Source organism: Nyctibius grandis, chromosome 10 (genome assembly GCF_013368605.1).
Source record: "Nyctibius grandis isolate bNycGra1 chromosome 10, bNycGra1.pri, whole genome shotgun sequence".
Taxonomy (NCBI): Eukaryota; Metazoa; Chordata; class Aves; order Nyctibiiformes; family Nyctibiidae; genus Nyctibius; species Nyctibius grandis.
Window position 1 is genome coordinate 5322026 of NC_090667.1, and position 60948 is coordinate 5382973.

The 60948-nt window shown below is 41.0% G+C and overlaps 1 protein-coding gene across 3 annotated transcripts; it reads left to right on the top strand.

Moving 5' to 3' along the window:
* The first annotated feature begins 26552 nt into the window (after positions 1-26552).
* On the top strand, positions 26553-60598 carry CNOT6 (CCR4-NOT transcription complex subunit 6). Of its 3 annotated transcripts, none has more exons than XM_068409138.1 (12): positions 26553-26701; positions 41704-41817; positions 44432-44618; positions 48390-48475; positions 49434-49538; positions 49627-49695; positions 51166-51323; positions 51833-51987; positions 52973-53127; positions 54089-54319; positions 55648-55850; positions 56533-60598. In XM_068409138.1, exons 2-12 carry the CDS (start codon positions 41706-41708, stop codon positions 56743-56745), a joined length of 1674 nt encoding a protein of 557 aa, XP_068265239.1. In that variant the 5' UTR covers positions 26553-26701; positions 41704-41705; the 3' UTR covers positions 56746-60598. The 3 variants fall into 3 exon arrangements, with proteins under 3 accessions (XP_068265239.1, XP_068265241.1, XP_068265240.1); XM_068409140.1 differs by having other exon boundaries at positions 49434-49523; XM_068409139.1 differs by lacking the exon at positions 26553-26701 and adding an exon at positions 34830-34889.
* Positions 60599-60948: the final 350 nt, after the last annotated feature.

Below are 60948 nucleotides of genomic sequence, written 5' to 3' on the forward strand. Positions count from 1 at the left end.
AAAACCGAAGAATGTGAAGTCAACTTGTGAGGATTAGAGATGTTGGGAGCTGGATTCTTTTGAGGTTTCTCTGTGCTTTAACAATCCCACAAGCATAGAGGAAAAAAAAATGCACCCATGCAGTCTGAAGCTCTTTTGGCTTCCAGCTCAGCTCAGGATGACTGTGGCACAATCGATTCCAGATGCCGAATTTCCGGCAGTGGCTGACACACACACACACATACAGTTCCTCAGCTCTGCAGGCTCAGACATAATCCCAGACTATTACAGACGGCAGAGACTGGCAGCATGAGAAAGAGAGACATTACCAACTCCCAAACTAATTCCCCCTGGACCTGACTAGCGCCCAGGCTGGTGAATATTTGGGGTATTTTTATGAGTACATTAGCAGGATGACGTCCCCTGCCTGTGGCAGCCACAGAGGAGCCCAGCACATCGCGCCAGGAGCCCCAGTTCACGGAGTTTGGAGCAATGTCATTTCTAGCCCCATGGGACTGCAAACAGGATCAGGATCCAGCCTCCAGAGGTGTAGCTCAGTGATAAAAGTGGCTGGTTAACCTGTTGCTGGGTGTAGGCAGAAACTTAATGATCTGATTCCAATTATAAATATTCCAGAGAGGGCTAATGATGATTAATCTGCTGTTACAGAGTTGGTCTTTTATGATGTGTTATTTATTGCTCGTATGACTGTACTCACTCGTGACACCTGTTCCTCATGGAAACATCTATCACCTATTAAATCTTTGTAAGTAATTTAGTAGGGTAACCATCATGTATAAATAATACTTATGTCATTTTTAATATGATGAATGACACTAGAGACCAATTGACAATGCATAACCAGAATTTACAGGATCAAAAACCCCAGATACATTTTACATCTTGCGTTTTGTAAGGCTGCTGCCCAGTACCGGTAACAAGAAGCAATTAAACCGTAGCATCTCCCTGGCATGTTGAGGGAAACTGTCTCCACTTCTCCCATGCAACACAAATCAGGGCCCCTGCTGCAGACAATAGACTCCAGGAATACCCACAGGCAAGGGCTCTAGCTGGGACTCAGCACAAGGTCAGAGGAAAGCTGATTTTATTAAGCATTTTTACTATGAAGATAGAAACTTGCAATAAAACATTAGCAGCTGCTTTAGGCTGGAATTTTCCAGAAACTGAAGGGACAATAGGTCCCCAAATCCCACCGAACTGGTACCCAGCTCTTACAGGCTTCTCTGAACAGCCCAACCTTCACTCTGACTCATCACCCACTCCATTGCCTTTATTTCTTCATAAGCTTTTGTTTAAGTTACTGTGCTCTTAATTTCCTGTTTCACAATCCTTTAGTGATGCCAGCAAAATATGTTAATTCAGATTTCTGGATTTGCATTTGAACATTTAAAGGATTAAAATTAATCACAGCTTCTCATTGGCTCAAGGCGATCAAAGGTTTGGTATACACATTTCAGATTGATATTTCTCCTGACAGCCATTTGCCAAAGCCCAAGTAAAAAAAAAAACAAACCACAGCTGGATCTTTACCAGACACATAAATTTGGGGCAAATCCAAGTCTAGTACAAACAGGTGAACGTCCATAAATCGCAGTGAAGAGACGCTGGCTGCATCGTTGTTCAGCTTGATCCTGAGCAAGGAAGTGTACCGACAAATGTAAGTCTGTACTCACTCTGAGTAATGAACTCCTGCAGCTCAGGTCTCTGACTAAGGGCTGCTTCACCAGCACCATCATTATTTCATCATATATGAACTTTTTTTTCAGCAAGAAACCATTTCTCCCAATAGATGTACAAAAGCAGGTTAAGTGGGCTTAAAACTGGGCACGAGCGAAAGATCTGTCAGCAGAAGTATCAGGTTTGTGGGAAAGGCTTGGAGACACTCCGACATCAGGATTTACTTCTGACTTGACTGTGCCTCCAGAGTCTCTGTTATGCAAGATTTCTCTGTGGAGTGCCCAGGAGTGTGAAGGAAAAAAACCAATAGCTGTGAAGCATCCGGACTGCCAGGAACACCTAATTGAGGAGCAATTCAAGTGCCTCCAGTGAGCCATGCAGAACAAAGGTGACTTGCTCAGATCACCCAGTGGGCCTATGGCCAAACTGGAGCAAGAATCCCAGCCTCCTAATCCCCAACCAGCTGAGTGTATGTCCAGCTAAAAGATTTTTGTGGGCAAGATGGATTTATCTAGAGTTCTTCAAGCAGACTTTTGCCCCTGATTTATGCGCAGTCCACCCTCACCAGTTTAGCAATGGAATCTGTCCCTTTTAGTCTCAATTTGATTGCAGATCAGCAAACATCTTAGAAAAGAGTCTGGTGTCAAGATGTTTGTTGGGGTTGGTGGTTTGGTCAGATGGAAATAAGGGAAGTTAATTCTCTAGGGAGGGATGTGTGTAGTCCTAATTCTTTCTTCTAACGATGTGTCCAGCCAGACAAATCCACAAACATGCAAGATGGTAACAACTGCAGCCAACAGAATTTTTCTAATTATTTTTTTGTGCACGAGATCTAGTGTTTCTGTACCTCAGATTCCATCCCAAGTGTGTTTAAGTTGATGGAAAGACTCCCGTTGGCTGCAGCGGTCTCTGAGTCAGGGCCCCGGGACCAGAGGCAGAGCAGCAGCTCCATTTACTTTAGAAATTCCACCCATGAGTGCAACGTTTGTTGGAGGAGTCCCGTTCCCTCAACATAAAACAGCTCTCAGTGCTCTGGTCTGTTGTTCCAATCACTGCTCCAGCCAGTGACATTTTGGGTACATAAATAATTACCCTTTGGACTCTGGAGGCATCACTTTCCCTGCCAGCCATCTCCTGCCCCCTTCCCTCATGTCTAGCACTCATCTACAGACCTTTTGTGAGCCTCAGGTGTGAAAAACAGGCCAGTTCCAAGGCCTGAACTGGAAAGTGGAAAACAAACCAAGCTAAATAAAATAGCCAAGCCAGGCATTTTGTGCATATGTAGCAACATGTGCTGTTATCCAGAAAGTCTGAAGCCTCTCCCAGACTCTAGACGATGAACATCTTTACTGATGATGGGAGTTATTCGGGTCATTTTCTGTTGCTCTACCCAGCACTGAAGAATGGGGATCAAACACAAAAGAACCACTTATTTTCCAACCCAGTCAATATTTATAAGCTCTGTTTTCTTAGTGATGGTGCATGTCTTTTTCTCCATTTTAGGGAATGTCCTGGAAGGTGGTGACTGCTGAGTTCCTGAAGAGGAGAAAGAGCTCTTTTTAGTTACTGCAGTTTGATAAAACCAGCATTGCTGGAAGCTGTGAGTAAGTCCAAGAAGGATAGTTAATATCTGTCAAGTTTATACCATGCAGCATCCACTACAGACAGCCCAGGCAGCTCAGGGTGAGTCAGCTCTTGTACTGGAACCAGTCGGCTGTAGGGGAGAAGGGTGGGATGGAGGGAGGGACCGAGGGAGGGAGAGGTGGGGGCCGTGATACTGCCAAGGGATGGGGGAACACATCCTGCATCAGCTGATGCTGTGGTACAGCTTAAGGTCCTCCTGCCCACCTCAGTGAATCAATGGCTGGGTGTTGCCAAGCTCCAGGCAGCCTCATTTATGTTGCTTAGACACCAAAAAGGCGAAGCTGATCTCTGCACGGTGCAGATGTAGCCTCAGAGAGACCTACCTGCATTTAATCTAGCTGCAGCCAGGTTGCACTTGCCTTCAGCAAAGCAACAGGGAGGAAAGCAGATGGTGTTGGTGCAGGTTTGGGGAAGCTGATAAACCTGTGGACGGAAAGGAAGGGATGGCCTGGCCAGCCTGGTTTAGGTCCAGGTGGCAGCAGGGGATAGATACTGTCCCCACGTTGGGGAAAGAAATGACAGTTGAAAGTGAACAGAAGAGAAAAGCTGACTCCAGCAAAGTTAATGAAAATACTTCCAGCGATTGCACTGCATTTCATAAAGATTTCACTGCATTTCATAAAGATTTCTCTTCCATGGCTTACGTCCATGGTTATTAAAAGCCAGGTGTACTGCTCATTTTGAATAAAATGGGTGGATATTTAAATTGATACAATTTGTTGCATTTATAGTATTAATAAAACTAAAACCTATAAAAAGGAGGTATTTTGGGGAAATAAAATCCTTCTGAAAGTTTAGTTAACACAGGACAGATGTTTCTTCTCCTACTGACAGTCAGCAGTTCATAATAATGGAATTTGCTCCCTTTTTAATTAAAAAGGCTCGTGTTCATTGAAAGGTGAATAAGAATAGATGTTTGGCAAAGGATCTTAAAGTATATTTTGAAAGAGGTCTGTTTTATTTCCACACTCACAGCTGCTCATAAGTCTAAATCTCTGAACTGACTGTGCTGCTTTCGTAATTAAATACGATATACCCCCTTATCTTCTCACTCTGGAAATCACTCGACGTTGAACGCTCCGTGACGCAACTTCATCTGCTCACGGATGGGTGAACACGGGTAATATGGGCTGGTTTGGGTGGGATTCATTTCACTTGCTGGAAAGCAACTGGAAACGATTTTCTCTTCGAGCACTATGCTTTGTCATTTGACATCAGGCAGAATCATGCGACTTTCCCTTCGAAACGTCGCACAGCAAATGACACCGATGCTTTCTGGTCAGGCTGAAAGAAGCTCTTCACCGCCCCTTCCCCGCAGATCTGCCTCCCCGGGCAGGAGTCGAGGCAGGCTGTTCCTCAGCGTGGGTGGTCACGTTCCCCATGTGCTGGAGCAGAAGGAGAATCTCAGAAGCTTGGGAAAAAAAAAAAAAAGGAGGCCAAGCCAGGCTCGGCCAGTGCGAGGGGAGAGGAGAGAGCGGCACAGAGTGCGAGAGTAAGTGCAGGCAAAGATAAATCTCCCCAGCGCATGCGAGGAGGCTTGGCCATGAACTGCTCAGCCAACCAAGGGAGAACCCGTCCCTTGACACAGAGGACAGGGAGCAAAGGGGTTGTGGAAGGGACAGGCACTTGGCTGGGGACTGAGAGTCTGAGTTATTGGTTGGATAAAGGGAAGAGATCCAGGGCTGATGGGTCTCCCATCAAGCTTTCCTGGAGAGGAAAAAAAATCTCTCTAGAAATCCTGCCCTGACCTTTCTCCGCGCTGCTGCGCCTGCCCGGAGCACGCTGGTCTCTTACCCAGGTCAAAAAGGATTTTCCTTGGCACCCAAGATTGGATCACGTTAGTTTTTGTTTGGTTTTTTTTTTTAGACTTAGGATTGGCTAGAAAACAGCATTACATTTAATAAAAAAATGGAGGTTTCAAAATTTATTTTCTTTCAGCTTGGAAATAAAATTGAAACCGTTCAAGAAAATTAGCTCCCCCCAACTCACCCGAATAAATCTTCCAGCCAACTTTAGCTGCAGGTTTTGTTTGCTCGCTTGGCTTTTTTATCCAAAAGCATAATCAAAAAATTCCCAGTCTTTTTTCTTTTATGGGGGTAGAGGGGGAAAAGAGACTGAATGGGTGTTTTCAAGCTTTTTTAACCACCTCTAAAGAATACAGAGGTCTGGACGTTAACACATTTCCTTGGTGAGGGTCAGTTTTCACGCCAGCCGGAACCAGCTGTGGCTGCAGTTAGAGACAACAAATTGTGCTAGAAATGCCTGTGACAGATGGTCCATATATATATATATGTGTGTGTGTATATATCTGTATGTATACATACCAACCCTTACATTCATCCACCTTTGCAAAATATTTTGTGACCCTCAGATGAACACTGATGTTTTAAGAGCAAAATATTATTATTGCTTCATTGTGGTAGAAAACCAGCTTTCCATCTTGAGAGCTTTATTAGCTAATGTGGAACAAAAATAATCTAACCGCTTGCTAGAAAAGCAGAAATTAATTACATTTGATTTCATCGAATTCCTAGGGAAAAAATATTTGGGTATTTTAAGAGCTTTTAAATAAATGGACTGCCAACTGCAAACAGCTGAGCTCCGGCGCAGAGGGCTTGGCTCACAGTGGGAACCAGCCCAGGGCTAACTGCTAACGTGGCTTTTATTCGCTGTTTTTTTCCAGGTATGGCTGTCATCCAGGCAGATGATAAACTCCAACACCTTATAATTAGTTCAGCAAAAACAGCTTGGAACAATGCATCTTGAATTAAAGGGTACCAAAAAGATGGAAAGTGTGGTGAATGTACTTTCAATACCTCTTTCTATTGTTCTTCGAGGATAAAATTCTCTCTTCTCTACAATTTATATGAAGTGAGAGCAAATCTGACAACTCCTGAAATGACTGGATGCCCCATGTGTCAGCAGTCACTTTGGCTGGGATGTGCAGAACAGACTCTGAACCGTTCTTCCCCCAGGCTTATCGCTGGAGCTGGGCTAGCTCTCCAAAAAATACTCTGTTTACACTTCAGTCCTCAACTGCACATCAGAGAGACCCTCACCAGGTCTGGGGTGTTCCAGCAGCTGCAGTCCATCAAATGCATTTAAGAATGCAAAAAAAAAGAGATAAGAAAAGCTGCGGATGAGATGCTGGGCTGGGAGTCGGGAGGCTTTGGTGCTGCTCCAGCGCAGCCAGAGACCTGCCAGGCGGGGTGGGGAAGCCTCCCCCTGCCCCGCGCTCCCCTTCTACTCTTGGCTTCATCTGTGTAGAGCATGAAGCCTTTTGGGGAAGCAGAGTGTCTGCGAGGCCGGACGCAGTACGGAGCATGAAGCAGCTACGTTCTCATATCGAGCTTTTGGGCACCAGTGAAATATCAACAAGAATAAATTGGCTTAGACAGCAACCCTCCCTTCCTCTTCATCGCTGCTAGCCATGTGGCAAATGCAACCCAAAATCTCTGCAGCACCTTCCCAGACCCTAAAGTCCCCCTGAGCCCCACAGGATCTGGCTCGGGCAGAAGGGCTCTGCAGCTGTGCCGGGAAGGTTAACAAATTCTGACATTTGTTCAAATAAAGGCTCAAATTCATTTGACTGCTCAGGTCTCTCAGGGCTTCCTGAAATCGGGAGGCTGGGGTATGTATATGTGTGTGCGTGTCCACAAAAACACACTGGTAAACAGCCATATAACACGCGTGCCTTGGGCAGGAGGGTATTTAGCGTAAGTATTCTTCCTCGGGGGGCTGCTGTGCTCCAGCCTGAGGAGAGCAAGGGATTGAGACAGAGGAAGAGGAATTTAAGAGAGACCTCTGTTCATTTCTGAAAGAGGAAAGGAATTAGTATATGAAATGAAAGCTGAAGACAGGATTAGGGCAGATGGAAATAAAGGGTAGGCATGTTGAGTCAAGTGCCTTATTCCTAAAATCTTCTCCAATATTTTTAAAACAAAGTTAATGAAAATTTTTCCAGCTATAATTCTCTTTGGATCTGTATTTGCTTCTCCCATGAGTTGTAGTGTGCCCCATGGCAGACCTTGTTGTTTTTGAGAACTGTGAAGGCAAAGGGATATATGTGCATTAGGAGCACTAAACCTCAAACCTTTACAGGACTTTTCTTGTAGAAGAACTTCAGAACATCTGTTTATTTTATCATGTCCAATTGCCATGGAGATGTGAACACCCTGTGTTATTCACAGGAAGATGACATAGCTATTCTTCTGCAAAACAGAAATTGCTTTTTAAGTATTTCCAATCATAAATCAGGAAAACACCCGAAAATCCACGTTCCACCCATGGCCCAAAATACCACACCCTATTCTGTCAATTTAAAATAAATGCTTGTGATAACCTCAAGCTCAATTTGGACTTGTCCTGCACTGAGAACGTCAGCAGGGCAGCTTGCCTTTGGACCTCCCTTGCTGCCATAGCCTTTCTCTGAGTAATGAAGGTATTTGCATGGGCAGCCTGGCTGCAGAAGCAATGCTCATCCTGGCAGAAAACATTTCTCTGCCTGAATTTCAGGTAGCAGCTGCTCGAGGTGAATACGCTAGAGTGATCCACCAGACCGTGACTCTTCTTGGACAACCTGTCTGGGAGACAATGCGTTTAAGGAAGAAGACAATTAGGATTGCTCTCCAAGCAGAAAGCTGCTAATGGAACAAAGTACACGCTGTTATATGAGCCAGTCTCTAGGCTCTACACTGCATTAAATCTTTCAAGTCTGTCACCGACTGATTATTTTAGCAATAATGTCGTATTAAATACCAGAGGCCCTGGGATTTTAGCCCCAAAGTGCAGTCAGTGAGCAGCCCCAGCACAGACCTGACCGTGCGCTGCCGTCCCGTGCTTTCCCTTTCCTTTTCCATCTCCCTACCAGCAACCCCTCTCTGCTTTTTTCCTCTGCGCTGCTGGCAGGACTGTTGGTTCCTCTGACACCTCTGTGTCCATCCAACAGCAGTAAGCCTGCAAACCCTGCTGACAGTGTGCTCAGCCTTCTCCCCTGGCCTGCTACTCATAGGAGCAAGGGAGGTGAAAGAAGGAAAACTGAGACACCATCAGCAAGTGGCAGATAAACCCGCAGATCATCAGCTACTGGCTTTGTCCTTTTGGGAATGTAGCTCCTTCAAAATACATGGAAATTTGGCTAGAGATTGCAGGCTCCACTGCAGAAACCTCATTTTTCTGCTTTCCTTTTGTACCCCACTCTCCATTATCTTTGTGTGATTTATGTCCTTCTACTTGCATTATCTAAATAAGTGGATGTCCCATCTTTATTTAAAAACAACAAAACCAAGCATCACTTAGTATGTCACTGAGGGATGAGCTTATGTTGGCTGAGGTGCCACGAGCAGTGGCTGCACACACCGCAGCAGCTCAGGGAACACCGACATAGGGCTTTGAAGTGGCTTTGCGAGCTTTAGCGGGGGATGTATCGCTGCTGGGTCCCCTCATCTATTTGGATAATTAGAACTCAGCTGTATTGGGAATTAATTCAATGCCTCCGGCTCTTGCAACATTACAAGGACAATTGCCAGGCACGAGGTTTTCCTTTATAAAACATAGCTTTAGTCTCATAATTCCCAGCCTGATATTTCACCCTCCAGCTATTTCCCACATTTTATGATTAAAGTAGGTTTTCAATTAACTTGTCTCATGGATCAGATGCCACCTGCAGATACAAATACAAACATGAAAAATGGAAGGTTGTTCAGAGGCTAGAGAAAAATCCCGCACTTTATCACTTGTTTAAATCCAGCCAGATTGATAGGGAATGAAGGCTGTCGCTGATGGCTCTTGAGGAGGTGATGTTTAGTTTTGTGTGCAGCCACCATTTAGCACATCTTCTATAAGCACTGGCCCTGCTGAATTCAATAGTACTATGGGACATAAAATGCATTATCCTGTAGACAAGTGACTTACTTGTCTAATGGAAGAAGACTAAGAGCATGTATTTTAATAAATAACTTCAAATCTCATTCGGGTTATTTTTCAGCAGGATCTTAGCAAGCATTGACCTTCTTGTGCTGTGCTCCCTTCTTGTACGTGTTGGTGAGTGAGAGGGAACTCCACTCTCCTACACCTTCACACCATTGGGAAAGCAACCATTAAAATCTAAAATTACTAATATTCTCAGAATAAAACCACACATTGCAGGAATTCCAGCTGATATGAAATGAAGCAGACTTACCTCGCTGTAATTTCCACGGGGGGAACCGCAGTGAGATCCAGTGGGGTTTGCACAGCATCAGCTCTTCCTCTGGCAGACTCGGCCAGGGGCATTGCCAGCTGAGCTCCTTAGGGCCTCAGTGGCGGTGCAGAAGAATTGCCTAAGTCTATGAGATAAATTGTCTGTTCTTCTGGGAGGGAGAGCAAGAAGGTTTTAGAGGACTTCCAACATAAAATGTAATATTTTCTAGTGGGGTTCAATCAGTGGCTCACAAATTTTTGAGGTTATAGAGACTATGAAGTGGTCTGGAAGACATAGTTGTAAATGTCTGTGTTCTCTTTTGCAATCTACAAATGCAAAATTCGTATAATTTGTATTTCCACCAGAAAAATGGTAGGGAATCACTAAGTTAAAAAGGGTTGGAACCCATCCGTCTGTGCCTTACTGCAGGTGACCACCGCAACGCAAAGGAGCAGGTGGATTTCAGCCCTGTTTGCAGCTGTGCCAAGTAACCTGCCATGAAGAGATGATGCAGTCAGACGAGGGATCTGTGCATGAGGGAGCATTAAGGTCAGTCCTAACAGGATTCTTAAAGTAGAGAAATACCCTGATTACCCCAGAACTACCTTCGCATGCAAGGTTTCAAGATATTTATAACATAGTTCAGCCTTTTTTCTTGTAACATTCTGGCAGAGGCTGCAGGAGAGCATCAAGTAATTTGCCTTTAAGACAAACATGTGGATGATTTTCATGCCTTGGCTTTGCTTTCCAAGATTCCCAAGAAGAAGCAGAAAGAGAAGACGGGCCCTCAGGAGCAGCGTGAACGGGCAGCTCAGCCTTGCTGAGCCCCTCACTGCTCCGGCTGGGCCGCTGGCGGTGCAGGAACTGGCCGCCCTGGGACATCTCCAGGGCCACCAAGGGCCCTTCGCCCACTCATGTCCACAGGGACCCGGGTGAGGCTTTGCCTCACACAGAAATGGGTTTGCAGGTGACACGGGCTGCCTAGCTGGGTCCCTGCAGAGCTTAAGCAAACTTTGGCCTTCTCAGCTCTCAAGGTTTCGTACACAAGCAGGTTTGGTGCCTGCATGTCCCTACTCTCCCTTCACGGGTAAGTCAGGGCCTCACATGGTGTGGGGCAGGGAGGTGACAGCTGCCAGACTATCCAGTTACCCCTCTTAGGGTCACTTATGTTTGCCACTGCGTGCACGTGTATGGTTTGCTTATAAACAGAGTATTCAGGCCCAGCAGTCACAATTAGGATCAAATCAGGATCCCGCTGTGCTAAGGAGTGTGTTCTTCTGGAGAGCTGTAAATTTATAAATTATGAGAGCCAGGAGGATGGATAGCACACAACATAATAATGTTTTTTAAACATCTAGCATTTGTGGGGTGTTTTTTTCACAAATTAACGCTAACTCTCCTTCTTTGGCGTTTTGCTAGACAACCATGAGCTGGTCAGTTAAGTGACATCACAGGAAAAATAAAAATCAAAATGGGATCTGAGGGTAAGGAGTCCTGGTCTTCTGAGTGAAGTCAGGGCAGGGAATCAGGATACAAGAGTCAGGAGAGAGGCCGGGGAAGGAGCTGCCACATCGACGGGAAAGGGTCATATCACTTTTGGAGCAGGCACAGTGCGGGGCAGGAGGAGGTACAAGAGGACGGCGACAGAAGAGGGAGGTGCTGGTTTACAAAAGCCCTGGCAGATGGGTTCGCACGTGCAGGAATCAAAACCTTTCCAAAGATATATTAAGAACCAAAGGAAAGACTGTTGGCTGAAAAGTGGGTAATTATCCCCAAATCATCTTACTTTCAAATGAGACAGAAACAAAAGAATAATTTAGGAATTACTGTTAGGAAGTACAAGCGCTTGTAATATGGTCATAAAATCCACCCAGTTTCCCTACAAAGGCAGCTGTCATAACAGAGGTGCTTTTCCTTTCCATTTCTTACAAGCAAGTGAACAACTGCAGAAAACAAAGTGCTCTGTGTAACGCTCCGCTTCGTGGTTGGCAGAGCCGAGCTGAACTACTTAAAGAGCACGATGTCCTCTGTGGGGAAGCTCTACAGTGCCTCGCTGCAAGCAGAGCCAAGCCGCAGGGCACGCCAGCCCTGTTCCTGCTGCCGCTGCTTGGTGGGAATGAGACTTCAGTATCCTCAGGACGCTGCATGAAATATCACACCAGGCATCTACCCTGTGCCCCTTCGCAAAAGGCACAGGCAATATGGCTTCTAAAAGGCAAACAGTGCAAATAGTTTTATGTCATTTCTTCTTCAAATTGCTTGGTCTCTGATTCAGCTTCTCTGCTGTCTTCCAGAGATGAGCGTCCAGGATACTTCCTCTTAGGTGCTTGGAAGCGAGGAGCAGTCCCTTGGAGTTACTATAGCTGTCTCAGGGAATGGTGCCAAAGAGATACAGCCCATTATAGTGCTCTTTCTAATATTATTAAGTGCACAAGGACCACCTGTAACTGAGTCATCACCGTTTCAATCAATGGAAATGATGCTATAAGGACAGCTATCAATTAGAGGGAAGAAATAGGTTCAAATGGGCAAAGGCAAAACCAGTGATGGTTTTGAGCCAGCATTCAGTGCAGGTCTTTGTTCAAACCAGACCCCTACCACTCCTGGGAGCACCCAACCCTCCTCCTGTTTTCTGGGTGCAGTTGCGCCTGCTGAAGCTCAGATGGCTTTACCCCACAGCTGGGAGCTGGACTAGAGCATCTGGGCTGGTACAGAAACCTCCTGAAGAATTCTGTGGTTTGGGTTACAAAGGAGGCAAAAATGACAATTGCTTAGTTCCCTGTAACATTGTCAAATCTCCTTTCTATATATTACTAAGCTACATATGAGGCAACCGTTCAGTTCTGACTGGGAAAGGCTGGGATTTGTGTGTTCAGCTGTTAGTAGTGATGTAGGAAGGAAAACATCTGCACCAATTCAGTCACCTCCGTGAGCAACAGTGTAGATCAGACACTACGGAGCGGGCAGAACTTGTATTAAAAATCTGAGGATTAGGTCATGTCTTATACAACCTTTTTTATCTTTTAGTGGGTTTAAAAATACGAGGCAATCTTTTTAATCATTAATCTCTGAGAAAAAATCAATCAAACAAAAACAAGTCTTTTACATCTGTCTATACTGGCAATCAGTTAGAGCTAAAACCAGAAATGCCTATTGGTTTTTTACAACTTGGTTATATGGAACATCGCTTTTCCTGTGCGTAGCAGTACAGCAGTTGAAAAACAAAGGTCTTTTATGGACAAGCTACAGGCCCTTCAAAATACCGTCAAACATTTCTTCTGCCAAATGTGAACAATTTTACACCATATAATATAGTGTAATACACCCAACACACCCTATGACGCATCGAGTAATACTGCGTCATTAACAAAGTTACTGGAACCGATGCTTAAAGAAGTAATTTCTTTTAAAAATACTCTCTTTTACCCTGCATTATTTGCTTTTTTAATCTGACCTGAAGAGGTGGTCTGATAAGTTTCATTTGGACTCAGCCAGTCCAGCACTAAGGAGGAGTTTCTTTTTTAGCAGCACTTGAATGTTTACTTTAAATCGCTTTTTTCTTTCCTAGAGGCCTTTATATCCACGCAAAGCACTCCAACACCTCATTTTAAATACACCAGCAGTTTCAATGAGATCAATGAAATTATTCACACTCGTTGCATACACACTGAAATGCTTCGTAGGGCCACGATGAGCACGCAAAGTCAGTCTGAACCAGATCCTTTGATCTGAACCTACACATCCTCACACTCGGAGAAAGGATTGAGGCTGCAGCCTGGTTTTCAGTGATAACTGACAGAATTCCTGAAATCTCCCACGAAAAAAAAGAGTATTTTTGCAGCTTGACTTTATTACTGCTGGGGTCTGGCGCAGCTCTCCCCTCTGCATTCCTGCATGCTAATCGCCTCCGCTCCCCCTTGACGTCTGCAGCCTGCGCTGCTCCTCCTTCGCTTCCAGCTCTTCCATGGTGTTGAGCCAGAAGGTTACTTCACCTGCTGCACTGTCTTATGATTTTCTTCATTCAGTTCTGCCCTGATGAGGTACAGTTTGCAGCAGGGCCAGTTGTGTTCCTTAGCAGCCGTACAAGCCTCCAGGGAGGTACACTAGAAAAATGTACAGAATAAAATCCGCTGAACCATTCTGACCTCCACAAGCATCACCTAAGCACCACAAACACTTAAGTGAAAGCTATTTAATATGAGAAAAACACAGACATGGCCTGAATCTCTTCTCTGGCTGAGAAACTTTTTTCTAACAAAACAAGACTTACAGGATCCTGCCTCTGTAGGGTCATTGGTAACAGAATCCTCTCATAGAAAGGAAAACCTTTTCCTTCTGTCTGGACCATACTAACCCCACAAATCTATAGTAAAAGCTCTAAATCTATTTTCAGCTTGCCCTCATTCAGATCCACTTGGGAACACAGCAGATTTACTGTTTCCTTAGGTTAAATGTTTTTCAGCCGAAACCTGCAGACATCAAAGGTCAGTTGATGGATTGTTATCAAGTTTACTGGAGTTTTCCATGGGGATCTCCCAGCAGGGTACTGTATCTCCTCCATATAGGGTGGAGTTGCTCTGATTACTAATGTTCTCCTTAGCCCCCATCTATATCTAATAGCAGGACACTGTATGTGAGATATCAGCTGCCTTGGCCGACAGCCAGAGAACCGAACCCGTGACATCCTCAGCAAAAAAACGGAGCCGCAGGAGCTAGAGCTGATGTTCTGCTTTGCTAAGCTAGTGAAGGAGGCAGCCTTTAACCTGCTCACCCATCAGTAATGATATGAGCACCATGCTCTTTGCCAAAATTAAGTGAAGCATCCCTTCAGTCTCTAGGCATGCACCGTTCCTCCCTTTGGCAAGAAAACAATGTCAAATGGCAGTCAAGGGACACGGTGAAGTATTGCACCATGTGAACCGTCACCAAGGGAGTTCATATGGCAGAGCTTCCCAAATCAGAGAAAAACAGATATGAGCTCAGCTGGACTTTCAGACTGAAGTGCCTCTGTTCCTCATAAGGCTCTGTGACTTGTCTCTGAGCAATTCTACTCTTTTTTTTTTTTAAAAGACACAGCTTAGAAACAAAGTTAAAATCATTTACACCACTACACAAAACCAGAAAGATTGTCCCAGTCCCACCTCCATGCTAGTGTTTATTCACAACTGATGTCCTTCTTCTGCAAGCCATAAAAGACACCTTACAAGGGAAGGAATTTGTTTAGTAGACCCTGGTCGAGCCCCCAATGCCATCAGCCCCAAGTACGAGAAGACGGAGGGGAGATCCAGGTTTTACGTCCTGTTTACAGAGCCGGGCATCATCCTCCACATCCACGTTCCATCTAATTAATAGCATGTTCCCTGTTGTACTGAAATTAAATAAGAGCGAGCTGACCAGCCTGTCGGGGACATCTCTAATAGAGTGAGCCATCTGCAGTCCTACAACGGGTGGTTCCTCCCACGTCACCGCAGTGAAGGTTACTGGCAGGACACCCAGTCTACGTTAGGACTTATTCCCAGAGCTTTCCTATCATCCTGTCCTGAAGGGAGTTTTACTTACAAGCACTGATGCTTCTGCAAGCACCACCCTTCAGAAGCAGCATGTTGCAATCACACGTCAGAACCTGGCTAAGTTTGACCAGTAACTTCATATCAGCTGCTACTTCTACACTCACTTACTTAAGAACAAATAAGTCATCACTAGCAAACCCCCTTCTCCTCCACTTAAAATGTGTCTTGCATAGGATGGTTTACTAGCTAGTCATTTTTTTTCTGTAAACTTTATGAAAAATAACTTAGAAACGTGCAGCCTCATTGAGGAACCATTCCTGCTATTAACATTTACCATGTGATTTACCAGCTGACTGGGACACAAAATTAATATCCACTCTTTTGGAAAAGTTGAGGTTTGGCTCAACTACTACTTTGGAAAACAGGAGAACCGCAGTGATAATTCATCTTCTATATTACCCAGATGAGAATTAATGAGGTTTTACTGGTAAAAGTAATGAAAGAAAAGGTAATATTGCCACATATTGTAATAAGCACCTGCCTGAGACAGGTTTGCACTGAAAAACAGATGACACAGTGACTACAGTGTATCGAGAACTAATTTAAACTACACAGAACAAACCTCTGAAGATCTGAAAGTCTGGCCAGTTCCTTGGAGAGTTGTTACTATTTCTATGTTTAAGTTGCTTTACATTTTCTACATTTAAGTTGGGAAAAGGATCCCAGCCTGCTGCTGAAAAAGAGTAGTTCTGACTTGCCAGAAGCAAGACATAAAACCTCAATTTAATTACAGTAGGCTTATAGTTCAATCCTGAAAACACCTGAACAGTTCAGAATAAGCAGAGCCAAGTTGGATCACATATTCTTGTGACAGCATCCCTTTCCTATAGCATAAAATGCTGGCATTCCTGCTCTCACAACTATAAATAGATATATACAAATATAATATATTAGATGTCTAATATTTTTTACATGACCAGCTACACCTGAAAATACAGCCCATGTAGGAGGGTTAAGGCTCCTGGTACATGTCAGCTGTGCTCTGGCCCAGGTCTGACGTGGAAAGAACACAGTCATTGTCCCAGTGGCCAAACTGCAGATGTTGTTGTCCAGATGTGGGCACTTTTAAGGGCAGTCTGAAAGCAATTACAAACCCAGTCAAATGAGAAACCTGAGGTTAGACCGCCTTAGTTTCATTTAAGATGTTTCATTGAAGCTCTGCTTTTCAGGCCACAGCAGACTGTCATAACACGTAAGTTAATTATGAAAGTCCAGTTATTAAAAAAAAACAAGTTTGCACCTTTATTGGAGCTGAAACATTTCCAAAGCAAGCAGTAAACAAAGTGTCTGCACTAAATAAACCACGGGATGAATTTATTATTGACATATGGATTAACTGGGGTGAATGCTTCAAAACCGCATCTGCATCTTTCTCCAGTCCCACGCAGACGTTCGCACCAGGCCTATACAAAGCACCATCTTGTCACAAAACTTACAGGAATATTTGTCCAGAATAATTTATAATGCTCCTGTTGATGCACAGCTTGGAGGGAAATGGGCTCTGTACATCTTATCTGCCAGCTGGAGGGCAGACAATCAAGGGGTTGGGCAACCCAACCTGGCTATCGTCACACCTCTCAGGAGTGTTTTGGGCTGGGAGAGATGGCTTGCTGTGATCTGATGCAAGCAGGTTAATTCAGTGATCCCGTGCAGGTACACAGGTCTGTCTGAGCTCCAGTGCTGGGCTGGCTCAGCACTACCTGCAGCTGCTGCAGCACCATGGGCCCGCACCGGACTACAGAGTCAAGCCAAGACAAGCTCTTTCCTCCTGGTGAAGGAGCTCATGGAGGAAAAGTGTCTCCAGAAATGTCCGAGTGGCAGGGAGGGGCTTTAGCTTTCCTGGAAAAACAGAACAACCTGGAAGCCAGACAGGCGCTCAGCCTCTCTGGAAGAGATCCTCCCATCCCTTACCCCTTTTTATAAAATAAGATGAAGCTTTGCAAAGCCTAATTCTTTACAAAAATAAAAAGTGATGAAATGAACATGTGCTACCACCTGCTGTCCGTTATTTGCAAGAGCAGCCCCAGGTCCCCCTCCTGCCCCAGCGCATCAGGAGCAGCTTCAGTCTGGGCAGGGGCAGCCCCAGAGCACAGGGAACAGCCACGCTAAGGAGCTTGAGAGTTTGAGATTTCTTTTGAATTATGTTCAATAAAGAGCAGAATCGAGGAGGGAATTAGGAGGTGAGGTTAAAGGGAAGGTCAGAAAGGTGCCCAAGCTGGAGCAGTTTCATGCGAACGTCAGATCCGTGGATGAACGTGGAGGTACCAAGATGGAGAAAACAGCGACAGCAGCTCCACACACCCACGTCCTGGGTGCTCTCCTGGGGTCGGTCATTCCCCACTGGCACATCACTGACAGGCTGCTGCTGTTCCAGACAGCCATTACGGCAAACAACGGCAAAAGATTCACCAAATAAATACAGGTTTAAATAGACAAATATCTGTACAGGTCACTTCACTTCCACACATCCCCACCATGTCATTGACTCCAAATTAGCAACACAGACCTGAAGCAGCAAATCACCTAAGGCTGACAAGAATAACGGCCCAAAGCTCACAAATTGCACGAGGGGAGGTTTAGATTGGATATCAGGTAAAATTTCTTCACTAAAAGGGTTCTCAAGCATTGGAACAGGCTGCCCAGGGAAGTGGTGCAGTCACCATCCCTGGAGGTTTTTAAGACGAGTAGATGTGGAGCTTAAGGATATGGTTTAGTGGTGAACTTGGTAGTGTTAGGTTAATGGTTGGACTCGATGATCTCAAAGGTCCTTTCCAACTAAAATGATTCTATGATTCTATGAAATACAAAGAATGTATTTAATCTTTTTCTGTTGCCGTGGTGAGCAAACAGACTGTGCCCGGCACATTAGGCAGCAGAGGTCTGGGCTCTTCGTGTGTTATTTATTACCCATAATTATTTGTAAAATAAAATGGAGACCAGTGGAGTCAGTCTAGGTACTTACCATTCACTGCAGCCAAAGGACTCCCAGGAACTGCTATCCTTCCAAAGTCTTGACAAACAGGGAATTAAAGGAGAAAAAAAAAAACAACAGGTTCCAATTGTTGTAACCAGAACCACATATGTCCTGAGCCCATGGTTACACATAAGATCTTACAGGAGAAAAAGAATGGAAGAAACTTCTGGACACATCAAGAACCCACCTGTATCCTCCTCAGCTTGTGCAGAGGTTGTTGTGCTTGCAAGAGCCCTGGGCGTCAAAGTTACACATCTCAAAGTCTCTACATCTGATTCTTTTGCAACATGGCACTGGTACCACGTGTCCACGGTGCCTCTTAGCCAAGACCCTCAAAACACCTCTACGACTAATTAATCAAGCACACTGTTTTACAAAGATTAAATGAACTAATCCCTCACATATAACGTTACATAGCTGAGCAGCAACCTCCAAACACCAGCTCAGTGCAGAACATGTTACAGATTTGTCTCAAACAGCCGATGCTCTCAGCTGTGCTGGCAGAGATCACACATTGAACATTTATGATCAAGAAATTGGGAAGGATGTTACCTTTTCCAAGCACATGTATGAAAATAAAGTATGGCTAAATTTAATTAATAAATTAATCAGATATAATAGTTTGATCAACTGCGACAGAAGGTTTGATTGCAGCAGAGACTTCATCAGTAACTTCCCTGGCCTTGCCAAGCCCGGTGCAGGTTGCTCTGAAAGCAAACCTCCACTAGGTTGGCTGGAAGCAAACATTTCTACAAGTACATTTACCCCAGTTTTATCTGAAAACGTTTCTGTTCAACCAACGTGCTGGAGTAGTAACCACCAAGGAATAAAAAGGCCAATCCAGCATTGGTGTGAAGTAAAAAGGCAAAAGGTGTTCAGAGAAAAAGCAAAAAAGGGAATAAGTTAATGGTAATTCAGGCTTTACAAATCTGTTTCAAGGGCTCTGCTCTTACTTCCCATCTGCCATACAGAGAAGAAAGAAACAATTCACGGTGAAATAAAAATGAGCAAAGGAAGAAAATAGTGTGTTCTAAACTAATTTTTTTTCAAAACCTCAATGGCATTTCTCTCCTGCAGCACTCCACATCTACCCAAAGGCTTGAGCCAGCGAGCGGATGCTGGGTTACTTCACTCTCATAGCATGAACTCGTACTCCTTGCTATTCTCAATCTGTCACATTCAACAATCACATGTGAAAATGACTCAGGCTGCCAGTTGTCTCCATGTTGTGCTCGTTGAGCATTTGCCAGTTCCTCAGGAGTAGGCTTGATATTGAAAACCACACTCTTGGAAATGTGATTTAGCCTGAGGCTGCTGCATTAGGCTCAAACATTTTGATTTTTGTCCTATAACTTTTTGTCCTTTTTTTTGGTCTCACAGCCCAACAATTCTGGAGGCAGAGGAAACAATGGCAGGTTAGATCGGTGGCTTGTTCAACCTGGCTTTTTGCCCCTACTGAAGGCATTTATTCAAAGTGCTTAATATTCTGGAAGGAGTGGAAAACCCCTTAATGCACCACACCAATCATTAGCTGTAAACGTTGGACAAATTTTCTTCCTGTCACCTGCAGTGATCACCTGAGAAACAGGCAATGATTTTCATCTTTTTCTGAGCAAATGCCGTTTTGTGGTGCAGCCTTTTAGGCACCACGGCTATGGGCACTGAGTCAACCCCCTCCCCTCTGCAGCAGTGAATACCCGGCGTTTGTTCAGCTCACCGAGGTCTCCCAACGCTTGGAAACAAACCTCTCCCAGTTTCATACTCTCAGCTCCAATGCCTGCCTTCAAAGCCTTCAAAAAGAAATTACAGCCCCAAGAATGCACACCAGAGCCTCCACTGACTATAGGGGCAGCCTATGGTGAGCAGCTCACAGACACGTACAATATATGCCCACACATATTTAGGTGAATCCTACGCCGGGGTGTCCCAGGGCAATGGACCCGGCTCTGAAGCAGGGAAGCGATCTAATGTGTAGCTCCATTAGAAGCTGCCGAATTTTAGTATTTAATTATCTTGGTTGTGTTCGTGTTTTGCCCAATACTACATTGTCCCCCTTCTCTGCAAACCTGGTGTCCTAAGGAAAGTATTTTGTCAACTCAGATAATATAGAAATATCCATGCTTAACTACTGGCTAATTTTATTCAGTCATTTTGTATTTTTTTGCAACTACCAATGAGAAAAAAAAAAGAATATTAGCACCTATATAGCCTCATGATTAAAGTGTACTTTATAAATTCAGTGGAGTTTTTTTCCCCACTAGAGACTGTCCTTAGCCAAAACTCTTCAGATAAATAATGATTTCCTATACAAAACATTCAGCAATTTCATCTTGGAAATGTGTAACAGGTAGCAAAAGGAAGACTACGTATAACTGTAATTGGAAATTGTATGAAGTCATTTACTGTTATACAAGTATAATTTGTGCCTAAGGTTTGACGCCAGAAATAAGAAAATTATAGAGATTGATTCTAAAAGCTTCATGCAACCATTTTATTGTTATTCAAAGTAATTAAACTGAGTTACTAATTTAGCAAAAGTAAACAATTAATCCCTCATTCTGTCTCACAAATATCAAAAGTAAGGTCATGGGAATGGTAAACGAAGCTTGCAACGTCTTCTAATAATGTAGTAAATGGACTTTATATTCAAGAAGCCTCCATAACTTCCCCCCGTTACACAGATAGCTGTCTGAAAGCATACGGTTTGTGTAAAGACTGCATATACCATATGCGTGTATCACTTCACTTGCCACCGAAACAGTTGTGTCATGGGTGGAATGTGGCAACTCTACCCACACACAGTAATGTGATACAACAGATGAAGATAGTGGAAAGCCGTGAAACTGCATGGAGAAATTTAAGTAGAATGAGTCCATCTCTACTTCAACAGGAATTAGATCAGGTCCCAAATGAGAATTTATGCATGACAGCTGGATTAACATATATATTTCCTCAAAGATAGTACCTTTATAAGCTGAAGAGTTCCATAGTGTCACATTGGAGCATTAGTTCATTTTTTATTAAGAGAGAAACCATCATTTTGTAATTCATGGCGATTTCCTCCAGGACATAGGTCTCCTTAGTTATCTCTTTTGAGTCCTGATCCTATTTAATTTGCAAGGTATGAGACTGCAGCAGGGACAGCTTAGTGTATATTTGAGTTATAGTCCGCATATATTCTGGTTCATGAGCAGGAAACAGTGCAAGCGTAAGAGACACAATTAAGTTAAAAGTTCAGCTATCTTCCATTTCAGTGAACTATCAGGCGGCAAATGATTATAGTATTATTGCATTTTCTTACACAAGAAAAACTGCACGCCCTCTTTTTTTTTTTTTTTTTTTTTAAACCATGCCCAAGCGGCAGTACCCTGCCTGTGGGATCCGCGGGGTGAAATCCTGGCACTCCTGACGGCCGGAGCTTCCGAGCAGTTGTACGGAACTACATCAGACATGCAGTGCCGCGGCGGGGGGAAGCTTTACAGCGCAGGAGCACAGATGGGATCAGCTTGCAAGTAAATATGTTTCTGTTGCTAGAGAAAAGCGTAGAAGGCAACAATGAATAAAGATGAAAAATAAGATGCTGACAGAAGAAAGGAAACAACCTGCCAAAATAGGTATAAAGAGAAGAGGATATGGTAGAAAGGACCAAAAAGCTGGATGGGTGGTTTGAGCAGCTGGCTTTCCACTAATGAGAATCCTTCCATCTTACATCAATAATGCCATTATTTGGCATTTAACCTCTCAGTTGTGACTCCATAACTGGGCACTCAAGTATCTCATAGCAATTTTCACTGTTCACTCACATTCATAAAAGCTCTTGCCGTGAAAGGCAAAGCCTTGTGCTCCTTTTGTGGTGCTTTGAATGCAACCAGGAGCTCTGCCCGTGTAATGAATGCATGCAGGTCATACCTTTTACTTTTTCTTTGATCTCATTAACTTAGTTTTAATATGAAAAGATGGTCATCTTCTTGGAGAAAGGTAACCAAGAGCTGGAGAGGTGATTCTAGAGACAAAAATTTTTAAGAATCAGCCTCTATCTAAAAAATGACAATGAGGAAAACAACATCATGGTTCATAATTCCAGCTTCTTATCAGTGTTCAGATTCTAATATTTGATTAGGACAAGTAAGAATTATGGTATTCTTAGATCTGTTACTTCACTACTGCAGTACAGCCCAAATGCACACACTAGAAAATATTAATGACTAAATGCTCCATAGACCTGCAAGCCTGAGGCAGAGAACAAGAATCAATACACATTTTAACTGTTACAACCCTGATAACAGATCAAGTATCTAAATAATTATAACAGTCATCTAAACATGGCATACAAGCATCTCAGGTGGTGGCAGAGTTCAGTAGTAGCATCCATAACGGGCAAAAAGGAGTTAGAAATTCTTCTCTCACTGTGGAAGTCTTCGTACTAAATGCAGACATTTCTAGAAAGCTTTTGATCATATTCAACTTCTCTTTAAGTACTTAGAACATTTTTGTGTAACAATGTACATTAAAGTAATGTTAAGGCTGCAAAGCCCTTACCTACAAATTGTGCCATCCCAGGATTAAAATTCCTTAATTCAGCTCTGTTGTGGATATGCATAAGGGGAGTTTTCAATTATCTTTTTATATGCAAGTCTTCTGGAAACCACTGAACTCTGTTCCATGCAGAGGAAAGCAGGAATATTAATTGCCTCAATGCTTTTTGTATGGGGCTTTCACTGTAGTTTTAATGCTCAATAAACATCAAAGATTTATCTTTACTATCCAACGGTGACAGAAGATGCTCTTACATTCACTTGGTGGATGGAGAACAGGCCATAAAACTTACGGCTGAAACCATTAAGCATCCAATGATTCTAGATGTACAATATGAGTGCGCCAAGTCCTCATTTTTCAGAGTACCTGTCATTTCAGGAATGTCCCAGGTTCAGAGCAGTGATCCCACTGATCTCAATAGCCATGGAAGCTCTCCTGCAGTTCAGATCCCTGTCTCTCTACCTGTATATATTGAAAATGTAGACTATAATTAAGCTCTGCCCTCCTATTTGGGATCCCTCTCCTCCTCCCAGTTACTCCCTTCTTTCCTCCTCATTATCTCCCCTGCTTTGCCGTAACTCTGCTCTCTGCTCTCCTCCCCTGCTTCATTCTTGCCTCCAGTTACATTGTTTTTTTCACATTTCCTGGGCACTGAAAGCAGAGCACGGGAGAGCACCGAGCCTTTGCCTCGTTCACCTCTTCTGTAATCCCAGACATGAGAGCTTTCACAAGCCACGACAGCTCTGTACCTGCTCTCTCTCAGGATGGGGTGATGTCTCTTCAGCTCACCCATCATGTACGAGCCATGCAAGATGAAGGATGTATCTTTTACTAAAAAGAATTTAGAAGTCAAACAAGCCTCTACTGCACTGTATATAGATGTTTCAAAAGAGTATATAGCTTCACCAAATTTGGTGATTTAAACAAAGCAAAAAGTACCATAGCTCAGCCACAAAGACAACTCTCTACCACAAGTTTCACATCCCTCTGTGAGTGCACGCAGGCAACAGGACCTCAAAACAGCTGTAAGTGTTGGTAAGATAGACCGAGTAGCACTCCACAAGTCCCCCCAGACACAGCTCCTGCCATGGATGCAAGCGTGAAGACGGGAGATGACGGGGTGCTAAGAATTTTTAAACTACTCACAGCAAATACGTCTTTCTCCAGGTGTCAGGTCAGAAAGGTTGTAGGACATTCACCTTCATTTTGTGGGACACGTGGCTGTGTGTTGCAAGCAAGATTTGGCCCAACTGAAGCCTTATTTAACAGCACAAAAAGGTATTTTTGTTTTAGGGCTAATGAATGCAAACTTAAGCTGGGAGTATGGTGAATTCAACATTGTGTTTTAAAAAGTGACTAATATCTGCTCTAATCTGATTGTCTTTAACAGCAGTACTGTCCCAAACTGAGGACAACTGCACTCCACACGACATGGCAGCTCCTGAGATGTATGGAAACTGTCATGGGCAGGTAAAAGATTAATGGGAAGGGCTCTCTTTTTGATTGATGAATCTGTGACCTTGAGCAACAAGAGTGCTTGCACGAAGTCTATCTGCCAGGCGAGACAGACGAAATGAAAGAGGCTCATATTGCACTCTCAGATCTCATTAAGCACCCAGACCCGAAACACCGATACCAGCACTGGCCATCTGCTCCGCTGTTTGCCTGGTTACAGGTCTGATAACACTTACAGGGAGCAAAAGTTAATCGTACGTACAGATGAGCAACAGCACTTCTGCACAGGAAATTCGGCGGAGCATAACAGTTTCTAAAAAAAAACCCCACATACCTGTTTTTACTTCGTTCTGTTGTTTCAAACCACGCAGGCAAGCTGGCAGTTCAAAGAAAAATTGTTGACACAAAAGGCCGTAACGTTGGACTCTGCAAATATTGCTGGTTTTTTATAAATAACCTGTAAAGTTATCATAAAGTTAATTAACTTGAAATCTGCCAAATTGCTGAGATCTCCTGTTAGTCTGTATAATGGGCAATAACACAGAATTATTTTTTAATTGCTTTTAAATTATTTCCTCTAATGTTCTTTCTTGCTTATCTCAGTTATTTGAGAATTACTAGTATTTTCTGCCATTTGCTCTCCACTTGCAGCGAGGAAGGCCCTCGCCAGTAGACCTTTCCAAGTCTACTGTAATATTACCCCAGCATCCATCCCCGGGGAATGAAGTTTCCCTGCAAGCGTTTTTCGAGAGACTTATGATCAGCTGAATTTTCTTTGCTGAGCAGCAATTCCTGGAAAATCCTGCAACGTATTCAAAGACTTTCCTACTGCTTTTGGAGAATTAGCTCTGGGCAAAATGATAGAGTCTATTGAGGCCATATCTGACCTAGAAAGTATTAACTGAAGAATGTGCAGGACAGCTGGTTATCGGAAAGAAAAGACATGCAGCGCAGGAGAATGACATGTAGAGCTACTCGAGTTAGTTCTGAGCGACTGTCAGCTCTGCAGAGCCAGCCAAGCCTGGGAAGCAGATACGGCCCTTCTGCCGCAGCCCGTAACGGAGCTAGCTCAGATATCTCTAGCACAGGACTGCGCCATGCGGTGAGGAGATAGTTTATCATCCGAGAGCATTTCAGATACGTGATGTGATAAGGCTGAACAGAAATCTGAAGTATAGCGGGATAATTTCCAACTAAGTGCCAAAGGGCTCAGCCCTTCACTGGAGGACGTTCTGTGATCGGGTTTGGTATGCAGCGTGCCAGGGTCTTCTCGTTCAAAGTGCTGCTCTCGATGGTTGTTGGTGGTGTTCCTCAGAAGCACGACCAGGTACCATCCTCCTTTAAATTATGTTAAAAGAGAATGCCTTGTTGCACAACAGTGTGAGTGCCATTTATTTCCAGCCACATATCCAGTTATACCTAGGCAGATGAGGCTTCAATTCTTTTTTAGCTTTCCCAGTTCAGAAATAGGGTTGTGTATCTGGGATAATGTCTTTTTCTTTACTATTCCTGTCGATGAGGTGGTGCATACCAAGCGCACGTTTGCTGCTGCATCACCAATGGTTGAACATTTTAACTCTGAAAATAGGAGAAAATCCTTAATTTGGAAACCATTATTTATCATTTTGGCTAGTACTGCACAAGGATGGCACTTCCCCACCATCACTTCACCTAGCATCTCTCATCTCACTGTAAAGCCTTGTTGAACAGGGGCAGCAATAACACCACTTAACAAGAAGGTCCTTTATTTTTCCAAATAGCTTGGCACACATCCATTCATCGGTTCAAGGGAGAAAACGACGCGAGCTGTAAGCCGAGTTTCACAAAGGTGCCGATGACAATTCTGGTGGCCATTTCATGGTAAACACTGTTCGTGCAAACGTCATAGCAAAGGATCTGGGGAGCTATTTCACTATTAAAGACACAAACATATAAAAGATATCCTCTTTCCTAAACAGCGTTCAGCACACCACCCACATTTTGCCTGGGCACATCCACTGCAAGTTTAAGTTCCTGATTCGGACTTTTGCAGGAGAATTTAAAGTTCTTTTTCAAACAAGTGATTATTTTCATGAGGCGTCTGTGACTCCTGCTAGAAACCGTGTCCCTCCGATACACCATTTATACTGGTTTCGTGGTTTACGCTACAGCTGACACGTCACTTTCACCCACTTTTCTGCCCCCCCCCTTCCCTCCTCACCCGCGACCCCCCGATTCCCACGGGGGCACCCCAGAACACCCCTCCGAACCCCCTCCCCACCTTTTATCACCCATACGGCCCCCCTGCCCCTTCCCCAGCTCCCCCGCAGCCCCCCCAGCTCCTCTGCCCCCCCACCCGCCGGTGCCCCCGAGCTCTCCCCGACCTCCTGCCCCCCCGCCCCGCGTTCCCCTCCGCGGCCGCGGAGCGTGCGCCGAGTGCTGGCGGCCTGGGCAGGCGGGGCGCAGGGAGAGGAGGAGGAGGAGGGAGGAGGAGGAGGAGGAGGAGGGCCGGCCCGCCCGCAGCCGCCGCCGCCGCCAGCGCCGCCATGATGCTTGTTTGCTTTCAATGAGTGTGAGGAGGAGGCGGGGGGGAGCCGCTCTCCCGTCCGGCCCGCGGCAGGAAACAAAGAGCCAGGCAGGCGGCGGAGCGAGGGCGGCGGGGGGACGGGGATGCTGCAGCCACAGGTAGGGGCGGCCCCCGCCGCGGGGGGTGTCGGCGGCGCCTGGCCTGGAGGGGGGGCTGTCGCTCGGGGGGGTAGCACGGGGGGGTACTGCTGGGGGGGGGAGCGGCGTTATTACGGCGAGGGGGGGGGGGACCTCCCTTAGAGTTTGGCGGGGGGTGACGCCCCCGCGCTGTGTCGTTTGGGGGTGTCATGGGGGGGCGAGGCCCCTCTGGGCGTGAGGGGGCTCGGAGGGGGGGCGAAGGCGGCGCTGGAGGAAGCGCTGGGCCCCGGGCGGTTGTTGCTGCGGGGACGCCTCGGGGGAGGCTCCGCGCCGCGGGGAAGCGGTGGGAAATGTCGGGTATTAAAGCGGGAAGCGGCGGGGAAAGGGGGCTCCGCCGCGGGGAACCGGCCCGGCCACGCACCCCCGGCCGGAGGGCTTTGGGCACCCACCCGGCGTGCGGGAGGGAGCCGGGCCGGGCGGCGCCTCGCAAGGAGCCCGGGTTTATTTGCATCGGGAAGACAATTAAGAGAAATTAGTGTAATGGCATCTGGAAGCCTGAAGTTTTTTGTTGTTGTTGTTGTTTTTTTTCCTCGCTGTGCAATTGAGTTTAAAATAATTAAACAAAGGCAGAGGGAAATGACATCAATCCTGGTAATTGCCCGTCCACCCCCAGCGCACGGCTTCCCCGTGTCTCTGCCTCCCCGCAGGCCGATTTGCCTCGCCGGGAGCACACCGAGGGCCGGCAGCGCTGCCTGTCAGCGGAGCGCCGCTCCTGCTCCGGAAGGAGCTGCCGGCAGCTGCCCGCCCCGCCGGCAGCGGGAGCCGCGGCCTCGCTGGCGCCGGGGCCCGGAGCGGCCCTCGCTCGTTCCGGCGGAGGGAAACGGTGAGGCAGGCGAGGGGGCGTGATTGCCAGCCCTGGTGGCCAATGGGGGAGCGCGGGAGGCGGGCCGAGCGCTGGCACGTGAGGCGGCGGGACAGACGCATGCAGGGATAAACAGAGGGGAATTGGGGCGGGGGGGCAGAGACCCCGGCGGGGGCAGGCGGCGGAGCAGCGATTGCTCTTTAATTGAGCTGATTAGTGGGGGATTTTTATGGCGTTTGTTCGAGTGTGGGGCAGGTGTAGAGGGAGTGAACACCTGAACTCCTGCACTGTGTGCGCCCTTCAGGCCTGGAGGAGGGGGGGGTGGCTCCTGGGCGCCATGAGCTGCCACCGCGCTGACAGGGCAGCTCCTCTCGTTTGTCATTTTATAGAGAATTTGAAGCCTGGGATCAAACAGAGCTTTAGAAGAGTACGTATCTGTACACCTGTCTCTATCTTGATATGCATATGTATTGTGAACATGTATTTTATCAGCAACTTTTCCACAAACATTAAAAATTAATATGAAACCTACTTTGTAAGAAATCTATTCAGAACAAATACAGTAAAACAGAGGTTTTCTTGTGGGTTTTTTTAATACAGATACCTGTATTTCCACAAATCCATAGAAAATTGCATTACTGAAAATGTAACTTCACAGATGAGTATTTGCTTTGTGGCTAGAGTTGCAGATCTTCTGTTTTTTCGTGTGATTTCTGGGGCTTATTTTCTTAATCTAGATTTTGCCACAATGGGTAACTAATTCAAAATTCAAGGGATTAAGAAATACCTGTGGTATTTGTCTGGCTTAAATACAAAGATGTGCAAGTGTTGACTGGTAATTGTATTGTGTCTCGCATTTTTTTTCATTCTAGAGCAGGTCTCGTAATTGGGAATTTATCAGCATTTCCACTGGGGTAATTTTACAGGATTATCTGCCCTCTGTTCTTCCTGCTGGTTCATCTGGACTCTCTGGAGTTTGCTGCTAGCAATGAAGCCTTCCATGGGGGTTTATTCATGGTATTACTGAAATGGAGCCCTTCGTATTTGGATTAACTCTTTATTTACTTTTCACCTGAATCGCTTGGATCAGTCCGTTTATAAAAAGGATACTACCATGCATCTCTTTTCTGTTTGCATTTTGAAGTTGAACTCTGAATACAGTCTTGATGTGTTCAGGCTGTTTACTTTGCTCGAATTTTAGAGGAAGAACTGAAATATAACGATAGATGAAACCGTAATACTGCATGGGCAGATAAATGCTTTTGAGATTTTATATATGAAGACTTGAAAATGTGCTACAAGGGGTCACATGGTAAAAATCATTAAGGTAAAATCAAGGTAAAAATCATTAAGATCAGGCTGTACTAGATATTAGGAAGACATTCTTCTAAGCAAGTGCAATGTTCACGATGGAAACCACTGCCTGTAAAACGGAGCCGAATGCGCCCAAGATTGAGCAAACTAAAAATTATTTCCCAACTGATGAACAAAAGCATCTATTTTATTAAAAAAGCATGTTGGTGTAAATAAAAATGGTCCTGTTAATCGATCACCAAAAAGTTAAGTATTTTTGTTTGTAGCGCAGTGTCTTGTGATTTGGATTACCACCATGCCTAGGAGGCCGGGTGGTGAACCAGGATTCCTCCTTCCAGTTGTGCAGCACCTGCTACAACAGGCAGTCCCTGCTGCAGAGGCCCTCGTTCTGTTTGCTAAACAGAATATTGAGGTTTAAAGTTATTCTCTGGTTTTGTCGTGTAATTTTGGCTGTACACACGTATATGTACAGTTCGTAACATTACATCCCTGGCCCAAATGGGGCCATGTTAAGTGAAGATTGTACGCAGACTGTATCTTTATGAATGAAGATACCTTTAAGTCTTCAGAATTGAAAGAATATACAAGAATTGTCACTTATTCCCATATTTTTTTTTTCTGGGAGAAATGTGTAGTACTCAAAGGTTACAATTGTGTACGATGAGCTTGAAAAACTACCACTGACCTTAAAACCCCACAAGAATAATCTCAACAGACCATACCTCTAAATTTTAGTCCTAGTTGCATGAAACAGCTTGACTCTTTGCCCCGTTGCATAAAATGTATCTGGGTTTTTTTTCTATCTGTATATTGAGATTTTACACTACTTTCGGTGTCAAAATACTTTACTGATATTACTGAATCCAGTCTAAATTTAGACTTCTTCATGGTGTAATTTTGAGAGCTTTAACATAAATTGCTCAGACTGAGTCACTGCAGGGTTTCATCGGTTTTGTATTCCTTCTTCAGTGTTGGTGCTTCACACTTGGAAGTGTGATTATTGTACAATATCCTGCAAGATTATTAGCACTGTATTAAATGACATAATTTGTGTTCCTACATTGAAACTGGGTTGTAGAAGTCCACTCAACAGCGAAGCTTAGCATGAGCATGGGGACATGCACTCACAGTTTCTACATTGAGTGACTTCTGCAGTTGAAGTCTTGAAGAGTTTAGAAATGCTTAGGCAGGTCCCATAGAAAAAGCTGTTTAAATGCTAAACATGTACTTTTGAGCTACTAATTACACTTCCAAGATGGTGCTTATTTAAAAAAAAAATTGGCAACAACTCCATTTTCTCTTTTGTATGACTGCAACATAAATCCTTTTGTTAATGCCTCAGAGGGCTTTTTTTAAGTGAAGGAATCAAGGAGGGACTAGAAGCAGAAAATATATACGTAGTCGTTTACTTTAGAACTAAAATACTTGCTGTTAGTATTGCAGTTTATGCTATAATGGAGCTCTGCAGGAAGAGATTTAATTTTTTTTTGACTGGGAAAGCTGTTAGATGTGTTCTGGAGGCTGCCATAAAGACGTCGTGATCGCAGCCTGGATATTGTGATGGCTCTTTTGTGTGTCTTAGTTCACGTTCCTGATATGCATCTTTTATTTTGCAAGTTAAGCGGCTTCCTACCTTAAGCCTCTCCTAAAGATGATGTACCATTTTATAATACCAGTATCTCCAAGGCCTCCTTCAGCTCTTTGAACTCCCCGCTTTCCTTAGCGAAGCAGCAGTTTCAGTCTGAAGACTGGGGGTTTCTAGAACATGCTGAAGCAATCTGAATGATAGTTCATGTCATTGGGGTACGGCATCTTGCCATAGTTAGGAGACCATGAAGCACACTGTAATTTAGTGTACTGTATATTACAAATAATCTGTGCGGCTTTACCGCTTGAGCTATTTTGGAGTATATTGATGAGCGAGGTGTGGATCCTGGAAGTTGATCTGACTTAAATGGTGCTTCACAGAAGTATCTCTTTGTATAGATCAATTTGCAGAGTCAGGGATCAGAAAAAACTTCTAAGTGCTGGCTGCGCTTCACAGACAGATCCTTTCATGTGCTTTTTGGAACAAAAACACACATTGAACCGACACCTACAAAGACAGGAAGGCTTTACACTAAACTAAAACACAACTGGGTTTGAACGTGCGCAGTCTGATGTGTATCACCTGTCAGCACAAGGAGACAGCATTGTAATGGCTGAATAATGAAAAGTATTAAGATGTTTTATGCCAAACTCTGACCATTAACACTTTATAATATTCTTTTAAAGTTTTTAACAGTGTCCACCCAACAGAAGAGCTTTGCCTGACAAAGCAGAGGTCCTGTGGACTCAGAGGAGTTTCAGTGCTGCCTTTATCACACTTCATCTGTAAATAGAGGAGTGCTTTCAGGGACAAGAGTTTTTAGGATCAAATGATCTGTGTGAAGAATAATTAAAACTAGGAAGGAATCCTTGCTTTGCTGAGGAACATCATGGAAGATCCACCTCTGGAGATTTGAGAACTGATCGTACAGTAACTGTCAGCTGTGGCATAGATGCTTTCTGTGTCGGGAGCAATGGGCTGGGTCACTTCGTGGATTTTTTCTGGTATATTATGTCAGGACTTTCCTCCAGTGGCAGAACTTGGAAAGATGCTACTTCAGTTGCTCATTAACTCCACATAATCTACGTCAGTACCACCATCGCTGGAGTAATGCTGAAAACCAACCAGTGACATGGCTGGAGTGGTGATACCTTTTTTAAAAAAAAAAAACACCAAAAATAAAACCCACTGCCTTAGCTGGGGATCATTGTTGGTTTTCAGCATTGTCTCACTAACAGCTGCACCGACACAACAGAGTGGGGTGATGAAGTGGAACACGGGGACAGGAAAGAAATCTCGAGCTGGCTTTGCTGCGCAAGAGCGGGTTGTGGAACAACATTCTCAGGCTTGTTGGTTTAATTTGAAGTAAAAACAATCTATGAATAGTCTGGTTGCTTCTGTCAGGATGTGGCTAGATGGGTAGAGAATGAACTGTGTGAACTGAGTTCTGTAATGTCCTGAACTTCAGTTAGTTTAGCAACTCTGATATTAACAAGCATTTAAATATCTAGAAATTATTTTTTAGGAAGGCAAAGATTTTTGGATTTAGATACTGACACCTCTTGTCAAGCTCTCGTTCAGATCTGTAGCAGGAATGCTGAAAATGAGCTCGTGTCCAAACTTCATTTAAAATCGTGAGGTTATCTCTTACTGCTAAGTTCTAATGCAAGGCTAAGAAAGAGAACAATGTTTTGTGCGGTGACTTCATGTTTTCACCCACAAAACAACAGAAATGTGATAAGTATTTTTCAGATGTATAAAGGAAAATGTGGTAAGGAACGTTGTGGTATACATGGCAGTATTTAGAATAGCTTGCTGAGTTGGACCAAGATAAGAAATTGCACAGCAGTTACTCTAAACAAGAATTAATGTTCCGTGTATCATGAAGAATCATAACTAAATTGTCAGATGATTGTCTGGACACAACCAGTGGAGTGAGAGTTGGTATTGTATTAACGTTTTGGAGTGTAAGACCATTCTCATTAGCTTTCTGAAGATGTTTGTAGGTGAAGCTTTTAAGCCTTGATCTCACTGCCTATCTGCATTTTTAAAACTTGAAGCTCAATGTTTTACGACAGAACTCTTCCTTTTAAAGTTCACCTTTTAGGTTCCATCTTATTCATACGGTGTATAATTATGTCACGCAAGTAAATTCTTAAAGTAATTAGTGAACCTGACTGGTCTTTTAATGTATTGGCATTTCAGAATACACTAAAACAGAAGATGCAAAATTCCGACCGTTGTGTAGTACTCATTAGCTAGCCGGAGTGTTTCTAGGGATACCAGTTAAAGGTCAGCCTTTGCTTTGCAATTTGGTTTTGCATTCATGTTTGTTTTGTATACAGCAGCCTTTTACTATAGGCATAATTACATACAATTGCTGATAATTAAGAACTATTCTAATCATCTGGACTATGTCTGTACTACACTGAGAACATTTGGACATAGTATTTCTAATCATTAGATGTTGTGCAGGGTAAGGGGTGGGAATCCAAGTTCTTTATCACAAGTCAGATAAAATAGATCTGTCTTGTAGGTCTGTCTAGAAGATGGAGCAGTCGGGGATGTTTGTGCTGAATTGTGCCTTTTGTATTCTGACCATTTTAGATTTCTCTTTTGAACCCAAACTGGTCTTTATAGCAACTGAACATGGAAGTGAAAATTGCTTCTTTGCACTGGTGAAATTATGGTAAATAAATTTGTCGAGCCTTCCAAGGTTTAGGGGGTTACATGCACAGCATTAATGGGCTGCAGGTTGCTCATCCGATAGGAAATCGTGATTGCGAGTGGAGTGGAGGGTGGCAGGTTGGGCAGGAGGAGAAGCAGAGGTTTGGAAAATGGCAACCTCCTACCCCTGCCACAGACCTGGTCACCAGCCAGTTTGCATTTCTATAAACAAGTAGTTAAGAAGGACAAAAAACCCCCTTAATTAAATTTAAAATACTTGGAGGTCAAAACTGAATAATATGGTCTTCTTAAAAACAGGGAATTGGCTGATTTTTGGACTTAAGATTTAAAGCCTGATCTAGTCCGTGCTGTATAGCTCTGTGGTCTAATCAAGTCTTCCTGATTTGAAAACAGCAAATATATCCTTTGACTTTTATGGCCCAGTTGATCTGAACTGGGATGCTTTGCTTTCAAAGCAAAGGAGGGTTTTTTTCAGGAGGTTTATGTCTCATTTTAGTCAGCTTTGGTTAGATTAAGGGTTTTGCAGAACTTTTAGCTCTTTGTAGGTTTTTTTTGAAAGAATATTAAAACGTTTGCAACTTCTGAGTTTTCTGTAGTAGAATTTATATATGCAAAATGAACTAACTCATCTGATTAGTCATATTCCAGATATACTCACGTGGACTAATGCGTATTGACTTAATCTTCTATTTATTATTACGTAGTTGTAATGCATGTTCACATCCCACTGCATTATCTAAGTCTGAAAAAGAGGAAGGGTAACTTGTGGTTTTCTATTGGCAGTCATGTAAAATTCTAGTTTTAGAAGTCCTCAAAATACAATGAAGAAGCATTGCTTCCCTGATGAAGTCATTAAATCTTAATATGCTAACAACCCCTAAAATGTGATTCTACCAAGTGAAAAAGCACTTGGAATGAATCAATTGACTCAACAGCATTTTCATTTTTTTAATTTAGATTATTCCAACATTAAGCTATAAATTGGGTTAAAGGGATCTTGACACTTTCCCGCACATGATAGTTGAGTCTCTTGGGGTTGAAGAGTGTTTCAGGAGTCATTCTCCTGCTGTTCCCCGGCGCTTCTCCAGTTCTGCCTGTGCACACAGCTGTTATGTGCCATCCCTCCCCACACTGGGTAAAAGGAAATTTTTAATTCACAGCATGTATTCTGAAAAGTTCAGGTGTTACCCTTTAGCTAATTTCCCAATCGATTTTTCCCAGTCTCTTTTTTTTTTCAATGCTATGTACTTACTGTAAAACAAAAATTACTTGAACAGCCTTTTTTAAATAAAATACCAAGTGTTTGCACTTGTCAACAAATAATAGATGTTTACACAACAGACTTGATATTTACCTAAATGTAGCATACTAGTGGGAAAAAAAATAATCCGTGTTTTCTTACAACACTGATGTTTTCTTTGTGTATATTTCAATAGAGTAATCTTGTTCACACCTACAAAGTTAAATGTAAAGTTGTATTTCAACAGATAGACATGTCCTCAAATTTCTGTTTATTCAGCATCAAAATATTTGTAATTTTAGTTCTAATGTACTTTAGTATGGATTCCTCTAATTTGAGGATGTTTTAATTCTTTCATTTTTTTTTTCTTTTAGGTGGTGGCTTACACTTGCATTTGGTTTATCTACTTGCATGGTTGTGTATTGTAGCAAAATATAACCAGAAGCCGTATTTCATAGCAGGATGCAAGTATTCCACGTTATGATGTATACCGCTGGTGGTTGGGAAATACAAAACTGTAGGTGTATGTTAAGATTTATTTTAAAAAAAAACAAAGTTTCAATTTAGTATGTTCTGAATAAGACTGATGTGAAATTTAGAAGGATTTTTAGGAGTAGTATCAGGCATACAGAAAAAACATTTAATTCTCTAGTTTAAGTTTTATGTCTTGCGGTTGGGGAGGAGGGAGGTCCCTGAATAGTTTTTAATAAGAATTTACCTGAAGTACATTAAATTTACTTTACCCGACACTTGAGGTTTAGCTGGGATGCGTTGGGTACTTGCTTCCTTTCCTCGTTGTGGAGGTATCTTGCCTATGAATATTTTCTCCATCATTTTTCAGTATTAAGATCACTGCCTAGTTTGTTGCCCATGCATGGCATAGACTGAGGATAAATGCAGTCATTAACTCAACTCATCGGTTCAAGTGTGTATGTTCTGTAGGGACTGACCTTTACCATAAGCCTGTTCAAGCTTCTGTTGCTTTTCTGTAAGGAGAAGACGTGTTGCACCTTATCACCCCAGGCAGGGACAGTGTCTGTTTACGCAGGATTGTTGCTTCATTTGCCTGTACTTTAAGTGGAAATGGAATTAAGTTCCCACAGAAATTTGTAACTTGCTGAGTAAAATGCCCCCAGTGACAGAAGGTAAGCTTGATTCGTTTTGGAAAAGCAGTTGTTTAAAGAATGAGTAGTGGGTCTTTGAGTGGGAATGAGCAAATCTTAAGTTTTATGGTAAAAACTGAAATAAAACACTATGAAGTTACCTGAAAGAATTTTTTCCAAAGCCTATTAGTTATCTTTTAGATGTACTTCTGTTCCCTTTGAAGAGGCTCACTGTTTAAAGCGGTAATTCCTGTTCATTCTAATAAAGCTCAACAGTTGAGATTTACCCTTTAAGTACAGGTTAACATTTCTGATCGGCCTGTACACCGCTAGAACTGCTGCAGCTTTAAATTATCTAAAAAGCAGTGTACTTTGCCTTCAGTTAGGATTTCAGACTTTGTTCAGTGTTACTATTTAACTGATGCCTGGGTGAGGGTAGTTGGAAGCAAGATTTTCCTTCCTGCTGCGCAAGAAAACATTTTGGGTAGGTGTGGCCAGAAGGACAATCCTGTTGTCCTGATTTCAGTCCTGTAAGCAAATCCACGCGTATCTTACTGCTATACAGGAATAATAATACTGGAAGCTAGGCTCCCTCAAATATTTTTTTTTTCCCCTCCTCCCCCTTAGCTTTTGGGCAGTTTAATTCTCTTCACCAGCTCCTTTTGTTGTCAGACAAAAGTCAGTGCTGATGCAAGAGTGAAGTGGAAATACATGGGCCTGGGGAGGAAGGAACTGCAGCAGGCCCAGCTTAGTTCTGCTTCATGCGTTGTAAAACCACTGTGCAAGCGGCTGGTGTGGAGGCATGAGGAGGATCCTAAATTAACTTTGAATTCAAGACACACCAGTCAATTTAAGAAACACTTATATTTGTGGGGAGAGTCGTTGGAACCCATTTTCCAAATGACTTTCCAAATCCAAAATGAAACTTTGGATTACATGAAAAAGAGCTGCAAGGTTAAAGGCACAAAGGTTCTGTGATTCTGCACAAGGTTACAAAGGAATGGTCTGGTATGAGCTTCCAGTATTAGAGTTTGGAGATGAGCAACAAAACCAGGTCTCATCTGTGCTATCATTTTCTTATTAAATCTTTGAGCAACTTAATGTTTCTAATTAATGGGAGGTACTGCAGATTGTGTTCTATCCTGCTAATTTTCAGCAGTGCAGAAGTTATTTATTTGGTAAGTAATACTATACTGCATTGATAAATGGAAAATTACTTAAACTTCTTGTTACTTCTAACGTTGTTAGGTCTGGATTTGTATAGTTTATTCACTGTTTTTAATTAAAGTAGCAAGAAGTTTGAGTAATTCTGTACTTGATCAGGGTGTTTGTACTTTGTTTATTTTCCCCCTCCTGGCTTCTGAGCTACATCAGTTTATTGCTGTTCCCAAGTAAAGGGAAAAAAAAAGTCAAAAGAAGTCATCAGCATGTATCAAGAAGTTTCAGAAGAGGAATTGTAATGCTTTAGCAAAGTGATCTTGAGGTATTTTTAGAGGTATTTGCCTTTTTGTAAATGGGATCTGTAGATGCTGCTAAGTAAGTATTGAAATAGTTATTTCCAAATAATAGATCGGATCAAGTTGTATCTGAACATTAACCAATGCTGCTCTCACTTACTCCTTGTTTTCTATAAAGTTTTATAATCCAAGTTTTCTTTGCCTAATCTAAATTTTGATATGGAAGAAGCTGATGTTTCTAGGAGTTTTTATAGCAAACTTGATACCTATATTAAAGTTAATACTGTAAAGGATTGGTGGTAAGTTTGGCCTACAGGAGTTGTCTAATGTATTTAGTTTTGAAATAGAGGTAATTTATCTGTGGTATTGTAGAAAGCATTTCAGGAAGTGAAGAACTGCTGTAGTATTTTATGTTGGTGGGTTTTTTTTTTAAAAAAAAACACCTACCTGAACTGCTTACTCTCAAGAAAATGGCTCACCTATCTATTTTGATTAAATCATTCTCCCCACCATCTTCCGATTTCCTGAAAACAGCAGAAGGGAAGTACAGGAAAAAAGTCACCATCTTTCCTGCCCTGTCACTCAAGCAGTTGCCCTAGACTATCATCCCTCCATTTTAGAGGCATGATTTATTGGTAGTTTACATAGTTGGAGCAGTAACTGTTGGAGCCAGCTTCCACCTTACACATGCCTGTAGCCTGGGAGACTTACCATTTCAAAAGTCTTGTTGGGCAATGGTCTGAGGTCTCTTCATCCTTCTACAGCTGGCAGCATAGCTAAAATGGCTTGGCCTTCAGGCAAGTCCTTCTTTTCCTGGCTACCAGCTCCTCCTGACACAGTACCCTTCATGGCTCTGGTGCTGTGGCTGTGAGTGCTCCTCAGGAGCAGGGCAGCAGCTGTTCCATAGCGCAGCACACCCACTCACAGGGCTGCTGGTAATCATGCAGTCTCTTTTCCAGGGACAGTTCTCTAAAACAACACCTAACCCCTCTGTTCTCCACCTGACTGCACTCATTGCTTTAATCTGGAGAGGCGGGCAGCCATCGGTACAGGTGCACCTCAACCTGTGAACGTTTGGCTTTGTCTCTAGTGGTCTGTTCCTGAGTGAAGCCAGAACCAGAGCTCCATCATCCATGTGCTGTGTTAGCCAACTTTGTCAGCTCTTCTTCTAACAGGTTGCCCTCCCTTCACTTCATAACTTTCAGGTTTTTTTCTTCTTCTCTTTCTGATCTGCATCATCCTTGCCCTGCACCTTTCTCTGAAGGGTCTCGTCTGCCCCTGCTCTCCCTTGCCCTGTCCTGCCTTTCTCTCAGTACCCTCCGTGCAAACAAGGGCTTAAAACTGTGTCTACACTGAAGACTCAAGATATAATTCCCTGTGTCAGACCTTTTGCACTGTTGACCTCATCAGCTTCATTTAGCTCAGTTTCTTTGGGGTAAGAGATGTTAATTCTTTGTTGGGACTAAGTGACCTGGGGTGGGAATGGGTAGCCACCCTTCTCTTGAACTCTCAAGCTCTTCTGTTTTTACAGCTATTTAAATGACAATTTAAATATAACCTGGTATGAGATAGTAAACAATTTCATTTGCATTCAAACATATTTAAATGTGCTCTTCATTAAATTTGTGTAGTCTGGGGTGCGTTCCAGGCATCCATGTCATGTCTTTGTTTATAAAGATTTTCTCCTTTACCAACTGTGATAAAACCTCAGTCCTCAGCGGTGCTTTCCATCATCTGTGTTGGTGTAACTGAAAATTACAGGTGGTGTAAGCTCTTTTGAAAATGATCGTTGTGATAGTTTAAAGCTGCAGTTATCAATGGCTTTAAGGTTGTTCGACACCATTTTATGGCTCTTACTTAAAATTGCTTTAGTCTGACAAAACTGTATCACTTAATCTGACATTTACCTCAGCTTTTACAGTTAACTCCAGCAGCTCAGCAGGCTCTAAATCTGGATTTGGGGAGGTGGAGACAGGAGGAGAGACAGTGATTTGTAAAAGAGACTGATTGTCTTGAACTATTCGGTGCTGTGAAGTTTTGAAATGCAGTTCAAGGTATTGCGCTCGTGTTTTATGATGGCCTATGAAATACAACCCAAACTTAGCCTTGCTGTCAGATCCTGAGAAATGTGGAGCTCTACGTGACGGATAAAGATGCACTAACACTTGGTGTGACAGTATCCTTGGTGTCCTGGTGTGGCCCGTGTCAGTGATGGTGTCGGACATCAGCAGCTCCTTCAGCCAGGAGCCTCTCTTGCATTTACTGCCTTTTTTTTTTCTCCGGGTAATCCCAAACATCAGGGAGTCCTCGGCTGTGAACTGCAGCAGCGAGAAAGGGAAAACCATCAAGAGCAGGAACTTTAATGAGGGGGAGAGTAGTGCCATGGAGGGACCGGGAGCGCGGGGTCACCAGGAGCCACCGTTAAAACCTCAAATTCTTAAGTCTCTAATTGTTTTAGTGCACATTAACAAAACCCCCTGGAAAAGTATGTCATCCACTTCTGGTAGTGAGGAGTGATACGCTGCTGGTACCAGCAAGGCTGTTAATTAGTGCGTGTGATTGAGAGTGCTCTGGGGAACGTTCGTGTTCCTGTACTGAATGAGATTTCTGTCTCTAGTATACCTGCTTCGTTCCGTGAAAAATTGGAACGTATTTATTAATTCAGGGAGCTGTAGGAAGAGAAAGCATCAAATGACTGAGGAAGGTAAATATTTCCTGACAAACTGGAGCATTCCAGGCATTGGTCGTTGTGAATTATATATAATTATATATAGCAATTTCAGAAGAGATTCTTTATATATTACTTTGCCATATATTATTGCACTAGTTGCATAGTTATTGCAGGGAGAAGTTAACGCTTTTACCTTTCTGGTGGTTATAATCCACTCTTATCTCCTTTAATTAGCTTAGTTTGAAGAAGAAAGTGTTACACTTAGTGATTCCAGGACCCTGGGTACTCAAGTGCCTTCATTCTTTAAGGAGCTCCACCCAGCTGCTATTTATAATCTCATCCTTTTACCCACAATTCACTTTTTAAAGGGGAATTTCTTTTCACTGCAGAAATCTGGTTTTGACCAGGAGTGGGAGTGGAAAAGGGAAGGAGGAGTGTGAATTAGTAAAAGAGCTGTTGTATTGAAGTAAGCATGTGGTGCCTAAAATCTTTATTTTAATTAAGATGCATAATTAGATGAAAGTTTTGGGGGTTTTCAGTTGCTTTTTTAGTATGCAGAGTAAACATTTTCCAGTAAATTCAATAAACAGATAATAAGTCTGGTTGACAGTCAAATTTACTAACAGTTATTCCATGTTTATTCTCTATATAATTACAACACTTTTCTGGTGTATTCTCTTTGCCCAGGGATATGAAAAAATCAGAAAGCCTTAAAAGACCTGGTAGGTAGGTGTGCTCATGATTTTGATCAGAATAACTCCTTTATTGAGTGTTTTTGGGTAACATTACAACATTACTGTGATGTATTTTGCTTAATAATTGCATAATATTGCTTGTAATGTGTTTTTAAACGTGATTTGAGCCAGCGTTGTTTAATTTCTCTGTTTCATATAAATAATTTTATAGCTTGTTGCTTGTGCCTTTCTGTATGTATTTTAGATGTGGCAGCTTAAGGTGGTGAAATCTTTGCTGTAAAAGCTCTTGGATATATGTAGGGCCATGCAAAAACATTACTCTTACTTGTGATAAATGCAATTTGTATTGGAAGTCCTATGCAACTTGAAAACATGGAGCTAATTTGCAAAATAATATAGTATTGATTGATTTATTTAAAATGTATGTATTTCCTCTTAAACTGACTAAAACCCAGATATATTTCTTCTGGGACAGAGGAGAGCTAGCTCATACAGGGAGGGTTATGGCACAGGGCTTTAGTATGGACCCAGCAATGCCTTTTTTTTTTTTTTTTTTCCTTCCTTTCTCCTCTTTGCAGTGAAACAGTATAAGTATGTTGATGTAGAGGAAAGCTGGAAGGGAGGTTTGTTAGAGAGGAATTTTTCCTACTTCTCTGTCATGGTCCATGATTGGGTATGGTAAAAAAAGATAACTTTACCAGAAACATTTTTTTTAATTTATCAGGAATGATGTGAGAGTGAGAGAAGTGGAGTTAAACTTCAGTGTTAAACACCTGGCTGAAGAAAGTGATAGAAATGTCTGTCTCGGGTACAATATTTTCAGATTGAAGAGAGTAGGATAAGGGTTGGATTAAAAGCTAATGTTTTGCAGACTTAAAGAACTGAGGAATTTTTGGAACCTTAATTCTTTTCTTGGATGCTGATTTGTGTGAAGAGTTGAGAATTGCAGTAAACTTGGAATTGGGAGATAGTCAAAGTTATTGGCAAATATTGCCTTTATAGTTTGTGTGAGGGAGAACCCGGTGGTGGTGATGATCACTTTTTGAAGTTTCATTGTTGAAGAACCAAGAGCCTGCAGTCAGATGGACTGATTCTGAAGGACGTAGTGACATATCCATGAAAGATGGCAGGACGCAATGTTTATGTTGGTCTACAGATTTTGTTGAATTATTGGATGGGGGTTTAGGCTGTTGTCTGTCATTCTAGGAGCATCAGGAATCTGTGTTCTCCTATTTTATAGCAGTCTTTCCCACTCGAAGTTTGTAAATGGGCATGGGTTATCTTAAGTTTTGGAAAGTGTTTGGAGCAAACATCCAATATGTAATTTAACTGAAATGGAAATTACCTTTTAAAGAATCTCAGTATGTAATATCATAATTAATTATTTGTCTTTTTGTCTCAACAGGAATGCCCAAGGAAAAGTACGATCCACCTGATCCCCGGAGGATGTACACAATTATGTCCTCAGAGGAAGCAGCCAACGGAAAGAAATCACACTGGGCAGAGTTGGAAATAAGTGGTAAGAAACTGAGGAATGGTCCCGAGTATGATCTCATTGCAAGTTATGATCTCATTGCAAGTTATGATCTCATTGCAAGTTATGATCTCATTGCAAGTTATGAGTAGCCTACGTAGTATGGGCTTAAACAAGAAATCTGGGGTGGAGTTACCTACTGTGAAGTGAGCCAGCACATCGACATAGCAGCTGCCAGCCTTTGGGTGTGTCAAGGGAAGAGGTTGGGTTGGGATAACGTAGGGAGCTGTAGGGGAGGTAGGTTGAGCCAGGTGGGGAATCCTAACATGTAGGAAAGTTGGGAAGATGAGGATATGGATGGGAGCTGTTTGTGTTGTGAGAAGATGAGGTGGGTGAGAGCGTGGATTTAAGATCTAATTTGTCAAAGAGCAGAGGGTGAAGTTGGGGATGATATATAGACATATGCTGTTACTTTTAAGTAATGTAACAACAATGTTGTATTAGTCCATGACAGTATAGTTTCTATTGAAGCAAAAGTTTTCAGTTTAAAAGCAGTTGTAAATCTTCTGTTCTGTGCTTGAGACTTTTAAAAAAAAAAAAAATGATGAAAAAGATCCTTCAAGAACTGTGCTAGTTTTGAGATACTGTTTGACTTTTGGATCTTTTCTTGAAAATGAGATAATGCTCATAATTCATAAACATGAATTCCAGCTGGTGTGGGACACCAGTCTCTTGATTTGTAGAGTAAATTCTGATTTAGCTACATAAAGTGTGTTTACAAGGAAATTCAAGCAAATATTTTAAGAATTTAAAAATTATTTTGTGATGTTGTAAATTTAGGCTGAAACTATGCTTAAATGTGGAGATTTCAAGAGACTGCAAAAATTGCTATGTGGTATTCCTAAATAACTGTCCAATAGAGAAATTTATGGAAGGAAGAATACAAATAGAGTTCTTTGAATTGTGAAGAGTCTTTCCATCCAGATCATTGAATCTGTGTCTTGCTTCAAGTGCCACGTGCCTTAACATGTGAATAGCACTCTTTACTTGAAGGTTACAGATGCAGAAACCTAGTTAAATGCTGCTTCAGGAATCAGCATTATATATCAGCATTAGGCTTGGATATCCAATTGGACATCTGCTGCCTCCACGTAGGAAATGCATTAAGTGATGGCTCTTTCCTTTCACGCCTGGTAGTCTCACTAGAGACTGGTTCCAGCTGAGAGGTGCAGGTAGGGAAGGGGATGGATCAGTGATGTTGATTGGAAATCCTTTCAGCTACAAGGGTTTCTTTGATCACAGTCACCTGTTTGCATTGGGGTGGGAAGAGGTGTTAATTAAATTTTAAAAATGTAAAGAGGTATTGATTTGTATTTAAAACCTTTCAAAAGATTTCTTAACGAGCATTACAGTAGCATGAATCCTTTAAGAATGATATGCATTTGCCTTGCAAAATAAAGTGTAACAATTTTTTTGTTTTATTAATGTTCACGCTGTCTTTTACTTGCAGGATACTTAGTCATCTAATACAGAAATGCCACAAATGTTTTAACTGTTCTCATTTAAATGGCTGAGCTTTTTCACTGCAGGCTTTTTTATGCCACTTGCTTTCTTATAGCTCACTGGAAATGATGCCTGTATTAAACCTTTTGTTAGCAAGGACTGAGTCCCAGACACACCTGTATCAATGTAGCTTTCCCCAGGCACTAAATACAGCTTCTTTTATTTTGAAGAAAATCGTTTCAGGAAAGGAATTATAATGTGTGTATGTTGGTATAATATTAACCAGACCGTTCTTAATATTGAAGAGTCATGGTGAGGTTTTGAAAGGCTGTCACAAGTTAACTTTTTGCCTTAGAGAAACTGGTGTTGGTACTCTTCTTCTAATGCTTTTGGTAAGGTGAAGTGATTTCTGTAAATGAAAAAGGAAAAGGGGGGGAAAAAAAAAATCTTGGAGAGAAGAAATGTTTTGAGACCTGATGATATCTCACATTCCTTGCACGCAGCAATGTAAAAATCTTGATCTGTCACACAAATCCATGTTTCCACCCTTCAGTTTATACAAAAATCATACCCTTTTTTAAAATATATGGCAATAGTTTATGCAGCTTTTAGCTGAATGCCAGATGGAAATCCATGTTCTCAACTAAGCATTTTAGTCACCCTAAATATAGTGCTTCTGTCTGTTCTTGGCTGGATTAGTGCCACAGAATAAAGATTCTTGGTTTGAAAGATGTTGCGCAGAAATAAGGGGCAAACCGAAGCAGCATCTTTCATCTCAAACTTAAACTATAATTGAAAAAAATCTGTTTCTTACACCTCTGTTAATGGTTGAATTCGTGGTCAGTTAGTAAATATGTCTTGTTTTGTGTGGAACTGGAGAAAGACAGATGTTTAAACTTTAAGTATGGATTGGAAGAAAAACAATCTAAGCATCCCTGGCAACACCTTACATTGCCTTATGCATTGCTGAATTATTTTGATATATAGAATCAGTGATTAAGAGAATTTTTATTGAACAAAATAATAATAATAAACAACAAAAACCAAACAAAACTCCCCCTCAAGCCCCCGCACCATACATACTTAAAGAATGTGTAATTATTGCTAAACCTGTATATTTAAATGTTCTATTTTCTTTTGTACCTTGCTTCTACAGGGAAAGTGAGAAGCTTAAGTTCGTCATTGTGGACACTGACCCATTTGACAGCTTTGCATCTCAGCGACAATTCCTTATCCCGTATTCCTTCAGACATTGCCAAGCTTCACAATCTGGTATATCTGGACCTGTCCTCTAATAAAATTCGCAGTTTACCAGCAGAGCTCGGAAACATGGTGTCACTCAGGTATGTACATTTTAACAGGAGTTAAGATTGTTCTCTTACTGTCTTTGTAGCAGCAGTTTAAATTTCAGCATAATTTTTACATTCTAGTGAACAAAAAGCATAAATAAATCCCCCTTTCCTCACGTCTTTTTATCTGTCTCCTTGAATACTTGATATGGTCTGTGCAGCTATAGCAATGCTGACTTTTTTGTGATCTCCTATTCCGATGTATGACAGTACAGAATGAGCTTCAGAAGTGCTCAGTTTGGTAGCAATCACCCATTTTCTGTTTTTCCAAGTCAGGTTTCCTCTCTTATGCATCTCTTTCCAGACTCTTTTATAAATCTTTATGTGGCATTTTTCTCTAAGAAATACTGATACACAAAAAATTGCTTTTAACACACAGTAAGGTAGGAAAAAGGTCAGATTAAACATTCGTAATCATGCTAACTACATTTCTTTGCTCTGTATTCATCTTTAGTAATTATTCTTAACAATAGTTCTTATTCTGTTATAACAACTGCAACTTAGCAAAGGTGGGAAGGAGACGATATTAGACATCATGTAACTGCATTCCTCTGCAAACTAGGGAGGAGAAAAAAATGTACTAAACACACCTTTTTTTTTTTTTTTTTACTCCATTTTGCAATGCCAAGCTGTGCAAAGTTTGCATGGAGTGATACCTCCTTTTGGAAGTGAAACATGAATAGTGATGCCTATTTAGATTATAATTAAGGCTGCAGCATTTCACTTTGTAAAAACACTGTTATGTAAATATGTAAGTTATTTATATAAGAGTAAATATTTACAGGCAACATTCTTTTGCCCTTGACTCGAAGAGCCTTAGGTTTGTTAGGCAGTTACGAGTAATTGCGTTCATTGCTTTTAATTTTGAAGACATTTATGGACAGCTTTCTCAAATCCAGAAAACGCTGAGTCTAAGAGTAACGAGAATGTTTTTAGAAGTAAAAAGGAAGACAATAGACAAATGGACCGCCAGCACAGCTTTAGTGCAACTGGAAGCAAAGCAAGTTTGCACATAGAAATATCAGTCATTGCATTTTCTTCTACTTTAGAAAAGTCCGCTCTGTTGGGGAGGATTAAACTAGCTGATTAAATTGGTACTAAAAGCTCAAATTCCAAAGCAGTTGAAGCCTCAACCTTAGAGGCTGAGCAATGGGAACTTGCTTTTCAGAGTATAATTGGCAACTCTGTTTCGTAGTGTGGTGTATGGTTGTTTTCAGCTGTGAAGTAGTCTGTTCTAAAGAAAGCTTTGTGTTACTGTTTCAATTAAAAGCAGTTATTAGTAACAGGTTTCTTCCCTCTCTTTACCCAATCCTCAGATATCGTGAGTTAGCAATCTTAAATTTACTGGAACATTCTCAAATTCATCTTTGTTTCATTAGCATCCTTTTATTTTCATCAGTCTCTTGCCTTTTAAAATATTGCTGTAAACGTAATACTCATGGAGTTAGCTTAGCACCGTGTAGTCATCAGTAGTGCCAAAAGATAGTGCACCTTCTTCCCAAGTGCTTTTTCCAGTTTTTTGGCTGATTCTATGAAGCTTCATCTCTTCCAAGTCCCGAAGTCTCTTCTCAGTAGAGAAGGCTAAATCTTGTGGATGTGAAATGTGTAGCTAATGTCTAGGATCACGCTAGTTTTCTATTTGTGACCTAAACAGAACACTTGAATCCAGATCTCTAGATGTGAAAAGCTAGTGCACTAATCCAGTGTGCGCTCTTTGTCCTCGGTAATTGCAGCTGATCCATGATTTCTTTTCCTGGGGTGGAAGTGAAGAAAAACCCATGAGTGCGTCCTACGTGATAGCACTCTGCAGGTCTCAGCTGTTCTGGCGTTTTCTGTTTCGGGCTGGCTCTTACTGCAGACACTTCCCATAGCTTCTGGGAAATTGTTCAAGCTAACAGTAATTCAACACTGGGCATTGCTGATATCCTGAGCCACAGAAATCATTTGTGCTCTCACACTTGAGAATCAACAACGGGTCTTCCAGCTCCCGCATCTGGAGCTCTGGCTTTGGTCTGTATGGCAAAGCTTGCCTAAGGCTCCTTCCATCTCCCTTTTTACTGCAGGTACTTGAAGAAAGAGGTATCAGAGAGAGCAGCAGGATTTCTGATCTTTGTGGAAAGAGGAGAAAAAGTAAACGCTGTAACACTTATCTTGGAAAGCTCAGCTGTAAAACAGATTCTGTTGATAGGCTTGAAAGAACTGGTGGGATTTGCTGCGAGCCCCTTTGCTATGTAGAGGGGGTGGGTTCCACAGAGGCAGGGATCATTAGAAAAAATAATTCTTTCATCCAAGAGAGAAAGTGTAATGATACCTACTGCTGTGCCATTCTTCCATCTCGGTGTTTTTCCTCTAGAATAATATAGTATTTTTTTTTTGTAATTCATACAAAACTTTTTTTAGACTTCAGCAATGCTTTGAAAAACTCTTAGAGGAAAAAGTAGCTTCCTAAAGAATAAACTAGTAGCTTTATAATGTCATATAGAATATAATTCCTAAAATTTAAATCTCAAATGTCTATGGAAATGCTGAGAACTAGTGGAGATGTTGATTTTTTTTTTTAACCCCCCCATCTTCTTTTCTACCTACCATGTGCCTCATTCATACTTAGAAACCCTAGAATGACACAGTGGGCTTCTGAGTTTCTCTCTAAAATATTCAATATATCTTTTATATTGAAAAAAAACCCCGTTGGCAAGGTGTGTTATAGTCTGGCAATTGTTTGAGCAGTGACTTGACATTTCTAGAGAACCCTGTGAAATAATAAGAAAATCCCCTCCTGTGCCGCCTTCCACTATTCCACACCCCAGAGTGTCTCTAAAACAAGCCACCTTACTTCTACCAAGGTTTCTAAATACGCAGTGAAATGGAGATAATTCTTCAGGAACTTCTCAGGAAGTCCTTGTTAGGGAAGGACCAGGCTGAGTTTACTTCTGAAATGCAAGGCTAGAAGAAGAGATGCGTCTCTCTGCTTCAAATGCTGTCTTGTAGAAATCTAAAAAAGCTAAGGTCACTTTGGACATCCAGGTTTCCTTTCTTTGGTTGTGTTTTTTTTTTTGTTACTTTTTCCCATTTTTCTTGCCCCAAAATATTCTTCCAGGCATCAAGTTGTAAACACTTTGAAGTAGCAACTTTATATTGAATATGGTGAGGAAAGTCTTCAGTGCTTAGATGGGAATGCGTTTAGGAAAGTGAAAAGCTCCTAACAAGTCCACTTCCTCTGACCAGTTCCTTGGGATATCAGAATTCACGACATGAATTCTGTTCCTGTCTGCATATTCTTTTTGCAAGTTAAAAAGCACATATTTTGTTGTAACGCTGAAATGATGAAAACAAACAGCTCTAATTGTACTATCCTGGTCGTGGATTTTTTGCTTATTTGTTTTCTGGGATAAATTTCCCTCTATTTGGCCTTTAATCATAGCTGAACTGTTTCGTGGTCTGGTTTGTCAGAGCTGTTATTGCTTCATTGCTTGTAGTTATTAAAGTATATAATTATTGCTAATGTTTACAAAATTTCTGACTTTTTAAGGTGAACTCACCAAACAGCTACTTTCCTTTGTACTTCAGCGTAATATGTATTTTGTCTGTGTGTGTGTGTTTGAGCACAGCAGGATTTCCCTCACTATTGGTGTTTAGTCTTTGAGTTCTTCAATGTTGTGGTTTGCTAGTATATTGTTTTTCTTTTAGTTAAACTTCTTGTACTGTACTGCCGAAGACAAATGTTGGTCCATTTTCAGCCCTATGTGATTCTTGCTCTGTCTACAGGGAACTACATTTAAATAACAACCTGTTACGAGTTTTACCTTTTGAGCTGGGAAAACTGTTCCAGTTACAGACTCTGGGTCTGAAAGGTATTACTACTTTTTCTTGGTATCCGTGCTTTGTTTAACGATATCGCTTCTGAGATGTAATGGCTGCAGACTGCTAGTTCATAAAATGTTACTGAATAGCAGTCCCAGATGTAGCTGCTTACACCACATTTATAAATATTGTTATTTAGGGATTATGTAAAAAAGAAAAAGAACGAGTTTGGCGAAGCACTCCACATATAAAGAGGTTTGCTTCTCTTTCTGCAGGGTGAGCAGAAGCTTTCTGTTGCTTGCATAGGGGTTGGATACAGTGCTGCTTTAGCTAAGAGATAGTCTGCAGTTAACTGTAGATATTCAACTCCAACCAGAAAGAGAACGTGCTGGGTACTGCTGTAGGGTACTGTGCTGCTTATGCAAGCAGCAATTTAAATCTTTTTCCAATTTTTTTTTCTCTGAACTATATGGAATGTAGCTGTAAAACTGCTGACCACAGGGGAACTTGAATCACAAAATCAGGAGCACTGAATGATACTATACCTCTAAACACTGTTAAGTCTCAAAAGTCTGCTTTTCTCCCCCCTAAAACTGGATAACTGCGGTGTGCGTTGTCCGTGAAAACCTTTACAATCTGCTGATGCATTTGGCAGATGGCGGGTGTTTCACTCGCATGGAGTAAAGCGAGCAGAGGTGGCTCCTGTGTTTGGCCTCACCAGCTCTGCCTGCGTGTTGTACCACGCCAGTTCCTCACTACTGTTAGGTCCAGTGACCACCCTTGGGGTGGTCAATCAGAAGACAGACCCAGGAGGGAACGTGGTTAAACTTCCCTGGAGCTATTCACACATCGAGTGTTTTGTGGGATTGAAGGCCTGAGATCTGAAACCTCAAAGTACTTCATAGTAGATGCAGTATCTTTTCTCAGAGATGCCAGCTTTAAACACCGATATGTAAGTTCATAATGGTTCGTAGATTTTATTCAATGCTTCTGTAAACCTGTTTGCAGGAAATCCGCTTACACAGGATATTCTGAACCTTTATCAGGAACCAGATGGGACGCGAAGGCTACTGAATTATTTGCTTGATAATTTGGCAGGTACTGCAAAAAGAAGTAAGTGATCATTCTTAAAACATTTATTTCTGCTGTGTAAAATAAATGTGATTATCACTTGTATCTCTACTTTAAAATATTCCCATAGTTTCAACAGAACAACCACCTCCAAGATCTTGGATTATGTTGCAAGAACCAGACCGTACAAGACCAACAGGTACTGTAGCACATTAAGGATTTTTCCGTTTTTTTTTCTTTTATAAAAGCTGTTGATCTGTACTATGTGCTGAAAAAAAATAATAATGCTTAAATTAACCAGTCATCTGTGCAGTGCTGACCAGCCAGCTGAAGTAGTTCTGTCTCAGTTGGAACACCAGTTCCAGATTTACCCATCTTTTACTATAAAGTAATTTCTTTTTAATTAACATCCTCCTCACAGGAATTGAAACTGTTGTCCACAATTAGTTGAAGAGTTCAGTTATAACAGACTTAATTGAATATTTGTTGAAGAATAAAAAAATGGCAGAACATGAGCATAATTTCCCCAAAATGTAGAATTTTTTTCATTTATGGAACCAATGTATCATCTTTGACTCAGCACTTTTCTTGCTGTTGGGATTCAGGTCATGTTTCATTGTTTACTATTTTTTTCTGCATGAATTTTCTAAAATATAGACTTTTCTATTTACCTGCACACCAAAAATCTTAGTGTATTTCTCAATTATTACAGTGCCCTCTCTTTCAGGGACTGATGTACATTACTTTCCCCTATTGATTTTATTAAGGCAGTTGCTTCAAAGATCATGATGTTAATGCAGCTTGTCTTTTGCTGTCACCTATTTATTTTCAAAATGCTGAGCTTTGACCCCCAGTCAGCCTAAGATGTTGCATCAGTTTGCTAAATCTTCAAACAACTGTCTTGCTTCTTTTTCCTGAGTTGTACTCCACGTTTGAGAGGAGCTCCCAATAAGCTTCCAAGTATCTCATTGTCGTACTGCAAATTCCTTAGTGCTTTTTAAAAACAAACAAAAAAACTCCAACAAAACAAACGCCAAAATCCACGCTGCTGGACTACCTGTCAAGTTGCCCCAAACTGTCTCATTATCACTCCTGTTCCAAATCAATCCAGAGAGTAGATGTTTCTTGTTTTTACACCTGAATTGTGAGGGTTTTGAGGTGGAAACATTTGGGGTTTTATTTTACCTGTGCTTTTTCATTGTGGGAAGGGATCCTTACCCTGCCTATGGATCTGTTACAGCTTGTGGTGGTAATAATTAAGGTAGATTTTAAATAACCTGAAGAGTTTGCAGATCTTTGTGTAGCTAGCAAATGTAACTGTTCACATACACTTACCTTGTTTTAGGCATTTCACAGTAGAGCACCACTTAGCATAAAGTACATTTGTCTGCTATTTACTGCACCAACCTTATAAAGGGGAGTTTTGGGTTTTGTTTTCTAATTAAATGCTAGAAGACAGCTGCCATAAGTTGAAACTTGTAATTTATCTTCCTAGAAGGACTAGCAATTTTTTTTTTTTTAGTATAGATACATGTGCTGTGTTTTAGTTGAAGCAAATGAGGCACGAATTGATAAATTTGCAGAAGACAAAAACAGAGAACATAATTGTATATACATTTGTTGTTGTTGTTAAATATATCAGTGTGTAAGTAAAATTATTGTCCTGCAGCCTTGTTCTCTGTCATGTGTTACAACGTACTCTGTGATAAATATGCTACCCGGCAGCTGTATGGCTATTGTCCATCTTGGGCATTGAACTGGGAATACAGAAAAAAAGCCATTATGCAGGAAATCCTGAGCTGCAATGCTGACATCATAAGTCTTCAGGTAAAAGATATACTACTATTTCTTTTTTTTTTTTTTATTCCCATGTACTGGTTTCTCCACATTAAATGTATTTACAGTAAACGGTCTGTTTTCAAAACCTTCTGCAAACAAACGAAAAAAGTGGTGTTTAGAACATTATTTGTTGCTTGACATCAAAAGAATGCTTTTGAGCCCACACAGTTGGAATGTGAACCAGCAGCTGCTGATCAAAGAAATGTACGTGGGGCTGTCTTTGTGCCTGCGTGTGTATGTGGGGCTATAATTGATACATTTTCAAATAAAAGGCTTGAGATAATCACAACTCTGGGGATTAGAGAAATTCATTTATATTTTCTTAAAATAGGGATATTGCTCTCAAATTTGCATTCTCTGATGTACTTAATTCTTACAATTTTTTTCCCTTAAATCTAATTTGAAAGTGATTTACACTTCCAAAGAGTCTAAATAATATCAGTCTTCAGTATTTTGCTAATGGTACCTTCATGCTGTGCTGTCTTACAACTTTATAGGAGGTTGAAACGGAACAGTACTACAGTTTTTTCCTGGTAGAACTGAAAGAACGTGGCTACAATGGATTCTTCAGTCCAAAATCTAGAGCTAGGACAATGTCAGAACAGGAAAGAAAACATGTTGATGGTTGTGCAATATTTTTCAAAACAGAAAAGTAAGTGATGTGTTTTGCAAAGCCTTCTATTGTGTCTTGCTCTCTTTCACAGAGTTTCTCAGATCAGTCTATAGCTCAACACTTTGGCATTAGTCGCCCTTTTTGTAGCCATTCAGTGTTTCTTGTAGAGCATTTCTGTCGTTACAAAGAGTGGTCTGTATGAGAGGAATCGCTCTGCGTGTAAACAGCAATAGAAAATTTTACCCTGAAGTTTTGTTTAAGTTGAAATTTCGTTCTGTTAGAGCAGTGCAGGTTAGGAGGTCACTAAATGACACTTCAGTTGTTGAGTGTGTGTATCCCAGCCATTAGATGTTAATAATGAAAAATAAAGCAAATGTCTTATTTTCTTGCTTTTTTTTTTTTTTTGACTAAAGGAATTGATAATCCCCCAAAGTGCTGAAATAAGACCTCAGATGATACTGACTTTTTGATACATTAGCCTTCTGATAAAGCAAAAGACAAGGCACTTAATATCACTGCTTGCTTATTTAAGAGCTTCAGCACTTACTGATTGTGTCATATTGTACAACTGTTAGGATCTGAGGGTAATAATTTCCCTTCCTCCTCCTGCTTGCGTGCCTTTGTGTCCACAAGTAAATGTAGGTGCCAGGTTTGATACCTTTTGTCTCAGAAAAAGTATTTAGTCCCTTTCTATTAAACCTGCATCTTTGAACTAGAAACTGGCACAGAATTAGAAACAAGCACTCCTTTTCTATTGTGTTCCTCTCTTTTTTTGTTTTCCTCTTTTTTTTTTTTTTTAAATAAAATCTTTTAATTGAAACTAAGTTAGTATAAGATATCTAGAAAATTGCTAGGAAAACTGTATCCTTTGAGTTCATTTTAGGATTTTATGGAATTATGGGATTGGCTGAGATTTTCACATCATAAATGTGTTTGAGCTGTAATTAAAAGGAGAATTATCTATAACATATCCTTTTGTATCTTGCTGCTGAAAAAAAAACCATATATGATGCTTCTCTTTCAGATTTACTTTGGTTCAAAAACATACTGTTGAGTTCAATCAACTAGCTATGGCCAACTCAGAAGGTTCAGAAGCTATGCTGAACAGAGTTATGACAAAAGATAACATTGGAGTTGCTGTATTGTTAGAACTGCGAAAGGAATTGATAGAAATGTCATGTAAGTGCTATTTAGTTTAATTTTTTAATAGATTTTGTAAATGAAAAGATTGACTTTTGTTATAGTAAACCAGAGAAGCTAGGTTCTACAGATGAATATAACTTTGCACATTGTATGCTCAGACAAATTTATTTCCAAAGAGGCTTTCAGGAAAAGTCATATTGCTGAAATGGTGAAGATTTTTTTTTTTCCACTTACACCTTTTTGCTTAAAAAATATAAAGAGTTGAGTTTGAGTGATTTTTGCTTGAAGTTATGTACAGGTATCAAAGAATCAGTTAGTGTTAGATGTGTGTTTCTGGATCATATATCTGCATCATTTTAGCTTGTTGTTTTCTTCACTGTCTTGCTTACACAACCTGTTTGTTCTGCCCTGTCATTGTTAATTTAGGAAATGCAAATTGGCTTTATAAGTATCGCAGTGGGTACCTACTCAACCTGTGTTACATTTATCTAAATGATATTTTATTAATTCAGTTTCTAACAAACAAGCCTTTTAAGAAGCACTTTGAGCAAGAGAGGTAACTTATAACGTGGATAACTTAAAATTCAGAGCTCGTTGCCTAATAAGATACGAGCAGTGCCTGTTTACGATCACAACCTGAGGAAAACTGTTGTAATTTTTTAGAATGACACTATTTGTCTGTAATTAGGATTATCTGTTATTTATGTTAATTCACAGTATTCTTAGATACATAAGCATTACCTGTAACAAGATAGTCTGTCTGTTAGTAGTCTTGAATGTGAAACACAATTATTCCTACTGCTTTATATCAACTAAAACACTTAGTGAATGTAAGAGGAGTTGTATGACCCTCTTAATCTAAATGGTATTAACCCTCTTCAAGTTATACTGGTATTTTATTTTATTTTTTCCTCCCCTCAAACATATTGTTTAAAATTCAACGATAGTGTTTTCTGTTGCTGCCAATGTAAAGTAAATAACTGATTTTAAATTTTAGCTGGAAAGCCACATCTTGGGATGGAAAAGCAGCTAGTTCTTGTAGCTAATGCACATATGCATTGGGACCCAGATTATTCTGATGTGAAGCTGGTTCAGACTATGATGTTCCTGTCCGAGGTAAAGAACATTATTGATAAAGCTTCTCGTAGCCTCAAACCTGGTGTTTCGGGAGAACTTGGAACCATTCCACTTGTACTGTGTGCAGATCTCAATTCTCTACCAGACTCTGGTAAGAGTTCTATTTCTTAATTTTTTAGACTGTTTCAAGTGTGTAACAATTTAAATTTTAAAGTCTCACTTTTTTTAAAGGAGTTTTCAACTTAGAGAATACATTGTTTGCTATCATAAGCTCTAAAGGTACTGAGAAAATAGAAGGAAGAGAGAAAAGAGAGAACTGTTTCTTTTGTGGGTGACCTTATTGTCTATGCAGTAGTGTAGCTATGTCTGGTCTTTCAGAAGCATTTTCATTGTTATCTTACAATACAGGAATGGAAAGGAAGAAAATATCTTCCAAAAATAACTGGAAACATGAGTATGTTGCTGATAATCGGGTTTTCTTAATTTTAAGTGTGGGAAGATAAGTTCTTCTCTTTAAAGTTGCCACCATACAATCATTTTCTGCAGCTCAAATGTTTTAGGACTTGTAAAATTCAATACATCTCCTACCAGAAAGCGATTCTTCGGAGCTCTTTACTAACATACAGCTTTTTTTTTGACTTGGTGACAACTTTATATAAAGTGCAAGAAAAGAACAGATTCAGTGATTGCCTTCTTGGCTTTCTCAGGTACCCAGCTGAAGTGCTGAACTCAAGAGCCATCCTTCCTTCTTATTGCTGATGGTCAATATAATAATAATCTCCATTCCTGGTCCCCTTCCTTCTGGCCTCTGCTTGGCAACTCTTTTAACATCTGTTAGGGTTGATAGGAGCAGTTACTGCTCAGCAGTGCTGGAAGTCTGATTCTTTCTGATCCCAGGAAGGCAAGTATCGCTAGTGGCAATAGCCAGTTCAGGTGTCCAGTTGTGTCCTCAGAACAGCTAATTGCTTCTTTTACCTTCCAGAACCTTAACACAGCTATTCTGAAATTAAGAGGCATGATCATCGTTTTCCAAGACACAAATCCTGTCAGTTTGGCTTTGCAGCCTCTTTGAAGTTAACTTTATTTGAAGTAGTGTTACAAAGTTGGCTTTTTTGCAACGTTTTAGCTGAAGAACTTTGAAAGCCAGGACTCCAGCACAGAGACGAGGAAGCTGACTATCTAGCATCTGTAGAATTTTACTTCCACTTTTTTAATCTTCCCCCTAGTCTGTTCCTTATTAACCTCCTCATTTTTTCCTAATCAAAGCATGTCTCTTTGTTCTAGGTGACATTTGCTCTTGACATAGATATACATTGTCTTGCAATATTTTAAAAGAACTACTGCTGACTGTATTGTATATGTGTTAAGGTTTTGCTTATGTAAAGCATAAAGTTGCATGTATGACTCGAAGTACCTACACACTTTTATTTGCTGAATGCTTGTTAATACCTTCTTGTGTGGATGTGTCTCTCCTAATAGGTGTTGTTGAGTACTTGAGCACTGGTGGAGTGGAGACAAACCACAAAGATTTTAAGGAACTGAGATACAATGAAAGTCTTACTAACTTCAGCTGTAATGGAAAAAATGGAACAACAAATGGAAGAATTACACATGGTTTCAAGTTGAAGAGTGCCTATGAGAATGGTCTAATGCCTTATACAAATTACACATTTGACTTCAAGGTAAGGACTTGGCTGATATTTTCGAAAAGTTTTTTCCATTTTGAAGTTTGCTAATGTGATTTGCTGTACGAAATTGTTTAACAAAGAAGTTAATGTTTGGGTAGCTAACAGTAAATTCACCAAGTTTATATTTAAAACATAGCGAACTAGAGTGCTCAACACTTGTCTCCTAGAAACCAAATTTTCCTTTTTCTTGTTTGTAACTTGTAATAGATTTGCAAGAGTTGGAGTGCTGTTAACCTACCCTGTAAATAGGAAGATTTTGTATTTTAATACTCCAAGCTAAATTAAATAGTACAACGGGGGCACTTAAACTGTCAACTGCAAGGAAATAATCCATGTTGCTATTGGAAAACTCTCAGTGCTCCGTTGCCCAGGGGAAGCAGAGATGGCTCTTTTCCTCTTCAAAATCAGAAGAATGTGATTTGAAGTTTTGGAGGAGGTTGGAAATTACAACCCACAAAGGCAGAGGAGAACTTTTTCTTTTCTTTTCTTAATCTATATTGAGCAACCCATGGCACATAGGAAGCAGAAGTCTCCTAAGTCGATGATGTGCTGTAGAGAAGGAATGGTAGCATTTCAGTTACTCGTAATACTGAGCTCCCCTTTTGTTTGGAAGAATAACTTGAGTCAAAAATAAATATATATTAATAATTGATTTTTATTTCTTCTCTTGTTCTAGGGTATTATTGACTACATCTTCTACTCTAAACCTCAGCTAAACATACTTGGCATTCTTGGACCTTTGGATCATCATTGGTTAATAGAGAACAATATAAGTGGTTGTCCGCATCCACTCATCCCTTCTGACCACTTCTCACTTTTTGCACAACTGGAGCTTTTGCTGCCTTTCCTGCCTCCTGTAAACGGAATCCATCTCCCTGGCAGGAGGTAGTCAAGTACATTTTAGAGGGCAACCTCAATCTAACTTGTACAATTGTAAAATCTGAATATAGAGGAGTGAGGTATGGCCAACAGGGATTTTTTTTCTTAATAATCTTAATCTTAAATCTAATTATTTGCTAAAGACATAGTAAAAGCCAGGTGCTATCAACAGACACAATTCTGAGCCCAATATACTTTGTATACTGTTCGACAGCGATTGGTGCTTTTGCACCTTTCTTTAATACGTTACAATTAACCTTTCTGTTTCTTTTATCCAACGTGACATTTTCATGCCTTGAAATAGGGAATTGTTATACAGTATATTCTCTTTGCACAGTTATCTGTAGCACTACTTTTTTGAGGCCAGTAGGAACATCCACAGAACATTCTTCCGTACTTCACTCCCTCCTTTTTCAGACTTGTTTGTAAAATATAGAATTTGAATTTAGCCTTTATTGATTGTATATGAACAACAGAAAACCTGATTTATGAGATTTTGTACTTTAAAAAAAGAAAAATCAGATTTGGAAAATGATTGTATTGTAAACTAAGGCTAAATTTTTATCTGTTTTCATGTGTTATAAAGGCCAGCTTGTAAAAGAGGTTGTCACAGGTTTTCTCTGCTAATGATTTGCACTGTTTGGGTTTCATTAGCCCTTTTGTACTACTTTTTATGTTCAATTGAGAACGTTGCTTTTAAAATCCAAACCTATGAAATCTTAATATCTTACAGAGATAACTAAATACATTCTGTCTATTTCTGATTTTTAAAAAAAAAAGAGAGAAAAGCATAGAGTTCTCGCAGAACAGATAAGCTAAGCAGTGAGTATAAGTAGACCTGTATGGATTGGAAGTTCTTGCTGATGAGTATACACTCAGATATTTTTCTCATCTCTTAACTTTTGAAGTAAAATTTAGGGATACTTGTGTATAGCTTCTTCATTTCTGTTTTAAATACTTGTCCTATCTCCACTGTGCCTGCTTAAATTTGTTCTCAACTAGCACTGCCTGTGCATGCAGAGAGATCCTGTGCATCCTCTTTTATTTTTTTAAAATAATGTTAACACTTGTGAAAATTTTATGAAGATACTTTTGTATAAGCTGTGGCATCTTCTTTTCCTTCGTGAAGCATTGAATATCACACTTTTTGAACATGTTCAGGTTATGGGTACACAGTTTCTAGCTTCTAATACCCATGCACTGCTTCTTTCAGTGTCATTGCACAGTGCCGTTTTTCCCACTAAGAATTACTATCATGTGAATTCTCTTTCGTTTAAGTGTGTTCCTGAGTTTCAGAAAGTACAATTCCTTGAAGAAAAAAAACTCAACCCTACATTTTCTATTGATGAAGCAGTGTAAAATAAATGCATTTTCAATACAGGTCCCAAAGACAATTCTTCAGATCATTTTTTTTTTTAAAGTGACCAAGTCTTATTTTAAAGTGTCAAGCAAGACTAAAGTTATAGTGTACCCTCAGTGCCATTTGTGTCATGAAGCCAAGTACATAACAGCTTACAAATTTAACTTGTCTGTTTGTATCCTAGAAGGGAGAATTTATCATCTCCTTAAACTAATACAACTTGAATAATCAATGTAAAAAAAAAATATGGAGATAGAGAGCTTGGTCTTAAACAGCTTTTGTTTCAGCTGCGGGCAGGGAAGCAAAAGGACACTGAGCATTAAGAGAAAACTTTCTAAATATTGTGAATTTTTATATATAAGAGAGTGGATTGGTAATAATGATTCAAAATTTTATTGAAAAGTAGTCAGCACATAAGTGTGCTCAAACCGTTCTGTTTTAAGCTGAAAGTAAAAATTGCAAACAGTTCGGTTGTGTAAAATGTACATTTTAAAATTTCAATAGGAGAAATTTTGATCTTGAATCCTTGTCTGGGACCTGATCTCTTGGGGTTATTTTGTTTTGGTTTTAGTTGTGAAAACACCAAACATGTCCAGTTTATAATCAGTACATTGAAATGCTGGTAGTATTGCTGTAGTAGACTTAATGCGTAGTGTTATTTTTTTTCTGTTTGTTTTTTTGGGTTTTTTTGTAAAGTGTGAATAAAAGGTGTTTTACTCCTGTTTCCTTAATGATGTCTTGGTAATGTACATCATGACAATTTCCAGTGATGATGAGCCAATTTAGCTTGTCAAACTGAGCAAACTATTTTTCTTTTCTGATTATCTGGCTTGTGTAATGAGTCCAGAAAGCTTTACAGAAGGGGAAGGGAAGCACTTACTCATTTTGTATTTCTTAGAGGGGGATAATTTACTTTAATAGATGCTGGAGCTTGAGTGCACTTGTTAGATTCTAAAGGTTTGAGCTTTATCCAATATGTGTTCTCCTGTATTGCTTACTCTTAAACAATATTTGAATTTATGACAGCATGTTAAAATACGGTCCCTTGTGCTTTTGGAGACAAAACTGTTCCTGCTTAGTCACCTTACAGTCTAAGGGTCCATTTAAATAACCGTTTCCTCCAGCTTTTACACTAGTCCGTCAGGTCCCAATCGAAAACCCACTGAATACATTGAAGACACTCCGTTGACTTCACTGGGTTTTAACTGGACTGCAGCTGTGACTTGGGGGCTGAAGGAAGGAGAAATATTTTTAATATAGGGGAAGACCAGATGGCACCAAAACAGAGCTGAGATAAACTTTGTCAAACAATCTTTTGAAGAAAATATAGTCTTGTGTCAAACAAATCTAACTCAGAAGTCTCAATTTCCAGCTATAACATAGAATAAGGCAATAAACCGTGTCTTCACAAAATCAAAATGTTTGCTTCATAGTTTTTAACATTACAATGGTTATTTGCAATATTTTTATTCGAGGTGGTTTTGGGTGTTGCCATAATGTACCTTCAGTGTTCTTGCTGTAAAAGCACATATAGTAAAAGTCACAGAACATCCTTGGGGTTGAAAGGATTTGTTTAGGTTACACCAGGCTTTTTTCCGCTTAAAGTACAGTCAGCCATATCTTGTCTAGTTTTATTTACATTTACCAAGAATTCTGGGTGTCAAAGTGTAAATTGAAATATACCTTTAACTAAAAGAATTGATTAGAGTACAAGACTAATACCACAAGTTACTGCTTTTAACATAACACGAGTAGTGGGGGGAAGAGCATATAAGTCAGTGTGTGCTGTAATTATTTTGTCCTTTTAGCAGCTTTTAAAAAAAAAATAAATTTGACTGGCATTTGACAGAACTGACTTTAAGAACATTGTATGTATGTATCTTTGATGTAACTTTAGCAGATCTTTCAAGTTTGTTTTTTTTAGAGCAGACTTAAAAAACAGCTCAAAACCTGTATGAAAGACAAAATAATTACAATACCACTGGGCGGGGGAAAAACCTAATTACACTGTAAAACTTAAAAAAAAATTCAGTTAACCGCTTAAGAAGCAAGCCTTTTTCATCCATCTGGACACAGTATTTTTTAGTATGTTAACTGCTATTCTTTTCTTTTGGTTGCATAAATTTGTAATACTTAAGTGTCTTGGTATGTTTAAGTAGTGTCTAAAATAGAATATCTTAGTCTTTATTCACAGTACTTCTGTATAATGTGTAATGCACTGGACTAACTCTTGTTTACCATTCATGTAACAAAAACCAGCACATTATCTGCACTAAGCTCAAAGAATGTTGCATTTGTCTATAGGCAGCTCTTCAATAAGATAAATGGGAAACTGAATATGGTCTGATGGTAAACAAGGGCTTTTACTGTTCTCTTCAGTGGAACTTTCTTCTTGGTCAAATTTTAACTAGTTAGTATTATATTTATATACAGGGTCTTCTTTTTCTTTACCAATGTATTTTCCTACTCATAGCTGACCAATAAATCCAATATCTGTTTCAAACCTTCTTGAAGTCTAATTCATATTTTAACTTAATTCCTAAAGCTTTTCCTGAAGAGTTGCACATACAGCCGAAGTGAGTGAAATGTGTTAAGGGTAAAATGGAAGCATGTAGGGAACTGGATAATCCTGGAAAGATTTTCCTGTACTTTCTGTAATCTAATCTGCAGACCAGAAAACTACTTGAAACAGTTGGGTTTGGATTGCAAAGTGAAGACCTGGTTAGTAATGCCTCCAGAGTTTGTGGAAAACCTGTGTCCAAACCTACTTGGATCTCAACTCCATGCCTTTGTATCCAGCCATCTTCTGACCTTCCCAGGTCAGTCACTGAGGTCAGTTGTGCGGTGTAGGGT

Excerpts from the sequence above, each read along its gene's own strand:
- CNOT6 (XM_068409138.1), top strand. The coding sequence starts at position 41,706 with ATGCCCAAGGAAAAGTACGATCCACCTGATCCCCGGAGGATGTACACA. Across the intron at positions 44,619-48,389 it reads GGAAACATGGTGTCACTCAG|GGAACTACATTTAAATAACA; the intron begins GTATGTACATTT and ends CTCTGTCTACAG. Across the intron at positions 51,988-52,972 it reads ATATTTTTCAAAACAGAAAA|ATTTACTTTGGTTCAAAAAC; the intron begins GTAAGTGATGTG and ends CTTCTCTTTCAG.